This window comes from Colius striatus, unplaced genomic scaffold, assembly GCF_028858725.1.
Source record: "Colius striatus isolate bColStr4 unplaced genomic scaffold, bColStr4.1.hap1 scaffold_38, whole genome shotgun sequence".
In the NCBI taxonomy this organism is placed as follows: domain Eukaryota; kingdom Metazoa; phylum Chordata; class Aves; order Coliiformes; family Coliidae; genus Colius; species Colius striatus.
Genome location: NW_026908522.1, coordinates 2,295,174 through 2,365,660, shown reverse-complemented (window position 1 = coordinate 2,365,660; position 70,487 = coordinate 2,295,174). Strand labels below are relative to the sequence as shown.

General features: G+C 50.8%; 1 protein-coding gene and 1 pseudogene across 1 annotated transcript; one reads left to right on the top strand and one right to left on the bottom strand.

Moving 5' to 3' along the window:
• Nucleotides 1-14,773: 14,773 nt before the first annotated feature.
• LOC133629330 (izumo sperm-egg fusion protein 1-like) lies at nt 14,774-15,659 on the top strand. The gene is made up of 3 exons (XM_062019976.1): nt 14,774-14,919; nt 15,285-15,557; nt 15,613-15,659. Exons 1-3 carry the CDS (start codon nt 14,844-14,846, stop codon nt 15,657-15,659), a joined length of 396 nt encoding a protein of 131 aa, XP_061875960.1. The 5' UTR covers nt 14,774-14,843.
• Nucleotides 15,660-49,219: 33,560 nt separating this feature from the next.
• LOC133629329 (T cell receptor delta constant-like) lies at nt 49,220-60,910 on the bottom strand (annotated as a pseudogene).
• Nucleotides 60,911-70,487: the final 9,577 nt, after the last annotated feature.

Here is a 70,487-nt window from a genome sequence, read left to right as displayed (position 1 = left end):
CTCCTCCTCCTCCTCCTCTTCAGATGTTCCTGTTCCTGAGGAGCTGTTATGTCCCCTGTGTAAAGAGTTAATGATGGATGCAGCTGTTATTCCCTGCTGTCAAAACGATGACTGTGATGACTGTGTTACTGCCATGTTTGTTAACTCCAAACATCACATCTGATCTTGTGAAAGCTGAAATAGATGACACAGCGACTCTGTTACCTGTTCTACTGAAAACTGAAGTACCCTCAGAACAGCAAAGGGCTCTTCTCGTGCTAAAGACAGAAACAAAAGGCAGCCAGCTCTTTTTTCCCTTGGAACGTCTCTGCTTCAATGATCTCTACAGGCAGAAGGTGGAGTATGAGAAGAGAGCATAATGGTGCAGGTGAATTCCAGATTGGATATGGAAGGCATTTAGGCTGCCCACAGCCCTTTTGTCTCCCACAAAACTGTACAGCCAGCTCTGGTGACTTACTGGGGTCTGCCACAGACAGACAGGCAGGCATTTAAGCCACATGCTTTTGTAATTGATTGTCATTGACTTGAACCCTAAACGTTTCCTTAGTTTGGCTCAGAGCTATTCTGATGGTTCTAATTCATCACAGGTATTAGAACAGCACTGCTGGAACCTGAGGAACATCAGTGCCCAACGTGTCATCAGACAGACATTTCTCCTGACTCTTAGGAGGCCAACAAGTCCTGCGCAAGGTAGCCCCATGGCTTGGGTGGAGAGGGTTTGTGAGGAAAGTCTGCAACCAGTTGGAAGGGAAGGAAATGTTCACTGAGGTCTCCTTAGGCAAGGCTCAATGGGCTGAGGCCCAACTGGCTTCTCCAGGCCATGATCTGTTGTTAGAGAAGCTGACAGCTCGTTACAGACAATGTGGCCAGTTCAGGTCACGCTTGTTCCACACAGCTGCCTCCCTTTCCGATGGGCTGTTAACGCTCAAGTGCTTTGAATGCAGCTGCTCTGGGTGACCAGTCATTCTTACCAGCCTTTAGTGGGATGTGCTCATGTATCTGTCTCTGGGTTGATTTTAGGATTGACAGCCCTTACAGGGATAGCCATCATTTCCCTCTGTGGAGGCTTTTGTTCCCGACTCTCCTCAAGTTTCATGGTGCCTTTTTCTAACAGTGTTTCTGCCTCCAGATTGTGAACAACTTGAGGAATGACACTGGCTGCAGTCAGCAGATTCAGCAGCAGCCTCAGCAGCAGCTGCCGCCGCCTCCACCTCCAGCCACACTCCTCAGACAAGTGAGAACACACAACCTGCAGCCTCTTCTCCAGCCAACCATTTCCAGCCAGCAGGATCCACCCATCATCCCACCAGCTTCTCCAGCTTCTTGGCCTGCTGCTGCTTTGCCATTGTTGGGCCCTGGTGCAGCATCTGTGGCAGCCGGGCTGCCAGGGAACCTGTCGCCTGCTTTGGCAGGGATTTGGCAAAGGAACTGACAGAATACAGAAGGGCTGAAAAGAAGCTATCCAACTGCCTGACACGTCTGTGGTGGAGAAGCAGGTTGTGTGGGGAACTCGGGAGGAGTTCCACTCCACACCTGGATCATGAGGGATGATCCAAGGTGATTGGCAGTGATAGGGGAATCTTGTGTAGGTGAGTAGCTCCAGTGTGGCAGAGGTGACAGCTGGCTGACAGTTGTAATGGGGCAGCAGTTGCTTTCACCCAGACTGCAGACTGGTGGCTTTTGTGAGTATTGGTCAGTTTTTGTCTCAGGAATTATGAGATCACGGTCATTTTTAAGGAAATCTGAAACTGATGAAAGACCTTCAGAGGGGGAATGATGCTGAAGAACGTGTGTGGAATCATGTGAAAGTTATAACTTGGTGGGCACCTGGCACCCAGTCAGGGCTAAACCACCACCCTCAGGGAGTATGATGATCCCACCAAGCTGGGCAGGTGTGTAGATGTGCTTGAGGGCAGGAAGGCTCTTCAGGGGGCCCTGGCCAGGCTGGAGCCATGGGGCCAGGGCAATTGCGGTATGTCTGGTAATTCCCTGAGTGGAGATGCCCCTGGAGGTTACCCTCTGGAGCTGAGTGAAGGAGAACCACCTGCTGTCATTGACGTGGGTGAGTGACATCAGTCTCTATGAAATAAGTCGTCAGTGACCTGGGCAGACTGAGGCAGGACAATGGGGGAAACTCATGAAGAAGTGCAATGAACATGCAGATCTAGTCTGGGCACATGTAGAAAGTTTTGCTCTAAGCAGGGCACACACTTGGTGGAGCCATCCCCTGTGTGCCCAGCGCTGCCAAAAAGAATCCCTGCTTGAAAGTCACACTGGTTATTGAGTCCTGATTGGCACTTGGAACTCACAAGCTGTATGTTGTGTTGTCAGGAGAGTTCTGTAGTACCCTGCAGCTCCCTTCTTCTGCAAGAGCTGACAGGACCTGCCCACAGAGTCTCCGCTCTGTCCCGGCCTCCGTGCTGGTGTCCCAGGGAGCCACTGTGGAGCGGATTTCTTGCACCCCAGCTGCCTCCTCCCTGCAGCCCTGCTCAGTGTCAGACTTTTCCTGTCAGTGTGAACAATACTGTGCCTCTAGCAGTAGTTCTAAACTATGGCTAGTAGTGATTCCAGAGGCCATCCCAGGGGAGGGGGAGCGCTGTGGCCGTCACCAAGGGAGAGGGAGACCTTAGGGCGCTGCTGATGTCACACAGGGGCTGTTCCAGACCCCACCCGGCGTTGTGACCTCACCTGGCCAGGGGCTGTAGAGCCTCAGAGCGGGACAGCCAGAGCCAGTTGGGCTGAGCTGCCCTCGGGAGGACTCAGCTCCTTCTTTGGCTACTTGCCTTCCTGCTTGCTTCCAACCATCTCTCATTTGCTGCCCACTTCTCCAACCTCTTCCAAAGGTAAGGATGATCCAACTCTGTACCTCGTGATCCATCTCTAGGCTGAACTCTTGCACCTCTCTAGGCTGGCCAGGGCTATGAGTAGTGTTGCTCTGTGCTAGTTCTGATTGTGGCCCAAAAAGGAGGCACTGGGAGCTACAGAGGAGGGTTTGGGCCCAAACAGGAGCCTCAAGGCTTTTCTGAAACTTTTGCCTTCCTGTTTCTTTCCCTGTGTCTATTTGAACGTGCTGTCTGTGTCTCCTGCTAGATCCTGCTGAGGCTGTGTGCAATGTCTCTGCGCTTCAGCAGCGTGATCCCATACGCCGTGCCCGGAGCGCTGGCACTGCTGGGCTGCTGGTGGCTCTATTCCTCCCGAAAAGCGCAGGCCAGAGACCGTGAGGAACCGGCCACTGCTGCTGAGGAAGAGCTGGAGGAAGGAGGCCCAGAGAAGGAATCGTGGCCCCAGACGGAAGCCTGTGTCCCTCAGAGTCTGTGTTCCTCGTTGGAAGAGGAATGCCCAGAGGCTGACCTTCCAGAGGTGTCAGCGATGACATTTCAGCCCAGCCCCTTGGAGGATGACGCTGACAGACAAGAGACAACAGGATGTGCAGGGGAAAGCAGCGTCCCTGCTGCTGTTTCTGTCCCCGTGCAGAGCACAGAGTGTCCCGGCAGCGCTGCAGCCAGCCCCGCACAGGGCTCAGGCTCAGGCGCCGACGCAGAGCAGCGGCCGGCAGCAGCGCCGGCAGCGCCAGGAGCCGGGCAGGAGCCCAGCAGTGCCCAGAGCGCCGCTGCGCTGCCGCCATCCCCGCAGGCAGAGCCCCGGGCTGAGGCAGCGCTGCCGGGTGCCGCGCGGGATGTGCCCGCTGGGCTCTGCCTGGCTGCAGCCGCCCCAGCTGATGCCCCTCCGCAGGCGGCCGGCGCTGCTGCCCCTGAGCGGGGGCTGTTGGAGGCGGCGGCAGCGGCTGAGCACACGGCTGCCAGCAGGGATGCTGCGGGGCTGCTGGCGGCGGGCAGCCATGCGCGTGGCGCGGCAGGTAAGGGCTGTGCCGGGCTGCTGGGCATCTGGCTGGGCTGGGGCACTGACACAAACGGCTGCTGCTCCACTTGGGGCAGTTTTGGTCAGCACTTGGACAGGACTGTCTTGCCTCTGCCGCTGGGGAAAGGGTCACTGTGTTTGAGGGGCTGCTGCTGAACTTGGGCCTGCTCCTGTTGCATTCCCAGAGCTGGGCTGGTTTCTCCCCAGGCATGAAGGGTGTGTGATGGGACTTGACCCTTCGTGACATCCTGGGGAACCTGATGGAGGAGCATCCCCATGGAATGCGTAGCAAGTGCTCAGTGTCACCTCTCTAGGAAAGGATCTCATTGCCTGGCCTGCTGTGTGGCAGCTGCACTGTGTGGGCTGTCTGAATGCTGACCTGTGTGCCTGTCTTGCAGGTGTAAATGGGTCTGACGAGGACTCGGAGGACACAGACGGTCCCGAGTGGCAGACAGTGACCCGAAAGAAGCGCGGCCAAAGAGGAAAATCCAAAGTGGTTGTCTGGGCAATAGAGGTGCCAAAGGTAAGCAGCCACTGTCCTGCTCGTGCCTCCTGCCCTGCCCTGCGGAGACACTTTCAGCTGCCGTGGGGACCCAATAGGAAAGAGGTGCAGAGATGGAAAGAAGAGGCATGTTAGGGAGACACCCAGGGCTGGTGGTTGCTGGAGTCTTTCTCCAGCACCTTCCACGCTGATCTGTCAGGGTGACGCTCTGAAAGCCTTCAGAAGGCTTTGAGGGCTCACAGCTCCTAAGAGCAGGGGATGAATTGTGGTGCTTTCCCCTGTGCAGGAGGTCACGCTCCCGCTGCCTGTCCAAACCCAACCTCCAAATCAGCTGCAGGAACCAGGAAGATGGGCAAAAGAAGCCCCAGGGCACAGTGGTGTTTGATCTACATTTCTCTCCTTGACTCTTGCTTTCTTGTCTTTCATCAAGGTGATAGTTACACATCTGATTGGCAAGCAAGGACAATTTATTAACAGCTTGAGGAGAGAGTCTGGGGCCAAAATTTCTCTCTCAGCGCTCCCTGATGTCGATGACTACGAAGTCTGTCACATCAAAGGTAAGAGGAGCCTTTTTGTTCAGAGTCTAGAGCGTAGCTTGGGGGCTTTAATTAGACTAGAAATGGATTCAGTGGCTTGGCTAGGCCACGGCTTTTACCAAAATGTTCTGCTCAGGGCTGTTCCAGCAGAGGGATGTGGCAAGTGGCCTGGGCCTGGGCACGTGCAGCCTCTGTTGTAGGGCTGGGAATGCATTTGAGCAGCTTTGGCTGCTGGAGCTGAACCAGCCCCTTTTGCAGGATCCCTTTGGGCTTGAAGCAGCAGATAGGGGATGCTTCTCAGCATCTTGACTGGGAAGGATGTTGGATCAATTGGGGCTGAAAAGTGTCTGTGAGTGAGTTGGGTCAATGCAGCTCAGGAGGCTTCTGGCAGCTGGGCTGCTTCCCATGGCAGGGCTGGAGGTGTCCTCAGCCTACCTGTGCTGCTGACCTTGGGTGGGATTCTTGTCTTCCAGGCCTCTCCCATGAAGTTGAAGGAGCGCTGAGCCTGATTGGCAGGAGGTTCAAACACTTGTGTCTGGACAACATCTACCCTCTGCATCCCCCTGCACCGGTGACACGTCCTTCTGTCCCTAGGACTGCAAAGTCCCAGACGCCTCAAGCACTTGCAGCAGGGAAAAAGAAGAGGAAGTAGTAGGAAATGGTAGTAAATAGTAGTAATTGTAGAAAATACCTTACAAAATAAAGTCTAATATTGCCAAAGAAAAACACGGGAAACAAAGGAAACTTGACAGAAAGTGAAGTACAGAAACTTGAGGGAAAGCCAGAGCCCCAGGCAGTTGCTGCCACCTGGACACAGGCTCTGCTGCCCAGGGCGGCCCCTAGTGCAGGGCTGGGCAGATGGCCAGGGAGCGGCCGTAGCACGTGATGGTGAGAAGATAACGCTGTCCTGAAATGAAAAGGAGACTCCTCAATGTGTGGGCAGCACATCTCAACTAGGAGATGTCCCAATGGTCGCAGCAGGAGTTGGCCATGGTTTTGAGGACCGTGGTGGAGATGGAGCCCAGGTCCGAGAGGGAGAGGCTGAGGAGGAAGAAGTCCATGGGGGTGTGGAGGGGGTGGTCACAGGCTACGGCGCTGATGCCGAGGCCGTTGGCCAGGAGGGCAGCCAGGGAGATGCCCAGGCACAGCCCAAAGTGCAGCAGCTGCAGCTGCCCCCGTGTCTGCAAAGGGCAGGAGCAGGAACTGACTTCTGCAGCTGCTGTTGGGCATTTGCTGTTCCTTTGAAGGAGAGCCTTTTAAAAACAGCAAAGTGCAGAGAAAATAGAAGACAGACTCTGAGCAAAGCCACTCCATTCTTCAGGTAATTACCCTCCCAATGAAATGCATTTCTCTGCTGTGCTGTGTGTTGGCTGTGAGGGGCAGGAGCTCTGCTCCCGTGCTGCTGAGGAGTCAGCTTTTCTGTGTCAGGGGGTGCTCTTTTTTGGGATAGAACTCACTTTTATCACTGAAAACTGGAGGAATCTTGGCACACGACGTGGAAAGGGCTCCTCTCTCTGTGCTTTAGTGCAGTCAGAAGAGCTGCAGTGCCCATTAGTCTTTTTCCTCTCTGCCCTGTGTTTTCCCTTGTGCTGCCTTGAAGATGACTTCACACACAAGTAACTCCTCAAAAAGCATCTGGGCCGTAAGTCAAGCAGGACAGTCCTGTTGCAAAGGGCACTTCTGCAGACTCTGCTCTGTCCCACCCTGGAGATGGAGCTGTCCTGGACAAAGCAGGACACAACTCCTGCTCCAGAGAAGCAAAGGGAACAGGATCACAACAATCAGAATATCAGACCAATCCTAATGGGGCCTGACTCTGTCTGCAAGCCAAAGTGTGCTGAGTCCTGACACTCCCTGCTTTACCCTCCTCTAAGTGGTACAAATGAGGGATTTGTCTGCTGTTGAGGTGAGAGACGAATTTCTATGTCCCATTGCCCAGCCAGACACCCAGAGGTGAAGACTGTTAGAACAGGATCCTTCCCTTTCAGATAGCTCCTGCTTGAATATGTGCACTGGGAAATGTCCCAGGGCTGGTCTGGAGCTCTGAATAGCTTTCAGCACTTTCAGCACACAAAGACAGAATTGCCAGGTGTAGGAGGGGAATTGCTGTGTTTCCTGAGAAATCACTGAAAGGAGGAATGGAAAACAGTTCCAACAGGTCTGTGTGAAAGATTCACCGAGGAGGGCAAGGGGAGAGCTTCCCAGCATGGCCGTGGCAACTCAGGATGGCTGCTGCTGCCTCGCGGATCTTGCCATGGGATGTGTAGGAAAGGACCAAACCAAGGCAAAGGGTGAGATCAGGTGGTTTCTGGAGGAACAGAGGTGGGAAAACAGAGAGAAAAGGGGTTGAAAGGAGCAGGTGCCCCCATCCACCCCCACCCTCGTTAGGATGGCAGAGGCCCCAGCGAAATGGCAGTAAAAAGATCACCAAGGTTGTGGATGGAGACAAGGGCAGGGAGGGCTCGCTGCCAGTGACGGTCCTGAGCAAAACAGACTCCAGTGCTTGACCGAGAGAGGAGAGTAGGAAAGCTTATTCTACAAGAAATACGAAGGTGGGAGCTCTCCTCATTCGTGTGCAGTCAGTCTGCTCAGCCCAGACTCAAATAAAGGCTGCCCTGGGACCCCTCCACAGGAGTAGGATGGACACCTTGTGACTGGGTTTGTGATGCCAGCTTTGACGTGAACAAGCCATTCTTCAAAGCTGGCCATGGTCAGGGAATCACAGAATCACAGAATGGTGGGGTTGGAAGGGACCTTTAGAGATCATCCAGTCCAACCTCCCTGCAGAAACAGTTCCCACCTAGATCAGGTCACACAGGAACGTGTCCAGGTGGGTCTTGAAGAGCTCCAAGGAAGGAGCCTCCACACCCTCCCTGGGCAGCCTGGGCCAGGGCTCCCTCAGCTCACAGGGAAAAAGCTTTTCCTTATGTTTCAATGGCACTTTTGTTGCTCCAGCTTCTTTCCATGACCTCTTGTCCTGTCACCGCATACAACAGAAAAAAGGGAAACCCCAGCCTCCTGACACCCACCATGTAGACGTTTGTAACTGTCAATGAGATCCCCCCTCAGTCTTCTCCAGACTAAACAGCCCCAGATCAGAAGAAAGCCCCCAGCCACAGCTCTCCTACTCCTCTAGAGGGGAGCCTGTCAGCCAGCAAAGTGCTCCCTTCCTGGCCCCTTTGCTCTGGGAGCTCTCCTCAGTCACGTGCAGTGAGTCTGCTCAGCCCAGACTGCAAAAAGCCAGGGTGTAGCAGAGAGAGATTCAGCCAACGCTGGACACGGAGAAAAACAAGAAAGCCCACAGCCTCCGGTTTCCTGCCACTTGAGAGTGGGGCCCCATGGACCCTGCCAGCCAGCAAAGTTCTGCCATCCTCCATCTTTTGGTGTGGGAGTTCCTTGACATTTTTGCAGGCAGCCTTCCCAGCCAACAGGCTGCAGCCCCAAGAGATGCAGGGAACAGTGAGCACTGAGGGACAGAAGAAAGGCCCAGCTCCAAGTTTCCTACCCTTTAGAGAGGTCCCAGGGGAGCCTGTCAGCCAGCAAAGTTCTACCTTCCCAGCTCTTGTGATGTGGGAGCTATGACAGAATCACAGAGTGGTAGGGGTTGGAAGGGACCTCTAGAGATCATCTGGGCAACCCAAAGTAGTTGCCAAAGCACCCAAGTAGATCAGGTCACACAGGAACGTGTCCAGGCCGGGCCTGAAAACCTGCAGAGCAGGAGCCTCCACAGGCTCCTGGGGCAGCCTGTGCCAGGGCTCCCTCAGCCTTCCATTTGTTCTTTGCTATTTCCAATATTTAATAACGGGTCACATGTGAATGATGAAATGACCAGGAGTTCCTAAGCATTTCTTAATTATTGATTCCTTGTCTTGGGAATCTTTCTTGAGTTAGCAATTACAACAGATCTGATTAAGCATTGGAGTATGAATGAGAATTGATATGAGTTCAGAGGGTGATGAAGAGATCATTGATGAGGATCTCTCACACACTCCCCTGCCTGACAGCACCAGGAAACAAACTGCCAGGTGTCACCCAGCAGAAACCAGAGCAGGGCCGTCAGGTCTACCCAGTAGAAACAGTGAAGGGCACACTGGTCTCTCCCAGCTGAGACAGGGGCAGGGCAGACAGCTCACTCTTTGGACATGGCAGGGCTGACAGGTCTACACCAGCAAAAACGAGCAAGGCCGCCAGGTCTACCCACACCACAGTGATTCCAAACTAGAGGAGGAGCTACTGAGAGTTTCACGAGTAGAAATTGAAGCAAAAAATGCAACAGGAAGAATGGGAAATGGCAAAATAAAAACGGGGTTTGAGAGCCAGACCCCTCTGTCAGGTGATGAGGGGCCACTTGCTCCCAGCTGTGCCCCAATCGGTGGCCAAGTGCTTCTGGGAGGGGCTCAGGAGGCCCCAGCTCACCCAAAGGAATGTGCCTGGCAGCGCAGGAACGAGAGGGAAGCCGGGGGATGCGCCCGCAGCTGTGTCACGATCCCCTGTTGGGTTTAACTTGGCAGAATTAAACCCCAGTGCTTTAATACTGACCTCAGACAATTCTGGGTGGCTGGGGGCGGCTGGGCTTCACCCCTGAGGGATGTCCAATCAAACGGTGTCGCGGTCAGGTTTCATGTATTCTCGGGAACAGAACTAAGAGTCAAACGGGGTCAAGAGCTAAACTATTTTATTTTACCCACAACAATCCACAGTGAAAGGAGAAAGGGAAGAAGGAAAAAGAAAGGAGAGAGAGAAAGAGAGAGAGAAGGGCACAACAGTCCTCACGGCGAGTCCCTGTGGAGCCCCCAGCAGTCCCCTTGTCCGAGAGCTCTGTGGTTCTGCCCAGTCCAGTGCGGGGAAGATGAAGAAAGAGAGCGCGCCCCCCCTCGTCCCGTGCTTATAGACACTGCTCTTGCTGGCACATGCCCAGTACCGTCTCTGGAGCGTCCTGAAAAGCTCTTGAGGGTTCTGGAGGATCTTGGAAAGTCTCTAAAAGTCCGTGAGGGTAGCAGCCCCCTGACCCTGGGCTTGGGCCCATGCACAGAGGCACTGTGTCCTGAGACAGCGGGACATGCAGTGCAAGGCAACAGCGCCTTCAACAGGCCGAATCCTTGGTGGCTGCAGCAATGTGGTTTTGGTGTTTAACTGTGCTGCCAGCAATTGATGGTGGATGCAGAGATCAGGAGAGAGAAAGGATAGAAGGGAAAAGAGAGAAAAAGGACAGAAAAAAGTTCACTCCCACAAACATTCCAGTTTACAAAACTTTGTATAATTTAACATGAAAGCAGTAACAATTCAACTTTTAACTACAATATGTTTAAAGGAAGGATGGAATAGTCAACAAGGATAAGCAGTCCAAAGAGGAAAATGAAAAGGAAATGCCTTTTACCCTCTTACAGCTCCGGAGCCGTCGTTGCGTGGACTCCTGGTCGGCGTCAAGGTTGCCCTGGGCCGTTAACGGGAAAGCGGATTTCCAAGCTCCGGTTCCGAGAGCAGGCCTTCTTGAAGAGGAATCTGCCCGTCCCGTGAGGAAGACAGGGCCTGGCAGGAAGTCTCACCCAAGAAGAAAAGCCCAGCAGTCTGGGCTGGGAAGGGTGTTGGAGGAATTGTGGCTGAAAAGTGTCTGCCAGCGAGATGGGTTCACGCTGGAGGCCAAAGCTGTTGAAGCTGGGGCCTGGGGGTGTGAGCTGCTCACATTGGTTCCATATCGGCTTCTGTGGCCAGTCTGTTCCAAATGAACTTGTTGATGCAGCTCAGGAGGCTTCTGGCAGCTGGGTTGCTTCCCATGGCAGGGCTGGAGGTGTCCTCAGCCTCCCTGTGCTGCTGACTTTGAGTGTGGTTTTTGTCTTCCAGGCCTCCCACATCAAGTTGACAGAGCGCTGAGCCTGATTGGCAGGAGGCTCCAGCACCTGTGTCTGGACAACATCTACTGACCTGCTCTGGGCTGGGATGGGCTTCACTTCCAACAGAGTTCTAGAACTGTTTCTCCTTCACTTGTCTCTTGTTGTTGTTTATTCCCTTTGTATTTCCTCTCGTTTATGGTTATACCTGTTGTCATCTTCACTTCTTCTGTTCCATTAAACTGTTCTGATTGCAACCTCTGGGAGCTTTTGGGTGTTTGCCCTTGTGTCCGGTTCCAGCAGTGAGCCAGCACCCTCCTGGCTCTTTGTCCCTGGCTGAGCAAAACCAGGACATCTACTCTGTCCCTCCCCCTGCACCAGTGACACATCCTTCTGTCCTTCGGGCTGCAAAGTCCCAGCTGCCTCCATCACTCTCTGCAGAGAAAAGCAAGAGGTGAAAGTCTTGCCAAGCCCAACTGTAGTTTCTCTTGGCCGTATCCTACAACTCTGTCCATGTGCTGCAAACTAAAGCCCAACATTGGACAAGTCAAACTCTGGAAACAAGGGAAACTTTACAGAAGCTTTTGGCTCCCAATTGCAACTGCTTTGAGCACCTGCACTCGTCTTTCTTGAGTTTCCTTTCTTTTTGTTATATTTTGTTATATTCTTTTCCATTACAATATGAATTTAGTCTGGTTACAGATTAGTCTAGAAAAGAGGAGACTGAGGGCGATCTTATAAATATTTACAAATATCTCAAGGGTGGGTGTCAGGAGGCTGGGACATCCCTTTTTTCTATAGTAGCCAGCAGCAGGACAAGGGGTGATGGGATGAAGCTGGAACACAAAAAGTTCCAATTAAACATACAAAAAAGCTATTTCCCTGTTCAGGTGAGGGAGCCCTGGCACAGGCTGCCCAGAGGGGTTGTGGAGGCTCCTTCCTTGGAGGTCTTCAAGACCCTCCTGGACATGTTCCTGTGTGACCTGATCTAGGTGGATCTGCTTCTGCAGGGGGGTTGGACTGGATGATCTCTAAAGGTCCCTTCCAACCTCCATCATTCTACGATTCTACGAGTATGCTCTGCTGTACTGACTGGTGCGATGCACCTAGTGGTAATCATTGAAAAAAGCCAAAGATCACAATACAAGTTAACACAGTTTGAATATGGGCTCCATATTTTTACTCATAACTCATCAGCAGTCTCTCTCTCTAACTCTAAGCTGCTCTAAGTAAAACTTTAAACATGTGCCCACTTATTGATACCTGTAAGTAATTGGTTTTCTCCCAATGTCCCAACAGGCACGTTCCCATGTTTAATTCTTCTCCAGATATTGCCATCTTTTCCATCATAATAGTGTCGTAAGGAACTTGTAGTTAACTCCATGGAACACAACCAAGAGAGCAACCAAGTAAACAATGCAAGCCCTGATTACACAAGTTACAGCTGAAATACACACCACACAGAATAACTTCCTAGACTAAAGTATCAGAAGAAAACTGCTGGGGGGACACAGTTAGAAAAACTCTAAACAGAACCAAAAGCAGAGCAATCAGAAAAAAGCTGAGACATGCCATATAGAAAAGGAAGCTGCTAAGGAGAACTACTTAGGGAACGGGGGTGTTCAGCCTGGAGAAGAGGACACTGAAGGAAGACAGGAGCACTCTCTGCAGCTCCCTGACAGGGGCTTGTCGCTCTCTGCTCCCAAGACCCAGTGCCACTGGGTGCTCCTGAGGTGCTCAGAAGAGCCTGAGCACCTGCAGGACGAGACCCTGAAGGGTCTTGTCTCCAACGCCCTCAGTAGAGCACGATGCAACAAGCTTCCGAGTGAGAAGGAGGAGCTGGAGAGGGGCTTTGAGGAGAAGCTGAGCCAGCTTCAGAGGCAGAGGCAGAGGCAGGAGGAGCTGCGAGAGAAGCACAGCCTGCAGCTGGAGCAAATCCAGTTGCAGCATCAGGAGCAGCTCAGTGTCCTCCCGTTCCCTTTGCAGAGCAGACCTTGCCATCACTGAGTGAGTGCAGCTGTTCCCACAAGAAGTGGCTTTTTCCCCCTTTCACTCTGTCAGAGGACCAGTCTGCTCAGCACAAGATGTCAGCTCTAGCTGCAAGCCTGGGTCACCAGGCAAGAGCACTGACTGGCTTTCAAGAGAAGTGACCTGCCCGGGATGGTGGCAGTGAAAGGAGATCCCTCCACCTTTTGAAGGTGCTGGAGTTGAGCAGAAGCACTGCTCTTTACGGTCTGAGGTAAAACAATCTGGATTGCAAATTGCTCCTGGGACAATTCAACAACAAGCACCATGGGGCTGCCTTGGGTGGGTGATTCCTGGTGCTCAAATTCAGCCACACAAAATGCAGATGGAAGCAGATATCACACCACTGTGTATGGGCTTTGCATCACAGGGGCTGTCTCCATGGTGTCTCCAAGGCTTGGGGAGCTCCTGGGCTTGCCCTGAAGGCTTTGTGATGTCACCTGAGAGTCACAGTCAGCCCATGACATCACTTGAGCTGGGACACAGTGTCACATCCAGCCAGCAGCACAGCAGGACATTGTGAGCTGCCAGCAGCACGAGAGACATTGGGACGTGCCAGCAGCCAGCAGCACCCGAGCCACAGCGATGCGGCGTTTGCTACTCCTGCTGCTGCTGCTGGTGGCAGCCCAGGGGGCATCTGGGTGTCTGCGCTGCTCCCCAGGGGCAATGGAGACGCTGGAGATGCTGACAGGCCCCTTCCTGCAGCAGGGGATGTCACACAGTCCAGAGCTCAGGACCCGGCTGAGAGCCATCCTGCTGAGGACTGTGCAGACGCTGGGCCAGCTGCCACACAACCCAGAGACCTTCATGGGTGTCATAGGTAAGGGGTACCCAAAACCCAGACCCCCATCCCTCTCCAAAAGCCCCCATTCCCCTCCCCTCCAATAACCCCATCCTGAACTCCCCCTGCCCCTGCCAAACCCACTCTGGCTCTCGGGAATCCACCCCAACTGCCCTCCTGACCCTCCGATTCTGCCCCAAATTCCACCCAAACCCATCATCCACCTCCCTTCCTTTGTGCCCCCCACCCCACAAGGGTGCACTGAAGGGGAAGGTTCAGCTCCTCTCCCCCTACCCCCTTTGTGCCCACCCTCCCACCCCCTAGACGAGGCAACGCTGGAGGAGATCACCAGCTACTTTAGACGGACCATGTCTGGCGTGGTGGAGAAAAACCTCCAAGGTGAGCCTGAACCCCAACAGGGGGTGGGGATGTGGTGGGTTTAGCCTTTGCTGGCTGTCAGGTGTCCAGCAACTTCTTCTCTCGCTCCCTCTCCTAAACTGGACAGGGGAGAGAGAAATATAAGGAGAGGTTGATGAGTTGAGGGCAGGGGTCCTTCCCATAGGATGCCCCACGGGCTGCAGGTGGGTCTCTGATCCCTCTGATCCTCTCCCTCCCCTTCTCCCGTCCGTTAATCACAGAGTCGTTACCTCAGTCACTAATTGGCCAGGCCTGGCTCAGCTGTGTGTCCATCTTAGAACTGACTGGCATGAGCCCTGTCAGCTACAGGGGAAGCTTCTGGCAGCTCTTTCTTTAAAGAAGCCCCCCCTGGAGCCTCTCGTTACCAAAACCTGGCCCTGGCAAAGCCAGCACAGGGACACGCACACCTCCCTGCCTGGAGCTCCACACAACTCCTGTCAGACACTGCTCAGAGAGTGCTGTTAACTGTGGGGGTAACAGCATGTCACAGGGCTGTGGACTCTGGAACCTAAGAGTGGAGGCCCTGCAGAGTAGGGCTCTGGGGCATCTCCCTCCCCTCTGCTGACAGATTTCCCTTCCTCTCCCAGACAAGCAGCTCTTCAATGAGATGTTCCGGGCCATGCAGGATGTGACCAACCACTTCCAGCAGCTCATGAAGCAGTTCCAGAAGGAAGGTGGGACCCAGGACCCTGGGACATCTGCTGAGCTCCTCCCAGTCCCCACCCTGCCCTCAGACCTCACTCTAACTCCCTTTTCCCCTTCCTCTTGCAGTGTTTTGCCCCAATAGCTGTGGTGAGTAGAGGAGCTGGGGGGCTGGAGGTGGCAGTTGGAGGGGGTCCTGGACCCGTCCCTACGTTGTGACCCCACACACACACTCCTGTGGCCCCCCAGGAAAGATGGAGGTGATGTGGATCGAATGCAGCTCGTGCAACGTCACCCTTTACGTCTGCAGCCGGACGGTGCATTGCGGGGGTGAGTGGGGCTGTGGGGGTCAGTGGGGAGAGGGGGGCTGCCGGCTTTGGGGGGTAGGGATAGAGATGAAGGGTTCCTGGAGAGGACAGATGGAAGTCTAAGGGGTCTCAGGGGTATAAGTCAAGGAGAAAGGGGGGTCCTGGGGGGTGTAATTTGGGAAGAGGGGTCCTGGGAGGACAATCTGAGGGGCCCCAGGGCAATAACATGGGAATGAGGGGCCCAGGGGGGGCAACTGGAGGAAGGAGGATCCTGGGGTGGTGATTTGTGGAGCTCTCGGGGACAGGAAGGCAGTTTGGGGTCCCTGGGTGGGATCCACGTGTGTGAAATAGGGGGCTTCTCATCGCACTCCCCCCACCCCGCTGCAGAGCGGCGTCTGTGGGTGGAGGAGGGGAAGGAGCTGCGTCTGGACTGCGGCCTGGCCTGGCACGAGCTGGCCCACGGCACCAAGAGCTACTGGTTCTACCGGCTGCGGGGCCACACGGAGGGTCCCCCCCAGCCCGAGGAGCAGCTCCAGGCCGAGAGCTCCGAGCCGGTGCTGGTGCAGAAGGGGGTGACGGCAGCGGCGGGGGGACGGTACCGCTGCGAGATGCGGGACGCGCGGGGGGACGTCGCCTCCGAGCTCTTCTTTGACGTCGTGGGTGAGGGCACACGCGCACATCCCCCGCCCCAGTTCCCACGGGGGATCCCGCTGAGCCCTCACCCCGCTCTGTGTCCTTTCCCCCCGCTCCTGCCTGCAGTGACCCGCTCGTCCGCGCGCTCCCACCCGGCCCCGGCCCCGCCGGCCTCTGGCCCCGCTGCGGGGGGGGTCCCGGTGCCCACCATCATCATCGCCAGCTGCAGCAGCGTCGTCGTGGTGGCCATCGTGGTCATGGGCTTGTGGTGAGGCTGTGGGAGGGGGCTGCGTGATGCTGCGCCCACAGGGGGATGGAGCTTTAGTGCTAAGCTCTGCCCCCTGCCCTCCCCACAGCCTCTGCCGACGGATGCGCCGCAGCGCCCAGGGCCAGCAGAACCCTGAGCTCCCCTGAGACCCCCACAACCTCCCGGACCCACAGGACACCCAGGACCTCCAGGACTCCCAGGACCCCACAGGACCTCCAGGACTCCCAGGACCCCACACCCTCCCCCTGCTATTAAAGTAGACACAGACTCCGTTTCCCCACGCTCTGCCTCAGTTTCTCGCCCAATGTGGAAGGGCCCACGAGGGGCTGAGGGGGTGGGGGGAGTTAATTGACCTTCTGCCTGTGGTGGGACCTGAGGACGGCTGAGAGCTGGGGGTCAGAGACACCGGGGGGACACGGGCCAAGGGACAGCAGAGGGGCATGGGGGGAAGGGAGGGATGGAGGGAACACAGAGTGGGAAGGGGGGAGAAATGAGGATGGGGGAGGGGATGGGGGAACACGGGGGTGTTAGGGGACCAAGAGCCTGAGGCTGGGACATGGAGGGACACAGATCACCAGTGTGTCTGAAGTGCAGCACAGGCTGTCTCCTGTCACTGTTTGCCAACAGGCACGTTCCCATGTTTAATTCTTCTCCAGATATTGCCATCTTTTCCATCATGATAGTGTCGTAAGGAACTTGTAGTTAACTCCATGTAACACAACCACGAGAGCAATCTAATAAACAATCCAAGCCCTGATTACACAAGTTACAGCTGAAATACACACCACACAGAATAACTTCCTGGACCAAAATACCAGAAGAAAACTGCTGGGAGGACACAGTTAGAAAAACTCTAAACAAAACCAAAAGCAGAGCAATCAGAAAAAGGCTGAGACGTGCCATATAGAAAAGGAAGCTGCTAAAGAGAATTACTTCCAGTAATTCCCCGCTTCCACTTTATTTTTCATCTGAAATGGACTGAATGGTCAGATGGAAAACAGCATCACACATTCCAAAACACTAACTTACTGCACTCTTGGACAGGACCAAGCAGCCACAAGAGGCACGTCACGATCCTGAGATGGAGGGGTGGCCTTTCTGATGAACTTGTCCAGATAATTAAAACATAACCACCTCTTTAAGCAAAACTCACCTCTAAGTGAATCTCCTACCAACAAGGTTTTGGGAGAATAGGAGAATGCTGAGAGGAAACACTCACTGCATGGAGGGCTGTTACCTTCTAGTCAGTCTTACCCAGAAGAATATTTGCCAGTGCCTTTATTACAGGCCAGGGAACTGACAGAACAATACAAACATGGCACTGACTGTAATATTTTCATGTCAGGAAAACCTTAAGAGTTGACTCTGAGAAAACCAATAATTAAACCAATTTCATCCCATGCCTGAGATTATTGCCATGAGAAGTTATCTCAGTTTACCACAGAATGGCTGTGGCTGGAATGGCCCTCTGGAGATAATTTCATCCAAACTCCCTGCTCAAGCAGGGACACCTAGAATCATGTGCCCAGGACCACATGCTGGTTGCTTCTGCTTATTTCCAAGGACAGAGACTCTACAGTCTCTGAGAAACCTGTTCCAGGGGTCAGACGCCACCACAGTAAAAATCCAACAGTGTTACCTGAATACCATGTGGCATCAAACTGTACTTGGAACGGACAGAAGCAAAGAAAAGAACAGGTGCTCTTGGTAAAGGAGTTTAGATACAAATATTTTGTAATGCTGCAATTCTATACCTCCCATTGGGTCAATCCCAGTTGTGTTTCCCAAGGTCAGTACTACTTTCGCTTTGTGTAGTTCTCCTTTAACTGTTTGATGAATAGAATTAGTTACCTAAGGAAAAAGAAAGTCACTGCACTTGAGATGAATTCCAACTTAACTTTACAATAACTGTAATGAAACAAATCTTCCAAGCTTAAAAATGACACCAGCATTACACAAATAAAACCAGATTTTATTAGCCATGAAGGAAGGAGCTTCCTGAATGGGACAGTACTCAAACACAGTTCCATTTACAGAGGCTACCCTTCCCCCGTTGAATCCCCACAGATGCAAAAGCAGCAATAACGTTTTCTGGAAGAAGATACTGAATTCAGAAGAATTGAAGAAAAAAAATCGCATAAATCTCACTTGATTTTGCAGGAAAACAAACCAAGAAAGCTGACTTCTCAGAATCTGGCCAATAGTAGATATTTCTTGTCAATACTAATGAGGAGTTAAATTTGAAAACTAAGTTTGCAGTTCATTACTGCTTTCTTACAGAAAATAACACACAAAGAGAAATAAAAGAACATACCATTGAAAATCTGATAAATATTACCTTTGGGTTCCACTCCAGTTCATTACCAATGGGTGTCACTCTACAAACTACAAATTCCCCAGCCTGAGGTGGCAGACACTGAAACTTGGCAGGTGAGTGAAGCAGCTGGTAACTTTGGACTCAACATGTTCTGCCTTCCTCTATATAGTTAATTTTGACACTACAGAACATATTTTCCTTCTCTTTTGGGGAAATATCTAGCGCCTGAGCCCTTCAGAGTTGGAGAGGAAACAAAGAATTATTATAGTTGGGAAGTGTCTTCACCTACTTGTGTTTCTTCACCTACATGAATAATTTAAACCAAAACAAATCCACATTTTTACCTGTGAACAACTGTTTTCTGACATAAACCATGAAATGCCAGCTTCTCCACATTTTTAACAGCAATCTTATTACCAGGTTCCTTAAATACCCATTAATTCCTTCAGCAAGAATTGTGTATTGGTCCTTCTGTTGATCCACTCTTTGACCAAAGTAGTTTGTTGCATTTACAACGTGGAGAGGCAGAATCTGAAAGCATAAAATATGTTATAAAAAAGACAACTGATGGTTTCTTAAGCTAATGAGATGCTTTCATATTGAAGATGACCTACCTCTTTCCAGCCTAAAGAGATGACAAATACTGCTGTACACATGCATTTCAGAAGATGATGACCTCTTATTACTCCAAAGATTATGAATAATCCTGGATGAAAGAATCCTTATGAATAGTAACTGTCCATAGCCCAGTCCAGACTGGACAGAGGTTTATAGAGCAAGATCTATTAGGTCTTGGTGCTATTCCACTTAAATGAACACTAGTGAACTACAGTATTACCTGTCAAGCTACTAACCACTAAGGCATTTCACATCATCCAAGCTTAATTTTAAGTGGTCTCCAACCTTACGATGAGATTTAGAAGAACTGACTGGGGAAGCGTGACGCCTTCCCTCTTTTTGCACAGAAAATGCTTGACATAAGCTACCAAGAACACCAATTCACAAAATGCTGGGTGCATTTCATCCAAAGGCTCATGCTAGGCACAAGTACTGAGATACAGCTGAGTGTATGAGGCCAGACAGAAAAGAAGACCAGAAAGGTAATTTCCACTTACTAAAACCCTAAAACTCTCACAGTGCAACTAGAGATTCTTAAAGGAAAGCAACATGATACCGAGTTCTAAACAAAAGAGACAGTGAACACTTATCCAATTGACAACTCATTTGTAAGACATATATCCAGGCTCTGCAGTCAGCAGAAGCAGAACTAGATGAGGAAAGAGGCCACAACTGCCGTCTTGAGTGCACAAAAGGGAAGTACAAGTCTATAACAGGAGTATTATGAAATCTGTCCAGGTTTCAAGCACTCAAACTGGATATATGTGTGTGTATATCTATATCTATATCTATATATAGGTTATCAACGAGTTTGAACTACCAGCTGCCAACAAAAGCTTATTTATTAGGCAGAAATGGAGAGACACCAAGGAATCTGCCCAGTTTTTATTGTCTATTCTCACAACCTATGATTTTTGGGAATGGGGAACACCCATTGATTGCATGACTTGAGCGCACCTGGATTCTAGCTAAAGACAGGACAGGAAGAAAGTGTAAGCAGCTCATCCAAAAAGGAAAGCACCAGCAGTTCTCAGATCCAAGTACTAACCTTGAAACGAAGCACCAGTGTCTACACATCTGCCCTCAGCAATCATTATCCAAGGTGGAGACGAGACAGACTCTACAGTACTGCTGTACAGGAAGACTCTCTAGTAAAGTCGGGACTGAAAAGCCAAGTGAAGGGAGTTTTGACATACAAAATGTTACTGAGATGTGAAGAACCACTATAGCAAAGTCAAACCAGTAACCAGGAAGGTTTCATGACTATTTAACTACTACAAATGGCAGTCTGAATGTAACAGGATTCTATCAAAACTGTTTTCAAAACCACAATGACACCTTAGTAGGAAGCAACTGCTCCATCTAGAAGAGAGAATTTATATCCCATGTCTATGGACAGTGCAAATAGAGAAAATATTTGGTTCAATTGACAAGGCCAGAATATACTCATTTTTCAGGAAGTCTGCATCAACATGACAGAGAAGGAAAAATCCTCCCTTCAACTCTTGTTAAACAGGCATGATCTTCCACTGCAGCGTTTCTTCACTCCAGAGGATTGTGTTTGCTCTACTACAAAAATAATGACATTTACAGGACCTTTAATCTTTGCCTATTTTGGTTTATGTTCTAAATTGACAGAGGAAAGGAATAAACACAACAAATGCCCTCTTCCCATAGAACATGAGGCTCCAATGCAGGAGAAAATCTAAGGTAAACTCAAAACCACCTACAAAACAATTTTAGGTCAAGCTAAAGATTAAGGGAAAATCTGACACACACCTAAGCAACGGAGAAACTAAAAAAGCTAAAAATCTCCCAAATACCCAAGAGATGTGGGATATGTACTACATTAACATGAAGGTAATATGCTAAGGAGGTATTTAAGATGTGTTCCTGGTACACCAAACCAAGGGAAAAAGCAATAACTGTAACTTACCATCAGATATCCAGGTGTTTGTGTCACTGTATCTGGGATATGCTGGGGCACGTCTCTTTGTAAATTAACTTGATAATGATCCAGACACACTGTTCTGTTTCTACATATTTAAAAACTGGTTTTAGAACAAAGCCCTTTTACTTGTAAACTATTTTTGATGTGGCTTACAACATCTTTTCACACTAACATTTCATCAGCCCTCAGTATTCAATTTCTGTTTCAAGTAGCACCAATGACTGGAGATTAGACAGAAGTGGCCAAAAAGCTCTTGTTGGACAAGTTTATACAACAAAACCAAAAACCACCAGGAAACTAGTTTCAGAATAAAACAAAGACTAACACTGAATTTTGTGTTACTTGCAACAAGGGTCATCCACACTAGAAGGAATATATGAGGGCTTCATCCAAGGCCCTGATAGAATCCAGTTAGACACAGCTCAGAGAAGTCATCTACTTACCTAATCTGGAGGGACAGAAGACAACAGAGGAGAGAGCAAAGCATAAGCCTTGGGCAATTATGGGCTAGAATACTAATCAAAAAAGAGCCTGAAGTTCCCTCAAGAACACTTGGGCAGGAATGACAATGAATTATGACATCCTGTCAGGCTACATGAGATTGGTCTCCAGAAAATGTTGGTATTTTGATTTTCGTAGCAGTATCTAAGAAGAGTGAAACTGATGCAAAAGTAACCACAAGAAAAAGAGTCATGAGCAAAAAATGGTTTCATGAAAGTATCCAACAGGAAAATTGAGCAAGAAAACAGAAGCAGCATCATTGAGGCATATACCACCTTCCTACACCAGTATGGGTGGTAAGAAAGCTTGGCAATTCCTTACCTGCAAGCCCCAAATGTTTTAAGATGGGTACACAGTGGCCTTGACAATTTCTGGTATTCTTCATCTTTTAGCACCTTGGCAGTCAAACCAGGCAGTTCTGGGGAACTTCAGCTTCTGCCTGCTGCAAATAGCGGAGGATCCCAAGTGCATCACACTCGTTGTTTTCTGTTAACAGAATGACTGACTTTGCCTTTGTGATCTCTTGGTCTACAGAAGAATCCTAAAACAAATACACACGTATTTTTAACAGCTTCTGTGTATCCACTACTTTGTGATCAAATGCACTATTAACCTGGTAACGGTTTGTCAAGCCTTTATCGCATTATAGAAGTTGTCAGGCATGCTGTGTACACGATGAGCAAAGATTCTTGGAGAGGAAAACTGAAATGTGTCACACAAGTGGCATCTGTAGCTTCCAAAGACTGCATGCATTCATCTGTTAAAGCTAAGCACACGGTTTATACACACTTGTAAGTGTACTACTCGAAGCATGTGAAGTGTGACATCACTTTAACAGTGGCTGTTTCCATCTCTCCATCCACTGATTTAAGCATTAAGAAAAAAGGTCCTTCCCAAACCACTTTGTCATGGTTTGCCATGACAGCCTTTTCTGGTGACAGGGAACGGGCTGTAAAGATGGCTCCTGGAAGAAGCTGCTCGCAGCTCTCCCCAGCTCTGAGCCAGACCCACTGCTGGGGCTGAGCCAATGAGCCTCCATCATGACTTTTTAAGAGAAGCCTGAAGAGGAGGTTTCTTCCTCCATTCTTCTTTCTTCTGCCCTTTCTTCTTCTGGCTGGTGGCGGTGCAAGGAGTAGGAACAGTGAGAGAAACAACCATGCAGACTCCAAGGTCAGAGATGAAAGAGAGGAGGAGGTGTGCTGGAACAGAGACCTCCCTGCATTCTATGGAGAGAACTGGGGAAGCTGAGGTTTGTTTGCATTTCTTTAAAGACCCTGCAGTGGTAGAGGCTCATTTTGCTAAAGCTGGCCCCAGTCCAGGGGCAGCGATTCACTTCATTAATGGCCCCGAGCCAGGGGCAGTGATTTCCTTCTTTATCGCTATGGCCAGAGCAGGCCGTGTCCCGAAGGAGGGACCCAATATCCACAGCTGTAACTGTGGGGAGGAACCATATTGGGATTTATCAAAATGAGACAGAACATAGATAAAAATGTCATCATGAATGCATTCTGTGTCAGACATTCCTGTCAGCCTTTCTTCTAGCTGGCAGAAGGGCAGGGTTTGGGCTATTTTTAGCAGAAGTAGTTAAATTACAAATTCACAAACCTCCTTTATTCTTAGAAGTCAAGATATTTTAGTTTGTTATATCTTAATAATTAAAAGCCCCACTTACCTGTGTAAAATGATGCTCATCTGATGAACCATTTCTGCCTCATCTCCTGAATTAGTGAATGTCAGCACCTTCTGAAGATTACTGTGGGTAAAAGCCAGTATTTTGAGTAACACAGCGGTTCTTTCACTGTCCATACAAGGCTGTACAGCCTAAAGGTGGATACAAACCAGAGGGCTGGTAATTCATGGAATCTAGACATGCTTTACTGTGTATTTCTTCTTTTAAGAAGCACGAAGCATTGTTATATGCCAAAGAACATTGGTAAATCCTAAATCTTCTGTAAAACTTGTAATGTACAATATACAACTCTCACAAAGGGTGTGAATTTCTGACAGCTTCCAGAAGCAAAATTAAAACCCATCACAATCAAAATCTCACATCGGTATTTTCTTATACGTGTGATTTTTGATGATTTGTCAGTGTTGAAGTTTCTCACTGAAGTACCACTGAAGAAGTTTCACACTCCATAAGCACAGTGCACTACCTCAGATAGTCTTAAAAAAAGCCCCAAAACATGGACATTTGCAGTGCTGCCAAATCACTAGACTTTTCACAAAAAGTGATGTTTTTCCAGTTTCATGTCATGCTCAGAATGTCTGGTCTTAGAGACTTCCCAACATTTTCAATCCCCAAATGATTATGTTTTGAGTCACAGAAGAATTCAGATCATACTTGTAACATTTGATACAATTCTTCAGCTCTGTACCACACTGACTGGAAGTTCCATGAGAAGACACCTCAGGATATACAGTAGCTTTCTCAAAATATTAGGTCAAATTAATTTCTGCACTGTGTGGCACAGAGCAGTCAAACAAGCATTTTACTAGCTCTGTCTTTGGAAAACTCACTTGTAGTTCTGCCACTCAATCAACAACCACAAAAACATTCTGAACATTCTGGTCACAAACAATTAAGACAGCCTACATTGCATTCAAGTGGCATTAAGACGACAGAAGTATTCTTACTTCCTCAGATTTTCACACTTTTAGCTGCTTCTTTGTTCTGCCCAAGTATTAACAACATTGGATGAAGCTGTCTGGAGCATCTCTGGTATGTTTTCAGTAGCTCAAAAACAAGTTGTGCCTTCTTCCACCCAGGACACAAGATAAGTGCTAGTGGCTAGGTGTGTATGTACAAAAGAGTTACAGCAGAGCATGAGACAACTGTTTAGAATCTTAGTCATTGTACTATTTCAGAATTTAGGGCAAAACTAAAATCCGCAAAACAGGCCTTTCAATGCTTCAAACAGAAGCTTTTAACACATATCACCTCTTCAATGCAGATGGTACAGGCCCGAGGAACCGTGCACCAAGCTGGAGACAAATGGATGTGCAGCAACACACGGTGAAAGGTCCAAAAGTTTCATAGAAGCAGAAACATCTTGTCTTACTTGGAGCTGTGTGAGCCATTTTCAGTGGTCCCTTACAGCCTCAGTGAGTCTATGTTTCTGTGATCTAATGCATTAGAAAATGAATGACAATGTTTTAAAAATCAAACCAGACATTTCCATTTCACTATGTAACAGCCCCTTAAAAATCAAGCGTCATCGAGTATCAAAGTGATATGACATTAACCACTTGTTAGATATTACTTGATAAATAAACTACAGACTCCCACACTCATGCAGTCCATCTCTGTCAATGTCTAAGCAGATGGCCTAAATAACCTGGGAAGCATCATGAAGATACTCTAAGACTACATCAGATGCACCCATTCTCAACATGCACTACCTTTTGGATCATTCATTGACATTTGCACCTTAGAACACAAAACCTGCAGTACTCTAATATATACATCCTCCACTCCTGTTTCTCAAGGTTTGTAGCAACTGCTCGACTGCAAAAGTGTAAGAACTGGTGGAATATACAAGAAAGGATTATTTCCTTGACATGAGATGGCAACTACATCACATCCTTGAGCTATTGGTGGCCAACAGTAAGATTCAGTGGAGTTGGGGCCTAAAACTTTTTTCCAAGTAAGTTCCTACAGAAAGAGAAATAAAGAGTTCTACCTGAAAATCGTGTGCTTGAAACACCAACAAGGCAACACAAAGCACTGAGCAATTTAAAAGCCTTTGACCCACTGCATAATACATTTCCTTAACACACAATATGATAAGAGTTCTTCTGGGATGAGGAGTTAAATTCTTACATCTAATTCAAATGCCATCATTTGTAGCAGTGGTTGATAGATCAGATGAAACTGTACAATTCTACAGTCTCTCTGAAGCATAATTTACTCAACCGTATGAACAACCTCCTACACATTCCTCAATCAAAATTAGCTACTATAGTATTTAGTATCTGAAAGTTAAGGTATGATACTAGTCTTAAAAATACTAAATGTAATGTATTACGTTAGCATTACCCTTTCCAGATCTTCAAGAAGTGGTGCTGTTTCCAGAATTGATGGTGGCTTCATTTTCTTGCCAAGAAAGACAAAGTTTCTTTCTTCAAGATTTTGAAAACTCTGAAACCATATGAAATAGATGACAAAGGCAATACTTAGTAGATGGGTTTGAGCTTACATCCAACTTAAAAACTGTTTTTTTTGAGAAGAATTAGCCAAAGAAATGTAAACACAAATGAAGTACAACTCACACACACGTCACACAGAACAGTGCTGAGACTCCTACTGTCCCCTGACTTGGCCATTGCCTCTGTTTCTTGCTTTTTTTCTTTTTGTCTCTTCCCCTGCATTTTTTTTTGCCCTTCATATTTTCACAGAGGCACCACCAACTTTGCTGGCTTGCTGACCTTTGGTCTGGTCTTGTTGCTGATGTGGCTGGATTCAGTCCCTGATGTCCCTCCACAGAGTCCCTCCACAAAGACCACTCTTGTAGCCTCAACACTACCCACACCTCCACATATATGACACACGTTTGCAGAGGTTAAATGGAAGTTATATCCTGGAATTACCTGTTGCTCATTTTCAGTTCTATGTGTGTTCAAAGGATCAGAATTTAAGCACTGCTGAAGCCTGAGAAATATACAAATATTAAATTCAATGTAAATGCAAAAGGAAAGTGTAATCGATAAATATCACCAATATTTCTAAATGGCACGAAACAGTTCACCTACAAAATATCTCTGATGTATTACCTGTGCCAACAAAAAACCTTCAAATATGGAAGAAGAAATCAAAAAGGACCATTTTGGATGTAAAATTTACTATTAGGTTTTAGGTATCTGAAAATAACCCAAAGGTTTTTTTAACCAAGACAATTGGTGGGTTCCTCAACTTCAGAAGAAAATCAGATGGGACTGCAGGAAAAAGGTGTCTTAAAGTTGCAAAACCATGAAACAATGTATCTTTGCAACAGTTAAAACTTGAATTAAAAACACCCCTCAGGTTGTTTACATATGCAGCAAGTGATTTGCAGCATAATAAAAGCCTTGCACAAGTCAACTCAGTCAGATTTCATTCAGCTTGAAAACTTTATCAATCACACTAAGAATAACAGAAGGCAACTGAATATGCTGAGTGTGCAGAAACGTACTGCCTCATCACAGCCTTGTTTTCAAGCTACTGTTTAGAAAGAATTGCTATTTTTACTGTGGTCTGGATAAGTATCAGCAGCTTCTAATGGCCTCCTTCCCCAATACCATGTGCACACATCTGGTCTTACCCTCTGCCCTTTTAGCTGTCTAAGAAGAGTAACTGGAAACATACTACAGCTCCTAATTATCTGGCTACACAATTGTTTCAAATATGTAACATACTGTACCATACCTGTCTGTGTGAACTGCTGGATTTTCCTTGAAAGGCAATCCTGGGATTGTTTTGACAATCTATCAAGAAAAGACAAACCCTTTTCTGGCAGTAAAATACTGTTTAAGAGCAACATTTTAGAAAAAAAAGATTACTGAGCTCAAGGTGGTTTTCTTACCTAACCGAATTTTCTTCATTAAGAATCAAGCATGCAACGAGAACATCAACCACACAGGAGAATCAGTTCATGTTCACAGCTCAAGCTATAGCTTCTGGCAGCTCTTTCTTTGAAGAATCCGCCCCTGTATTCCCCCAACAACTACCAAAAGCTGGCCACACAAAACCACTACACATCTTCACAGCACTAGAGCAAGTGAGTACAAAAGGAGACACAACCTGTTCAAAGTCCATCGTTGCAATCTAAAAAACCAAAACCACCAGAACCACAAACTTGAAGGACAACGTTCTCTTTTAACTAGATCAAGAGTTAGTCCCAGATTTGTTACATGAAAGGACGTGATAGCTGACTACAGTATTCCTAATCTGCCTTACAGATGCTTCACTTAATTCATTCTGACATTTGAATAGAAAATCTAACACTTACAGATGTGGTAGTTTCACTGTCATCTGTGTTGGAGCTTTGTCGTGTCTTTTCAAGAACAGAACCAGATACAGCAAGATCTAGAAAGACAATTTTAAAAGATGCAGAAACACGTTTGTGATTATCTGAATCTATGAAAGGCCAGTGTTTTTACAGTTGGTTGCAACTGACTTCTTTCTCTGCTTGTCTCATTTTCTAATGACAAAAAGAACAATCAAAAGACAGTTGTATTTACATAAAGATATGCAAATGAACCGAGTGAACAAGGACAGAGGATATTTATAGTGATTCAAGTCTGTTTTAAACACGACAACTCACAGAAAACATTCAAGTTACCTCTGTGTAGAGAAATCCCTCTAAACTCAAATCAAACAGTAAGGTATCACTGATCAATGCTACAAGTTATTTCAACAGTATCTAATGCTTTTCAGCATATCAACAAATGACCCTGCAACTCACCCTTTGTCTTATCAAGTACAAAATGCTTTAGAATATTCCTGCATCTGCTGATTTGATTGCTCTTTGTAAACTCTGATACATAGGCAGTGTTTGTTAGGATACTTTTTGTTCCACTTGTTGGATTCCAACTGATACAGTAGGTCAATATATCCAGGTAAAGACAAATGATGCACTGCATGAATGATTGCTGCCAACACACACGGTTCCCACTTGTTTCAGGATCTGTTGATACCTTCTGCTGGAGCAGCACTGTCCTCAAATCAAGTGCAGGATTAACAACTTTCATTGGAAGAGAGTCAAGATTTAATGATGTTTGGGTCTCCTGATAATCTGCTGAACTCACTGCATTCTCTTCAGCTTGCTCAAAATGAGCAAAGCTGCTTAAGACGAGATCATCATTAATGCATACCTAAAAAACCCAAGTATTTGACTGACCAGAATCAACAAGCAAGTCACCATCACATACTGCTTTAGAATTTACTTGAAGCTGGAGACAACAGGAAGACATATGCAGTATGTACAAATGCTTTCTGAAGAGTACTCATTCCAGGGCAGGAAAGTTGGTCATATCTTCCTCTATGTTCTCCAAACAGGTGTTACTTACCAGTTTCATGCTTTTGCCTAAAATTCTGTGCTCAGTTTTCTATCAGCTTTAAACATTTTTAGAAAAACTATCTTAGTTTTATGTCCCTTTGATTCAGAGTGCATCCAAACCTGGCAGGAAAAAACAATATTCAACTTCAAAGTTCTCACTGGCTCAGAGAGAAGTGACACTTGCCAACTGTGATTCTGAACAGAGAAGGTATTCAAATTAAGATGTAATCCAAGTTATTGTCTACAGTGAAGACCACAGCTCTAATGTTAAAAGTCTTGGTAAAATACTCCAAATGGCAGCAGTTTTCAAACACATTTATTTTTGTCTACTAGGCAGCTGCTTAAGTCTGACAGTAGCTGCAGCAGAGATTTAGCAGGAGTTACGCACTTTGGTAAGTGCAACGAGCTTTCTTCCTTTCTCCCAACTGTTTGGGAATTCAGCCTTATGCACATATGAACTTGTATTTATTTTCATAACACCATGCAACTGCCTTCTTGAAATATCTTTAAGTGTATCACAAAGAAGGACAAGAGTACAGTAAATTCACATAGTTGTTCATCTGAAGTACTTGGGGGACTTCATTTGCTTGTCAATACCTTCCAAAGCGGTTCACAAGTTTCCACCTCACAGAATTCATTCCAAAGTTCACAAACAACTGATTTAGAAAATAAATCTTCTAATAAGTTAATGATTGCACTTCTACTGTATATGGCAAATTACAAAATTCACTTGCAAATAACACTTTTCGGTCTTAAATTTGTCACAAAGTTATAACTTCTACAGCACAGTGCACAAAGAGGTTTGTAGAGAGAAAAATATCTTACCTTTTCACCTTTTATTGTCACATAAAGGAAAACATCAGATGTGGTATCTTCTACAGCACATACTTTGGCTGTCGTCTGGGTAGTAGCAAAACTGAGTGATGGTGTTTCAATGACGCAGCTGCCTGTTCTTTCCTGCTCTTCTCCAGCCCAGTGTTTCCTCACTAACCCAGCATCTGGAAGAGCAAACAATGGGTGTTTTAAAAGTCTCCCTCTCACTGCAGTGGTGACAAGTTTCTGTTGATCTCCTGGGGACTTTACTTTGGGTTTGGTTTGACATTTGGACCACCTGGACTTGAGAATTCTCCCTCCCTTTTCCACCCCCCTTTTCACATTTGTTGCCTGGGATTCTCCCTTTACAGTTCTTGCTGGACATTTATCCAGACTCTGTGCTCTGCACTTGAAACAACCAGCAGATGATTTCTGATGGAACCTGAGGCTCTCTGCACTGGCCTGATGCAAAGGCAATTTGCATCAAAACTCCTCCAAAATCCTTGTTTTTCTCTCACAATTGCACTAAAACCTCATTTTATCCCTCACAACTCCCCCAAACCCCACTTTTTCCCCTCAAAACGCATCCAAAACTCCACTTTTTCCCTCAAGATGGCACTTTTTTACCCAGCAGTTCCCAAAAATCCCACTTTTACCCTCAGAATAGCACCCAAAACTCACTTTTCCTCTGAAAATACCTCCAAAACCTCACTTTTTCATTCAGAACTCCACCAAAACACCACTTTTTCCCCTCAAAACACTTGAGTTTGCCCAACAGTTCCCTGCTGAACCATGTGGGTCTCCTGGCTCCCTTCCTGGACTTCCTACCCGCTGCATGCTCTGATCCTCAGCCTGGAAAAAGGGATCTTTGAATACAGATCAACTCTCTTGGGCCTCTTTGTCCTCTAATACCCTGTCCCACAAGATGTCCCCTAGCAATTGCTTGAAAAGCCCAAAGTTGGCCCTGCTAAAGCCCAGGGCTGTGGTCCTGCTTGGTATTCTGTTCCTACCACACCAGATCCTGAACTCCACCATCTCGTGGCTGCTGCAGCCAAGGCTGCTCTCGACCTTCACCACTTCCACCAGACCCTGCTTGCTCATGAGCACAAGATCCACTAGTGCTCCTCTCCTAGTTGGCACATCCACCACCTGCATCAAGAAGTGATCATCCATGCACTGAAGGCATCTCCTAGACTGGAGTGGCAGCCATGTAGGTCTGCCAGCAGGTGTCTGGGTAGTAGGATGTGCTGCACCAGCCCTGGTACCCACCCGCCCTCTCCTGGCCAATAGCCACAGCCTACTGCTGCCTGGGGAGGAGCTCAGTCTCTGCCTTGAGCTTTGGTCAAAAACCCTGAGGGGCTTTGGCCAGAATAAGTCTTGAGAGGGAGAAAGCTCTCGAGCCCCTGAAGCACCTGGCTAGGGCACTGCAGTGCTCAGCAGAGAGCAGGGCAGCAGCCTCAGAGGGGCACAAAAGCAAGCGAGTCCCTGCCACGTCCCCCCAGGGCCAGATGCAGCCAGAAGCACCCAGCACACACTTACAGAGACAGCCACGTCTCTGGGAGCACTGCTGACAGCCACGGACAAGGAGCCTTCCTCAGGGACGTGCTGCAGAGCCACGGCACTCAGCTGGACTCGTGCTGGCAGCCTCATGACAACCTGGCCAGAATGCCCTGGGAAACACCAGCGCCTGCCCCGGGAGACATCCGTCTGCAAAGCAGCACAGGACAGCACTGAGACAGAAGCGAGTGCTGGGGCCAGCGCCGCTGCTCCTCTGGCCTGGAGCACAGGCGCCGTGTGCCTGGGGCTCTGCTCCAGCTGCAGGAGGAGGCACTGCCATGGCCTTGGGTGGAGCTGCTTTTTGCTTGGCAACAGGGGAAGGGAACTGCAGCGCTGTCCCTGTAAGCAGCTCTCAGAACATGCCCTGGATCTGAGCTGGATCCACCTCCAGCCTGGCCAGGCCAAGCTGGTGCCTCTGCCATCACTACTGAAGAAGCGAAATCTAAGCCAGAAGAGGAGGTGGTACAAAATGGAGCAGAGCATGGGGATCCCAGTCAGAGAAGGAGGAAGGAAAGAGCAACACTGGACCAGAGACCCCCCTGTAGCCCGTGGTGAGAGAGCAGCTGTGTCCCTGCAACCCCTGGAGAGCAATGGCAGGGCTGAGAGGCACCAGCAGCTCTGGGTCAGTGCACTGGTAGGGAAGAGGGTGGCAGCGGGGTCACAGCAGGGCCCCTCAATCCTGCTCCGCTCCCTTCCTGAGGGAAACCGCTGGTTTCTAGCAAGCCCTGCCCTGTCTTGGAGCTCTGGTTTCAGGAACCTGACCAACGCTGTGGGCTTCCACAGGAGCAGTGGCAGGCAGGTAGGCAAGCAGCACTGATGGTTTCTGCTACAGTACCTGCAGGATGGTATCAGGCCCATCCTCAGGGTACCTTCTGCTCAGAACAATGTTGAAGATGCAATTCCAGCTGCACCTGTAGGTCTTGGAAGTTCTTGTCAGGTCAATGGTGGCACCTGTGAGGAAGGGAGAGCAGATGACTGCAAGAGCCACAGATCAGGAGGCCTCGGTGCCCCAAGATCAACTGAGCAGCTCCAGGCCTGTCACTCCTGTCCCTGTGGCAGGACAAGGGCTGAGGGTGCTGGGAGACAGCAGGCGCCCATGTGGGTGTCAGCAGAGCAAGGCTGAGGGCCTGCTGCACCAGCAGCAAAGATGACCCAGCCAGTCCCCTTCCAACTGCCATGGAGAGGAGCAGAGTCCCTCCATCAGCACAGGAACGTGTGTGGGGGCAGCAGCAGGGGCACACACGGGCTGAGGGCAGGAGTGGGAGGCTCTCTGAGAGCCACGCTGCCACAGCCTTCCTCTTGGGCTGCAGCGAGCGTGGCAGCTCCCCCACTTTGGAGAGCAGTGCCTGGAGCACAGTCTCCTTGGGCCTTGCTGCACACAGGCACGGGGCAAGGAGATGGGGCTGCCTGTGTCCTTACCCAAGCTTTTCAGGGCCCAGTTAGACTTGATCTTTCATACTAGAAAATGCTGTGGGACCTGGGGCTGTTTAGTCTGGAGCAGAGGAGACTGAGGGAAGATCTTGTTAATATATACAAATATCTAAAGGGTGGGTGTCAGGAGGTTGGGGCAGCACTTTTTTCGATGGTATCTAGCCACAGGACAAGGGGTGATGGGATGAAGCTGAAACACAAAAAAGTTCCACTTAACCATAAGAAAAATGTCTTTCAGTGTGAGGTGAGGGAGCCCTGGCCCAGGCTGCCCCGGGATGGTGTCGAGGCTCCTTCCCTGGAGCTCTTCAAGACACATGTGGGACACGTTCCTGTGTGACCTGATCTAGGTGGGACCTGCTTCTGCACGGGGGTTGGACTGGATAATCTCTAAAGGTCCCTTCCCAACCCCCACCATTCTGTGATTCTGTGATTCTATGTGCAGAGCACTGGGCAATGGGGCATGGGAACAGTGGGATAAAGATGTAGCAGAAGCCACTTGGGTGGTTAACAGCAGAGGTTCAACGGACCGTCCTGGTCCTGCCCAAACAAAACCCCTGCACACTGTGGGAGGAGAAGAGGTCCCTGGAGTGCACCCAGGGCAGTGGCTGGGGAAGGCAGGATGGGCTGCACCTTGTAGGAAGGGCTCCTGGAGCCTTGCTTCAGGATGGGTTTCCCACGCACTCACAGCCTCCTTCAGGCATCCACCCGCTCCAGTGTGGGCTCCTCCACGGGCTGGGAGTGGCTCTCTGCTCCACCAGGCACCTCTCTGGACTGCAGGGACACAGATGCCTGAGGTGAAGCACAGAGAGATGCAAAGTACTGACAAGAAACACCAAGCATGAAAGCTCCTTTGTTTTTTCACGCATGCCAAAGAGATTTGCATTCTCATGTAGGCACTTGGAGTGGAAGCAGGTGCACAGATGAGCTGCAAAGCTGTGCACAAGCAGAAAAAGGGCTGCAGGCAGCTGGCTGCTGATGGGAGCTGGAGACAGAGTCCTCCTTGGGAAGAAGCAAGAACTCAACTCTGGTTGAGTCAGAGAGACAGTCTTTGACTTGTGTGAGCTGCTGCTGCCGCCAGCTGCCGGAGGCAGCACGGCCACGTTCTCCCCAGGCCCCCGGAGCACAGTCTGTGCTGCAGTTTGTTGCGGGAGGGGTGTCCCATCCCTGCTTGTGCCTCCCTCCCCTGCTGGCCCCCTGCGTGGTGCCCCAGGCAGAATGGCCCCCGCCCCAGCGCCCGCAGGCAGCGGCTCTGTGACATCAGCCCCGGGGCCGAGGTGCCGCGGGCAGCGCCAGCACTGCGGGCATTGCATGGGCCGCAGCGCTGCTGGGCACGAGCCCTCCCTCGGCTCTGGCAGCTGCCGCGTGTTGCCGCAGCAATGAAGCTCGTGCTGGTCTTTGTGCTGCTGGCCCTGTGCTGCTGGCCTGCGAGCGTGGCAGGGGACAGCTGTTGGTAAGTGGCTGTGTGAGGGAGCTGGGGCAGCCCTTCCCTGCAGGGTGCGCCGGTGCCACGAGCTGGGAGCCAAGGGTTCCCCAGCGGCCCCGCTGCCCGTGCGGTGCCCGCTGGGGAGGGCAGACGGCTGCCCTGCAGCCCCAGCAGCAGCCAGCCCTGGAGCAGGACACTCCTGACTTGCTCTTTGCAGGGGGAGCTGCGGCACCCGGCCCCTGGCTGAGCAGCCGTGGCGCGTGGTGGGTGGCGTGAATGCCCCCGTGGGGGCCTGGCCCTGGACCGTCAGCATCCAGAATCCCTGGGGAGCGGGCACCGGGCATTTCTGTGGAGGGAGCCTCATCCATTCCCAGTGGGTCCTCACCGCAGGACACTGCATCGACTTCTACCGGTGAGTAGGAGCAGGGCAGGGCCGTCCCCTCGGCACTGGCAGGGGCCCTGTCTGCGGCCCGGCCTGCCGCTGGCGTGCCAGGGATGGCGTGTGCCGGGCACGGGCCGGGCTGGTGCCGCCGCTTCCCGGCAGCCTGGGGCCGGCGCTGCCTGGAGCCCAGGGCACGCCGGGGCAGCCGTGCCCTCCGCAGCGCGGCTCGCCTCTCTCCCTCGGCCAGCAGCAGGCAGGGCACTGCTGGGCTGGGCCGGGCTGCAGCGCACGGCTCCGCTCCCTCTGAGCCCTCTGCTCCCCATCTGCCTTCCAGGAGACTGCCGTGGTTTCGGGTGGTGGTCGGGGCCAACCAGCTGACTCTGACGGGCCCCGAGGTGCAGGTGCGATACACCACGCGGGCGCTGCTCCACCAGAGCTACTTCAACGTCACCGACTACGACATTGCCCTGCTGGAGCTGGACCGGCCCGTGGAGTGCAACCAGTACGTGCAGGTGGCCTGTGTGCCTCACCCCGCCGACGTGGTGGTGTCCCAGCTGAGAGACTGCTACATCGCTGGCTGGGGCCACACCACCGCACGAAGTGAGTTCCCCTGGGGAAAGCGCTGCTGTGCCCAGGGCAAGCCTGGCACGCTGGGGAGACGGCTCGGGCTGGCGCGGAGCCCAGGCGGGAGCCAGAGTCAGGCTGCGGGGACGGGCGGCTGCAGACGGGCCTGAGCTCCCTCAGGCTGCCACGGTGCTCAGGGCTCTGGGACACCTTTCTCGTGAGGAGAGCACCTGGAGCTCTCTGACCTTTGAGAGGAAACCTTCTCCATGCTGAGAGATAGCTCAAGGGCTGGGGTTTAGAGGCTGGGGCCAGGTTGTTTTGGCTGGGGGCCAGTGACAGGACGAGGGGTAAGGGGCACACGCTGGAAGACGGGAAGTTCCCCTGGAAGAGGCAGAAAAATGTCTCTGCAGTGAGGATGCTGGAGGCCTGCACAGGCTGCCCAGGGAGGCTGTGGAGGCTCCTTCCCTGCTGGTTTCCAAACCCACCTGGACACGTTCCCCTGCCTCCTGCTTGAGGAGAACCAGCTTGAGCAGGGGCTTGGGCTGGATGAGCTCTCGAGGGCCCTTCCCACCCCCAGCCTTCTGGGACGCTGTGATTCTTTGCCACGGCCCCAAGGCAGCCCCACGGGAAAGATGTGTCCGATGTCTCTTTGGCAAGGTGCAAAGCCAAGGCCCAGGGAAGGGCTCTGGCAGCCAGGGGAGGGGAAGTGTCCCGCAGCTGCTGGGGGCTAATTCCTTGCTGTGCTCGCAGCCCACGGATCCGACGTGCTGCAGGAGGCCAAGGTGCGCCTCATCGATGCCAGGCTGTGTAACAGCAGCCAGTATAACAATGGGTCCATCCACAGCTACAACCTGTGTGCCGGCTACGCGCAGGGCGGCATCGACGCCTGCCAGGTAGGAGCAGCCGCGAGTCAGCCGCGGCAGCAGCCGCAGCCCTGTCCCACCTGGGGCTGCTGGGGCTCCCCAACACCCCCCTGAGCCTCTGTCCTGTGCTGCAGGGTGACAGCGGGGGCCCGCTGGTCTGCAGAGCTGCGGGCGCCAACTTCTTCTGGCTCGTGGGCGTGACCAGCTGGGGGAAAGGCTGTGGCAGAGCGCACAGGCCCGGGGTCTACACCTCCACCCAGCACTTCTACTACTGGATACTGGAACAGATGCGCTCAGCAGGAAGGGCTGCTGCTCTCACCCGGGCGTGGAGACGTCTTCCCAGCGCCTCATGGCCCTTTCACCGGCCAACACAGGCACCGACCGCGGCACCAAACCCGGCGTGGAACTGGAATCCAACCAGCTCAGGACCCTTTACCTGGGCAACATTTGCCCCAACTGCAGCACCAACACAGGCACCAAACCCATCGTGGAACTGGAATCCAACCAGCTCAGGACCCTTTACATGGGAAACATTTGCCCCAACTGCAGCACCGACACAGGCACCGGCCCCGACACAAACCGCAGCACCAGCAGCAGCGGGTCAGGTTGGGTCCTGCCCATTTCCCCTCCAGAAGCTCAGGGATTTCTTTAGGCGGGTCCAGGAGCTCCTGCAGGCCATGAAGGGACAAGCGGCTTGAGCAGCAGGACGCCGCTGGAGGTGCAGGCCTGGGCTCTGCCCCTCTGCTGCAGGTCTTTAGCAGTAGCCATTAGGTTGGAGGAAGTAGAAGCTGTAGTTGCAGTGTGTCTGGTATCTTGCCCTGGGTTCAGCCAGGATCGAGTTCAGTCTCCCTTTGTGGTGTTCTATTAAACTGTCCTTGTCTCAACCCGTGTTCTCCTTTTGCTGCCACCACCACACGCTGCTCAGCTCTCACAACGCCGCCAGACCAGGACCAGCAAGAGGAGGTCACACAGGAACTCCTCCAGGTGGGTTTGAATGTCTCCACAGTCCATCTGGGCAGCCCCTTCCAGGGCTCCCTCACCTCAACAGGGAAGAAGTTTCCTTTGGAAACCTCTTCCTTTGGAACCTCTTCTGTTCCAGCTTGTACCCGTTGCCCCTTGTCCTGTCATTGGCCATCCCTGAGCACAGCCTGGCTCCAGCCTCCTGACACCCACTCTTGATGGATTTGTAAACATGAAGTCACTCCTCAATCTCCTCCAAGCCCCAGCTCCCTCAGCCTTTCATCACAAGGGAGATGCTCCACTCCATCATCTGTCTGGCCCTACACTGAGCTCTCTCCAGCAGCTCCCTGTCCTCCTGCAACTGAAGAGCCCAGAACTGGACACAGTATTCCAGATGTGGTCTCACGAGGGCAGAGGAGAGGGGGAGGAGAACCTCTCTCCACCTACTGCCCACAGCCCTTCTAATCCACGCCAGGATGCCTTTGGGCTTCTTGGCCACCATGGCCCACTGCTGGCTCATGCTCACCCTGCTGCCCAACAGCATCCCCACATCCCTTTCCCCTACACTTCTCTCTGAGTTCGTTCCCCAGCCTGCTGTCTGGGTAGTAGGATGTGCTGCACCAGCCCTGGTACCCACCCGCCTTCTCCTGGCCAATAGCCACAGCCTACTGCTGCCTGGGGAGGAGCTCAGTCTCTGCCTTGAGCTTTGGTCAAGAACCCTGAGGGGCTTTGGCCAGAATAAGTCTTGAGAGGGAGAAAGCTCTCAAGCCCCTGAAGCACCTGGCTAGGGCACTGCAGTGCTCAGCAGAGAGCAGGGCAGCAGCCTCAGAGGGGCACAAAAGCAAGTGAGTCCCTGCCACGTCCCCCCAGGGCCAGATGCAGCCAGAAGCACCCAGCACACACTTACAGAGACAGCCACGTCTCTGGGAGCACTGCTGACAGCCACGGACAAGGAGCCTTCCTCAGGGACGTGCTGCAGAGCCACGGCACTCAGCTGGACTCGTGCTGGCAGCCTGATGACAACCTGGCCAGAATGCCCTGGGAAACACCAGCGCCTGCCCCGGGAGACATCCGTCTGCAAAGCAGCACAGGACAGCACTGAGACAGAAGCGAGTGCTGGGGCCAGCGCCGCTGCTCCTCTGGCCTGGAGCACAGGCGCCGTGTGCCTGGGGCTCTGCTCCAGCTGCAGGAGGAGGCACTGCCATGGCCTTGTGTGGAGCTGCTTTTTGCTTGGCAACAGGGGCAGGGAACTGCAGCGCTGTCCTTGTAAGCAGAGCAGCCCCACACGAGAGGCAGAGAGGAGCTGCAGCATTTGGAGCAAACGAGTGTCAGAGCAGCCAGTGCAGGGCTGCCCTGTGTGTGAGGGACCCCAGGGGCTTGCAGGGAGGACGGGTGCAGAGCCCACCTGCCCTGAGGAGGGACAAAGGGCAGAAGCTATGGTGAACAGACTGACTGAAACCCCCACTCACTGGCCCCCAACCCCCCCAAGCCATTCGGGGTGTGGAGGGGGTAAAGACACTGGGATCAGGGCTCTGAACCAGGGAGGAGGGGAGGTGTGGCAAGAAGGTGTTCTTAAAAGGGCTGGTTGGACTCTTCATTGTTGTATTCATCTGAGTTGTTTTATTTTGGCTATGTTTTGGGTTTTGAGGTTATGTTTCAGTTGATGTGGCATTCAATTATTTTCTGTTTCCTTCCCCAAGCCCAGTAGCCTGCTCTGTTTTGTCCTGAACCTTAAGTTGCAATTAAGCTCTCCCTGCCCTTTGGCAGTTCTCAGCCTCTTCAGTACTTGAGGCTAATGGTGGCCTTTTGTTCCCTGATGGGCCTAAACCAGGACAGTGACCCACAGTGCTCCCCCTCCCCTGGGATGGCCTCTGCAGTCATTCCTGGCAATCATTTAGAACTTCAGCTTCTACTAAAGGCACAGCACTGTTCACACTGTCAGCAAAAGTCTAACACTGAGCAGGGCTGCAGGGAGGAGGCAGCTGGGGTGCAAGAAACCCACTCCACAGTGGCTCCCTGGGACAGCAGCACGGAGGCTGGGACAGAGTGGAGACTGCGTGGGCAGCCCTGTGAGCTCTTGCAGAAGAAGGGAGCTGCAGGGTACTGTGGAACTCACAAGCTGCATGTTTGTGATGCCAGGAAAGTGCCAATCAGGACTCAGTAGCCAATGTGACTATCAAGCAGCCCTTTCTGGCAGCGCTGGGCACACAGGGGATGGCTCCACCAAGTGTGTGCCCTGCTTAGAGCAAAACTTTCCACACGTCCCAGACTAGATCTGCATGTTCATTGCACTTTTTCATGAGTTCCCCCCATGGCCCTGCCTCAGCCCGCCCAGGTCACAGCTCCCTCACGCCTCCTTCGCTGAGCCACAGGGGCCTCTGAGGATGAAGATCTGAGTCTTCCTCACAGTGTATTTCTCACCTTTGGCTTCCTGGTGTTTGTCTAAACCACAGAACAGGCTTGAGCGGGTGCTGATTCATTTGTTTCACTCTGATGGGTCCAAGATAAGTTCTGCTCTTGCCAGATCACAACAGGAGTGAGATGTGCTGCAGTGACAGCTTCTTGTGACTCTAAGAGATCAGCCATGTCCTGAAGCTGGTACTGCCACAAGGGTAACAAGTTCCTAAATGGCAATATTTCAAACGGTTACAGATGGGTGCTTGCAGTTTTCTGGCCAAATGCTGCTTCTGTAACATCTGCAATTCATTGGACACCCTGAGCCAAGAGTCTGTCACTTTTCTAGCAAGTGCTGGGCTTTGGGTGCACCTTGCTCATCAGACTCTCATTATCATGGGGCTGTTTAGTCTGCAAAAGAGGAGACTGAGGGGGGATCTGATGAATAGTGACAAATATCTCAATGCTGGGTGTCAGGAGGCTGGGGCAACACTTTGTTGTGTCTAGCAACAGGACAAGGGGTGATGGGATGAAGCTGGAACACAACAAGTTCCACTTAAATAGAAGCAAAGACTCTTTCAGTGTGAGGGGAGGGAGCCCTGGCCCAGGCTGCCCAGGGAGGCTGTGGAGGCTCCTTCCTTGCAGGTCAAGACCCGCCTGGGCATGTTCCTGTGTGACCTGCCCTAGCTTGACCTGCTCTGGAAGGGGCCTTGCACTGGATGATCTCTAAAGGTCCCTTCCAACCCCCACCATTCTGTGATTCTATGATTCTAAGACCCAAACACAGCTCCATCCCAAAGCCCACCCAGCTCCAAGCTGCCACCAGCCCTCACTGAGCGTGTGCTCTGCATTCTCCTTACCCCACACCTTTAAAAGCAAAGCCAGAGCATTTCCCAGCAATCCCGATGAAGGTCTGTGTGCCCAGAGTCACTCCAGCCCCACCTCAAAGGGAAGAAAAGACTATAAAATGGCTTAAGAAAGGGGCTGTTGGGGAAGGCACCATCGTGAATCAGTCAGGGAAGGTTCCATCTCAGGCTGCCTCTGACTCCTGGGAGCAGCCAACGGCTGCAGCTCCCTCCCCCCACAGGGACGCCTCTGGCTCAGAGCTGGTTGTGCCGAGGGCTGGCTGGGGAAGCTCAGAAATCCCTCTGCACAGTCGCTTCTCTCATCTCCTGCTGCACCATTCGCAGTCTCAGCTTCTGCCTGTGCTTTGGCACACGCTGTGTCCATCCCCAGCAGCCCACCAGCACCTGGGGAACCTGTTGCTGCCAGCAACTGCACCGTGGCTTCAGCTGGGTGTCAGAGTCTCAACGCAGCTGGGGAAGGGTCACGAGAACCGGTGTGATGAGGAGAGGCTCAGGGAGCTGGGGATGCTGAGCCTAGAGGAGAGGAGGCTGAGAGGACACAGGATCACTCTCTACAGCTGCCTGAAGGGGGTTGTAGTGACCTGGGGGTCGAGTTCTTCTCATTTTTAGCTTGCAAAGTGGTACCTTTTGGAAGAAAGCCTCATTTTCACCATCCAAAGTGAGAGTTTTCTCTTCCAAACCCTCATTTGGGGGCCCATACCCTCCTTTTTAGCTTCCATTGCCTTCTTTGGAGGCCTAAGCCTCCATCTTAAGCTTTCAAACCTCACTTGGTGACCCAAACCCTACTTTTTGCTCCCAAAGCCCGATTTTCAGCTTCCAGACCTTGGGTTTAGATTTCAAATCGTCCTTTTCTACATCCAAACCATCATCTTTACTTTCCAAAGTCTCATTTTTGTGTTCAAACCCCCATTTTATGCTTCCTAACCCTCATGTCTTAGCTTCCAAACACTCAATTTTAGCTTCCAAATGCTCGTTTTGTGGCCCAGATGCTCATTTTTAGCTTCCAAAGCCTCTTTTTTGCCTTTTTCAACCTTATTGCTTGGATCCCAGCCCTCAAGGTTTTGATTCCAAAGTCTCACTTTGTGGCCCAAGTTCTTATTTTGGGTTTAAACTGTTCCTTTTCAGCTTTCAATCCCCCATTCTCGGGTCTCAATCTCAGTTTTTAGCATCCAAGGCCTCGTTTTTAGCTTTCCAAAGCATCCTATTGGGTAGATTTAGACCCAAACCCAGGTGTTATACACCTAAAAGAAGGATTTAGACCCTAAAAACTAGGCTTTAGGCCCAAAAAGTCAGGATTAAGACCCTTAAACCGGGAGCTTAGACCCAAAAAAGATGATTTAGATCCTAAAAGCTTGGGGTTAGACCCAAAATGGGTCTACAACTGCGGGTTTAGATCCCCAAAACGAGGCTTTAGACCCTAAAAGCTAGACTTTAGATCAAAAAAATGAGGGTTTAGACCCCAAAACTAGGGTTTTAGCAATAAAAAAGAGGGTCTAGACCCTAAAACTAGGAGTTTAGACACCAAAAATGCATATTTAGATCCTGAAACCAGGGATTTAGTCCTAAAAATAAGGATACAGACCCTAAAACTGGGAGTTTAGACCCGGAAAACAAGGATTTACACCCTAACAACAGGGTTTAGTCCTAAAACCAAGGATCTAGACCCTAAATCTGGGACTTTACACACCAAAAAAAGGGATTTAGACGCTAAAACTGTGGGTTTAGACTAAAAAATGGGGATTGAGACCCTAAAAGAGGGGGTTTAGGCGGAAAACAAGGATTTAGACCTTAAAAACAAGACTTTAGGCCCAAAAAATGAGGATTTAGACCCTAAAACTGTGGGTTTAGACCCAAAAAATGAGGATTTAGATCCTAAATGTTTGGGGTTAGACCCAAAAATAAGTATACAACTGGGTGGTTTTTAGGTTCAAAAAGACCTGCTCCTTTTTAGCTTCCAAACCCTCATGCTAGGGCCCAGGTTTCTTTTTTTGTCTTCCAAAGCCTTGTATCTAGCTCCAAACTTCTGTTTTTAGCATTGAAGGCCTCGTTTTTAGCTTTCCAAAGCATCCCATTGGGTCAAACCCCCTCCTTTTGAGCTGCCAAGGCCTCCCCTTGGAGGGCACAAGCAGGAGCTGGGCAGATGCTGCGCTTGTGTGTCTCTGTGCCCATGCGGCCGCTGCGTGCCGCGTCCCCTCACACCCCAGGCTGCGCATGGGCAGTGCCTGGGGGTACCCAGGGAGGGCCTTGGGTGGCCGCCCCTGTGTCAGCGTGTGCCCGGCACCCCGTGTCCCGTCCCTGCCCACCACACAGCACACACCGGCCCCAGCCTCTCGCCCCCCGCCCTGCAGGGAGCCCTCAGCGCTGAGAAGGGCCCCTGAGCTCAGCCTTCTCCTCTGCAGGGCCGCAGCAGCTCTGGCTGGGATCTCTGTGCTGTGTCAGTGCCCCACAGAGAGCACAGACACACTGAGGCACAGACAGTGCTGCTGGGCGGGGAAACGAGCCCTCAGTGCCCTTGGCTGGCCGTGGGGGGCTGAGAGCTTGAGCAAGGGCGAGACACGGAATGGTGTGAGGGGGATCCCTCTGCTCTCAGCAGGGGCTGGGGCTGTGCAGGCTCACAGGGGACGGGCACAAAGGGGCAGCAACAGGGCGCTGGGCACCAGGCAGGGGCACAGCCCGGCTGCCCTGGCTCTGCTCTCACCCACAGCCCGTCCTCTGGCCTCGCAGCCCTCGCTCAGTTCTCCCTGAGGGCAGCAGAAACGCTGAGGGCTCCTGTGCAAATCCATCCCTGCACAGACACTGCTCTCTCCTGCTACACTCAGTGCAACTGAACCCCCCTCAACGTCCCGTTTCTGCTCTGTCGCCGGTTCCTCTCAGAGATGCAGCGAGAGAACAAAGCAGGGCAGGAGCAACTCCTCAGCTGTTTGGTCTCTGCTGCACAAGTACCACAAAGACAAAGCCTGGACTACACTCCTTCCTTGAACCATCAGCCATCAGCAGAGGAAGACAGCTTCAGCCAGTCGGTGCACCCCTGCTATTACATCTGGGCACCAGAGACAGGACTCCAGTTTGGCAGCAAGAAACAGCTGCATTAGCTTATGGCAAGATCCTCCCCAGAAATGTGACACAGAGAGGCCAGGGCACACGGCAGGCTACAGGAATGGCAGCCTTGGTGGTGACCTGCTGATCTGTGCTGATCCACCTGCTCATACACAGAGAGAAAGGGAACTGTCCTCAAGAAATAAAACGCCATCTGCCTGAGATCAATGCTGTAACCATGGCTCACAGAAATGCCACCATGAAGTACTCGGGTCACTGGGCCAGTTCAAGGAACGCAGCATTTGCTCTGGCACACCACGCTGGGGAGGGGGCTCAGGATGAGGAGGGAACCCCAAAACACCCCAAAAGTCTTCGACACCCCCCAAGACTCTTCAAGGATTCAAAACAACCCAAAAGGCCTAAAAATGCCCCAACTCCCCTCTCCAAAGGCTCCCACATCCTCCCAGTTTATCCCTCAGTAGCCTCCTCTCAGTAGCTCCCAGAAGTCCCAAATCCCTCCCCAGGAGCCCCCAGTTCACCCCTAGCGGTCCCCAGTAGCTCCCAGTGACTCCCAGTTCTCCTCACTGCAGCCCCTTGTGCCTCAATGAGCCGCCCAGTAATACCCCGTAGCTCCCAGTTCACACCCAGTAACTCCCAGTACTCCCCAGTGCCTCCCAGTAGCCACACAGTTCACCCCTCAGAAGTACCAAACAGTCCCTCACCAACTGCTCCAGCGTGGCTCCTTCCCACGGGCTGCAGCTCCTCACCGACTGCTCCAGCCTGGGGCCTGCCATGGGGGCAGCTCCTCACACCCTGCCCCAGCGGGGGTCACCCACCGCCACAACAGTCCCACGGGGACACACTGCTCCAGCCCGGGGCCCTCCCAGGCTCACAAGCGCTGACACAAACCTGCTCTGCACGGCCACCTCCCCACAGGCTCCCAGCTGCTGCCAGGAGCTCGCTCCACGATGAGCTTCCAGCACAGCCACAGCCTCCTGCAGCCCACGCCAGCGGGGCACGAGCAAGGGCTCCGCGCGGGGCACGCTGGGAACCCGAGGCCCCCCCCCCCCTCCGCCGCACGCCGCCTCCTGCCGTGCGCCGCCGCACAACTACAGCTCCCGGCACGCACCGCGGCTCCCGCCCGCGGCTTTGGGCGGCAGCGACGCGCTGGGGGTGATGGGAAATGGAGGCTGCGGGGCGCCAACGAGCCTCCCCACCTCCCGCTTTTAGGGTCTTTATCCCAGTTTTGCAGATTAAACTCCTGGTTTTAGGGTCTAAATCCTTGTATTTGGGGTCTAAACACCCAGTGTTAGAGTCTAAGTCCTAGTTTTCGGTCTGAACTCCCTGTTTTAGGATCTAAATCTCCTTTTTTGGGTCTAAACCCACAGTTTTAGGGTCTAAATCCAGATTTTTGCGGCGTAAAGTCTAGTTTTTAGGGTCTGAATCCTTGTTTTGAGGTCTATACCACCTGGTTTTGGGTCTAAATCCTCGTATTTGCTGTCTAAACGCCCAGTTTTAGGATCTGGATCCTCTTTTTTATGGCTAAAACCCTAGTTTTAGGGTCTAAATCCTCATTTTTGGGGTCTAAACCCTCGGTTTTAGCACCTAAATCCCCTTATTTTGGTGTCTTAACTCCCAGTTTTAGGGTCTGGATCCTCGTTTTTAGGACTAACACCCTGGTTTTAGGGTATAAATCCTTGTATTTGGGGTCTAAAGACCCAGCGTTAGGGTCTAAGTCCTGGTTTTCAGTCTAAACTCCCTGTTTTAGGGTCTAAATCTCCTTTTTTTGGTCTAAACCCACAGTTTTAGGGTCTAAATCCTCATTTTTTGGGCCTAAAGTCTTGTTTTTAGGGTCTGAATCCTTTTTTTGAGGTCTATACCACCTGGTTTTGGGTCTAAATCCTCATTTTTGCTGTCTAAACTCCTGGTTTTAGGGTCTGGATCCTCGTTTTTACAACTATACCCCTGGTTTTAGGGTCTAAATCCTTATTTTGGGCATCTAAACAACCAGTTTTTTTTTTTTCAGTATAAATCCTACTGTTTAAGGGTCTAAAGCCTTATTTTAATGCCAAAACTCCTAGTTTTAGGGACTAAATTCTCTGTTTTGGTCAAACCCCCCTGTTTTAAGGTCTATCTATACCACCTAAATCCCTAGTTTCAGGGTCTAAATCCTTGTATTTGGGGGTCTAAACCCACTGTTTTAGGGTCTAAACCCTCATTTTTGGGGTCTAAAGTCTAGATTTTAGGGTCTAAAGCCTTGTTTTGGGATCTAAACCACCAGTTGTATACCCATTTTTGGATCTAACCCCAAACTTTTAGGATCTAAAGCCTCGTTTTTTGGGTCTAAACCCACAGTTTTAGGGTCTAAATCCTCATTTTTGGGGCCTAAAGTCTTGTTTCTAAGGGGTAAATCCTTGTTTTCGGTCTAGTCCCCCTCTTTTATGCTCTCAATCTCCATTTTTTAGTCTAAACTGACACTTTTAGGGTCTAAATCCTCTTTTTTGGTGCCCGTGCAGAGCAGGTTTGTGTCAGCGCTTGTGAGCCTGGGAGGGCCCCGGGCTGGAGCAGTGTGTCCCCGTGGGACTGTTGTGGCGGTGGGTGACCCCCGCTGGGGCAGGGTGTGAGGAGCTGCCCCCATGGCAGGCCCCAGGCTGGAGCAGTCGGTGAGGAGCTGCAGCCCGTGGGAAGGAGCCACGCTGCAGCAGTTGGGGAGGGACTGTCTCCCGTGGGAGGGACCCCACAGTGCAGCAGTGGGAAGCGTGAGGAGGCCTCTCCCTGAGCAGCAGCAGCGGCAAAGTCCATCTGTGATGAACTGACCACAAGCCCCATGGTCTGCGCTGCTGGGGGGAAGGAAGGGGAGTCCTGGCCAGAGGAGGGGTGGGGGGAGGGGTTTATTTCTCATCTCCCTGCTCTTCTTCTGTAATAATCAAACCTTTTCTCCCCAAGTTGAGTCTGTTTTGCCCGTGACGCTGATTGCTGAGTGACCTCTCTGTCCTTAACTCACAAGTGCTTTGTTATATTTCCCTCTCTCTCCAGTTTAGGAGGGGGAGTGATTTAATGACTGGGTGGACATCAGGCTAAACCACCACAAGTAGAAGCACAATTAAAAATGTCCTGATGTTGGTAAAATTTAACAGCACTTGAAATGCTATTGAGAGTGGAATGTAAACCAGCTCATCTTATCTAAAACATGATGTTGTCTTTATGCAGTGTCCAGAAGAAGAGATTTTTCAGGAGTTAGCAAAGTAGTTCAGATTTTAACTTGAAATCTAGATGTCATCATCATTATAATGGACTATTACACAGGAAAGCAAAGTCACTTTCTGAGCAGCTTGGCTATAGAAGTTACTCTACAGTTAAACTAAATCTAGCAGAGAAATAACCATGATGATATTTAGACAAAAATGAAAGTCTTTCAGACATAATAAAAAGTAAAACCCAAGTCTATACAACTAGTCGAAGCCTGCAACAAAATGACTTGAACTTGCAGAAAGCTGTCATGTCAGAATTTGATTAAGGATTGTAAATATTGCCATTTTGTGTCAATAAAGATGCTGATTGTGAAATTGGTTCCTTAAGCTCTCTCTTCAAAATGCTGTTGTATTGCAGTAGATGTACTAAGACACAGAAATACTCAGGAAAACTAAAGCAATAAAGCAAATAACTGTATTCTCCTCCACATACTTAGTGGGGAAAGGTGTATTATGTGCTCTCCCCACCTTGAACAACCTGACTGACACTGGAATGCTTTTAAGAGGTGAATTAGTCTACATGTTGGGCCAAGGAATCTCAAAAGCTTTTGCACTGGTTCTGATCCTGAACACCCTAAGGATGCCAGGATCTTGAACTTAGAAGCTGCCAAGAGCTTTATCTGCCACATTACAACAGACTTCTGGATAGTTTGTCTCTCCTTTTCATGTCTTCCAAGATGCCAAACAAGATTTAGAGCCTACATGTCTTCTTTATCATTTGACATCCATGGCAGTCCTGCAACAGCAGCTGCAATGCTAAAAGCCCACGGTCCCCCAGAGATGCTGTGACTCACCTGCTGTATCATCTCTTTGCATCTCATTTGGACTCCTGAGAACTATCCAGGAAAATGTCATTCCATGGTTTTCATGGAGACACAGAAATGGTACTCCCAATCTGAGTCTTGCCTGAGAGATTGCAAAGTGTGGAGTGCAAGAGAAAAAGGTTCAGGGTGACGCCACAAAATCATGATCAAAACAATCTGCTAGTGAATGGCTTCCCCTGATACACAGTATGGTTGTAGGATGAACTAAAGTATTATGCTGGTTTTGAGTTTGTCATGCACATTTCACTTCTCTTCATACAGTGAGGGTCATCTAGGTGTGTGTAGGGACTGACTAACCTGGAAAAGCTTAATTAAACTGACCTTGCTATGCACTCTGTAGAAGCTGTCTTAAAGCCATCAGTAGAACAGTCAATATATGAAAAACCTTATTTCCCCTTCAGGATGTGGTTAACTTGTTTTTCAAACAAAGGGGGATTTAGTCTTGCCTGGTGTAACTTAGTCATAAGGTTGACCACAGCATCCTGTCTGTTGCTAGCGAGAGAAAATGAGTCGGGGGATGTGTATGTTGGGGTCTTTTGAATAATAACCAAGTTGCTATGGAAACTGTTTTTCCATCACACCACCTTACATTAATTCCTCTTGGCCTGTTCCTAGTCTCAATGAGTGGAAAAAAACAGGATGCTTTTTTTTCTGAAATGTGCATTTTCCTTCCTCATACTCATATCAAACTGTCTTTTAACTGATTGCTCCTTAGACATGTGCCTTTCTGTTACCATGCAAAAGAAAGATGCATCAGAAAGGCCAGACCTCATTTGAATTTCTATTCTGACTGATCATTAGGTCAGTTGTGTTTCAGCAATCTCCATCTCAAAGTCATAAGAAAAAGCACAGAACAAACCACAGCATTTAGGCTTAGTAAAGCTTTCTTTTGGTCACCACTTCTGTAGCCTAAACTGCTGTGTGCCACACATTTTGCAGAAGAAATGCAGGTTTAATAAAGAAACACTTCCTTGGCTGAACATTATCTGGTTGAATTGAATCACTTCACATCCAACACAGGTCTCATCTACACTATAAAACTGCTGATGCTAAAGCTATCTAAAAATCATTAAAGCTATAAATAGCATCTCCTCTGCCTGAATTCTCTCAGCAGTAATACATCAATAATGCAACATGCCTGTAAATGCTGTTTTTAAAGGGTCATATATCTATGAGGACTGGATTTTTCAAAGCTATTGAAGCGATGTAGAGCTTTATACTAACATGTACTAATAAACCTTATACTAACTTATCGCAATAGTATCAAGCTTATTTTTTCAGACAAAATAAATTCACACAGGAGCTGTAAAAAGGTCGTGGTTATCTCCTCACACAACCTCCCGGGTGCTCCAACTTCCTTGAGGGCAGAAACCGGTTCTGCAAGGGGCCAAGTGATATCTCAAGTTGCCCAAAGATCAGGGGTGAGAAAGCCTCAGGACTTATCAGCCTTCATCTCCCGAGGCCCCAAAGACCATCACCGGGAGACACCACGCAAAGGAAAGGAAGAAAAGACCTAATTTACATGCCAAATCGGGGACAGGTTGTGTCTTTGTCTAGGTGGATAATGTCATCATACGATTTTGTGACTTTGTAACAAATATAAGTCAAGCAAGTTGCCCAGTCGGGTGGGCAAGTTTATACACCCCCTGCCCCCACCGTGCCGAATAAACATCCTTCCTTATCACTCTTGGAGCGACAGAGTCTGTTTCCGCGAGTCAGAAGCAGGTTGGATGCTGCTGTCTAGACGTGAGAACAGTGGCGTGATCAACTTCTACTTAGCAGGGGGTTAAGAAAAAATACAGTCTCCTCAGTTCACAGAGAAAAAGAAACAGCAAAAGCAGCTACAAGTCTTGAAATGAAATCCACTGGCCAGGCAGGACTCGGCAGTACGGAAGGTCTGAAGGGGAGGGTGCTCTGCTGTCTTCTGCGTGGTTGTTGTCAGTAGATTTGACGTTGGCCGTTTGACCCGTTGTGCTGCTGGGACAAGCTCTCCAGCTGCTCTTCACAGTGCTGCTGCCTTGTTTCCACATCGGCCCTTTAATGCAACCGGGGCTACATGCCATTGTCTGACAGCTGTGAGATCAAGACAGGCAGACACTCACAAAGCTTAACCTGGACTATCTTTTGTGCCTCTTTGTATACCTTAATTTAAAAAGCCTCCCCTCTCCTCTCTCTCCTCCCACTACTTCACATGTCAGTGTTTTCAGAGCCTTGCTTTTAACCCCTTATTTGTGTTCATTTTTCTCCAGGCTTTGTGCTCTACCACTTGAAACAGTCAGTGAGATCTCTCTCAGGCACTTCTGGTAATACCTGAGTTGTTCTGGCAAAGAAAGTTTGCTGCAAAGAAAATTTGGGTACCAGACAGCAAGAACTGAGCTTTGGATATGAAAGGGGCTGTTTTCTTGGTGGTTTGGGAGTGACAATGGGACGATTTTCAGGTGGATTTTTTTGGTTGTTGTTGGGGATGAGGTTTAGATAAGCATTGTGCTTTTTCCCAGAAACCTACAAGAGTTATTTAAAGGGAGCAGGAGCAGGTGAACAGGTGTAATGACAGAGAACTACAAAAAGACAAGGGGTCATTCCTGGCATGAGCTTCCAGTTTTTCTATAGATCAAGCTATGTGCTTCCTTACCTCAGAAAAGAAACAGCTTGATGCTCATGAGTGCATTGAAGGCAATACTTTTTGCCAGCAGGACTCTCAAGCCCAACACAGTCACAGAGAGCATGTTTGTTTTCTCCCCTTCAGCATCTGTTCAGTGATAGAGAAAAGATGAGAGAGATCATGGTCTAGATTTGGATATCGTGACACTGTCAGAAAGTGGGAAAAAAACCAAACCCAAAGGTTATCGATTCAGGGGAAGATGACAGAGATACATGACAACAACATGGGAGGAGGATATCTGTCTACACTGGGTTTTGCTTTATGATGCTTGTCTGCTGCTAAAGCAGCTGCCTTTTAAAGCAGCTGTATTTTGATTCCCCTACCCCTGAGAAAATAGATTTGCATGCATTTACCACCAACATTGTCATGTATCTTCACAATCTATTAGGTAACTAACCTTGCATAGAGATGTCTGTGGTGTTGCAAATGTTCCCTGTTACTGATTCTTCAGCCTCCTTTTCTGTAGCATGATAATAAAAAAACGTTACAAATGATAGTCACATTTTTAAAAGGATTAAACAAAATGTTCACATGACCCTTCCCATAGGAACACTGGGCAGTACAGCCTGAGGCTCCACTGCCCACTCACTAATTCTAAGATTAATGAAGAGGAGGAGATTTCTCCATGCATTTGCAGAAAACAGAAGAATTATTGAATTGCTTTGGGTTTAGTGTTTGAATGAGTAAAAAAATCAATCCCCTTTTTCAAGAAAAAGAAACAAAATCCCACCACTGTAACTTTTTGCTGTGTTTACAAAGGCTATTTCAGGCTGTGCCAAGATGTTTGCTTCCAGGGGGAAACTATTTAGTCATAACTAAATGTGCATTTTTAAAAAAGACTGTGCCTTACTTTTCTCCCAAAAAAAGTAACTCCAAGTTGTTAAACAGTTCAGATTGTTTATGCTTTTAAACATCTGTCATCTCCACTTGCTCATGTACCAGATGTCTTCCCCATTTCTGCTGGTTACCCAGCACAGCACTCACTAGCAGGAGAAACAGCAAGCATCAGAAGATGCTGCCTCCAGAAATAAGCTGCAGCTGTACCACAAAACTGTACCTAGCAATGCTTCTTTGCCATCGTGTTTGGCTGTGCAAGCCACCTCTGTGCCTTTTGTTGCACTGACCACCTTAATGGTATCGTACAACCCTTCTGATGTCAAAACGGGGGTATTTTGCTCATATATGGCTTCATTAGAGGACACCTCCAAGATGACATTCTTTGTATAGAACTTCCTTGCCAAACAAGCTACTTTCTCGGTGTTGCCATCTTCTTCCAGTTTCTCGACTTCACCACAATGACTTGTGGGTCAGAACTCCTTATGTTGTCTGTAAAAAAAATAAAGCATTGTTTGGGCATGGTTTGGTTTGATTGCCAACTTGTCTGAGGTGCTGTCACTTAAAGTTCATATATACTCCAGCTGTGACTAATTCCTGGCTTTATCAATGACTAACTGCCTTTTCTTCCTCATTATTTCTTACTGCTGCTTCTAAAAGATCAGATAAAGGCAGAGAGTAGGGGTTTTTATGGGAGCTTTCAGTTCACAGGATTCTAAGCCTCCTTTTTTCCAAAGCTCATTCTTTATTTATAAGTAAAGGACCTGCAAACCAGAAGAGAACATTTATTTATTCCCTTCCAAGAGTCAAATTACACCGCTTTCTCAACAATTTAATTCCTAAAAATAACACTTTGATCAAGGACTGTCTTGCATATTCCAGAGACATAGGAGAATAACTGGTTTTCCTTAACTCTCCCTCCCCTCCCCCAAATCTTCTCCTGATGTGGCTAAAAGGTTTAACCACAGCAAGAGTAACAGGACAAAGAGATGTCAGTTTGTTGCTTCACTATTGTGCAAAGTTACCCCAATGAATGACGTTGCAGAAATGAAGTGCTGCTGCTGGACTGGGGGACAAGGTTGATCTTTTCTAGAACAAATGCTCAGATGCAAGAACGACTTTTGTCTCTAAGATGGGGAAGTAGGAGAGAAGCAATCAGAAGTCTGTGAATTGTGGATCTCCACTTCTCCAGGAGTTCCTGACAAGGTCAAGAACTTTCAGCTGTGGGGAAAGTTTTCCTCACTAGACATTGCACGTGCTGTGAGCTATTCCGACACATCAGGAGACAATGAAAAAGAGTAATACTGGTACTTGGTTCAACAAAAATTCTTTTGCTTGTTCTGAAAAGTGTGACCTTTCTCATCCATCTGCTGTGACATATTGTTTGTTCCACAGCTCCAGGGGCAGTTAGAAGTATAATGCAGAATTGGTATAATAAACTGATTTGAAGGGAAGAACAACCCGAGGCCAATGAACTTCTGATGTCCATGGACAAATCTTCTTACAAGCTTCCTTAAATTAGTGCAATAACCTTCAGAGGTAATGTTTTAGTGTTAAGAAACCAACAAACTTCAAGGCATGACAAATGTGCCCGAGCATTGGAGCTTTGAAAGAGCTTAAAAGATGCTGATAAGCTTTCAGAGGATTTGAAATCCCTGCTCTCTCATCTTTCCAAAGAGTTACTCTGAAACTTTTATATACTTTTCTTTTTCAGTTTCGAAGGCATTTTAGAGTTCAGTTCCCAATTCCAAGCAACACACATGAATGATAAAGGTTTCACAACTGCAGAAGCCTTAATTTCAACTACACAGCAGCAGCCTTCTCAAGGAATTTCTTATGACATACAAGTAATGAAACATGATTGCTTAAACTTGAAAGAGATGTCTTTTCAGGAAACAGTGGTCTCAAAATGATTCAGTAGCCAATAAATCATTGTGATTTCTTGAAAAATAAAATATCTTTGCCCTCAGATCATAGATGGAGAAACCAGGCTGGTTCCACATACAAATGTCAGGACAAGATTAGCAACATGAATTTTGATAAAATCAAGAAACTGCAGGGAATCATCCAGCGTGCTTCCTTGCCAGACAGAGCTCAGCTTATGAAGGCTGGTTAGACAGACAAGAAAAGATTTACATGTCCAGCTTGTCAGGAGCATGCTGATGGATCTCTCTGCTAAAAAGAGGTGCATTAGGCTTTGAATTTTGCATGGCATCTGCCTTGCAGGGTGGTCAAAAGATCTTTCAGGTGTAACATTTTTCTCAACACAGGACACTTTTTTAAGGTTTGATCAAGGGGCTCTGATTTTACTCTCTTTGCCACCGGTACCCCAATACTGAACAACTGAGGTGAAAGCCAAGTAGTACTCTGACATAGCTTCACCTACAGCAAACAGATACCAAACAGGAATCAAACATTCACTGAATTCAGTTGACCTATTCAGTTTAACCCCAACTCTGAATAATTTAGTGTCAGGAGGTTGGGACGTCCCTTTTTTCTATAGTAAGTAGCAACAGGACAAGGGGTGATGGGATGAAGCTGGAACACAAAAACTTCCACTTGAGTACAAGAAAAATCTATTTTCCTGTGAGGGGAGGGAGCCCTGGCCCAGGCTGCCCAGGGAGGGTGTGGAGGCTCCTTCCTTAGAGCTCTTCAAGACCCACCTGGACATGTTCCTGTGTGACCTGATCTAGGTGAACCTGCTTCAACAGGAGGGTTGGACTGGATGATCTCTAAAGGTCCCTTCTAACCCCCACCTTCTGTGATTCTGTGATTAAACTAGTACAGAAATGTTCATAAGGCTCCATTCAATGCTTTTGTATATCATCCTTCTCTCGTCTCAGTGCTGTGTTTCTGATTCTGACATAATAGAAATTCTTAAGGACTTAAATGTCAGCCTGCACAGAAACTTTATTTCCCTTTAAACTGTCAAAGCATGACTTTAATACTTAAATCATCTAACTGCATATGAGAATGTAATAGATAGAAAGCCTACAGTCTAAGTAGCTACTTTAAGGCATTAGGGAGTCTGAGTTACAACTCAGACAAGGTTAGTACATAAAGGACATCTACTTGGCTCCACAGTCAGTTGAGTGCTGTTCCCAAAAACAAGCGCAGCTCTAACAGTTTAAACATGTCAATCAAAAAAGGCTCATTTTGCTATTCCTCCCACATGCATTTCCTTTCCAGGTGCTGTAACATGGTTCTGCCAGAGTCTGCCAGTCCTGTGGTTTCTTTGTTATCTGAGAAGAGGCTTTTCATTTTTTCTCATCTCCAGCATTTTTAAACAGTCAATGTACTAGCAAGCTGCTTCTCTGGCATGATGCACTGGGTAAGACTTTCAGCAGGAGCAAATGTACACAGTGGAATTGTGGTTGATAAAGAGAATTATTTCCAAAAGCATCAACTGAGCCCCATTATTTTGCATTATCTGAAAACACATACACAAATCCCTACAACTGCTTGCTTTTGGGAGGGATTTATGTACATACAGGACTCTTGATGTGAGAAACAAGAGCATCATACCAGCATTTCTGTGAATGTCTGAAATGGCAACACCACTGCTCAGTCTTCCCTCTCCCTGTCTTTTGTTTCCTTCTTGCCACATTCTACTATTCTCTGTGGCATATTTTGCTTCTTTCAACAAACAAACAAGCAAATATCATCTTCCAATCAACGTAGAGTGATGTTAAAATAATGGAATCTGGCAGTTTTGTCTGGCCCTACACTTGCAACTGAGGATTTGCTGGTTGGGAGGAACAAATCTTTCTCCAGAATGATAACTTTGTATTCCTTTAGCCCTTTGGAATTTGAAATGGACTTAAATTGTTCCAAAGCAGACATTTATTCCCATGCAAGACACCCAACAGACCTGGACAGATATTAGGCAGCACCTAAGGGAGTCCCATGACTTTCTGGAAGGAGAGCAGGATGTTTTAGATACGTAACATTACATGGGACATTTTTGCAGCACTTTAAGGACATGCAGACCTCTAAAAGCATCGTAACAAGTCTTAAGGTATGCACCTGGACGTTCAGGATAACGAAGATCTACTTAACAAATTCATCTCCTGTCCCATTATTCATACTTCCACAAAAAACCTTGGGGTGACATCCACCTATTCTTTACATCATAAAATTCCAAATAGAGCTGGGAAGAACTAAGGCTTGTTATAATCCCTGCTCATCACATTTGCATTTTCAGAGCCTAGGCAACTTCACAGCCAATTTTCTTTCATTCTAAGCAGTCTTAGACATGAGGCAGCTGTGAAAATTTAAGCCCAAGGATATTGAAGCTCCTTTCTCCTCTGTTTCCATGCCAGTGGAATTATTTACCTGGTGAAACTATGAATGTGGTGTTAGTGTCACTTATGTTAAAGCTAAACATGAAGAGAAATAACAAAATAACTGCCATGCTCCATTCATCTCCTCTTCAGAGGAGCCTGAGGGGTGACCTCATTAATCTTTACAAATCCATAAAGGCTGGGTGTCAGGAAGATGGAGTCAGGCTCTTCTCAGTAATGTCCAATGACAGGACAAGGGGCAATGGGTATAAGCCTGAACATAAGAGGTTCCAAAGAAACAGAAGGAATAATTTCTTCACTGTGAGGGTGAGGGAGCACTGGAACAGGCTGCCTAGGTGGGTTGTAGAGTCTGGGAACATTCAAAACCCACCTGGATGAGTTCCTGTGTGTCTACTCTAGGTGGTCCTGCTCTGGCAGGGGAGTTGGACTGGATGATCTATCGAGGTCCTTTCCAACCCTTAAGAATCTGTAGTGTCAAAAACTAACTTCTTATACCAGAGAGCTAAAGATCCATCTGAAAACATCTCTCCACTGTCAACTCATGACTAAGTTGTTCATTCCTGCTCAAAATGATTCAGTGAAAATCCACTGGAGGGTAAGACACTTCACAGGAAATTTGGGCCAAATTGCTATCCAGTTAACACGTTAAGTAATGTGAGCCAGCAATGTGCCCTCGTGGCCAAGAAGGCCAATGGCACCTTGGGATGCATCAAGAAGAGTGTGGGCAGCAGGTCAAGGGAGGTTCTTCTCCCTGTCTACTCTGCCCTGGTGAGGCCTCATCTGGAGTCCTGTGTCCAGCTCTGGGCTCCTCAGTTCAAGAGGGACAGGGAAGTGCTGGAGAGAGGCCAGTGCAGGGCCACCAAGATGATCAGGGGACTGGAGCATCTTTCATATGAGAAAAGGCTGCGGGACCTGGGGCTGTTTAGTCTGGAGCAGAGGAGACTGAGGGTGGATCTCAATAGTTACAAACATCTCAATGGTGGGTATCAGGAGGTTAGGACATCCCTTTTTTCTATAGTAAGTAGCAACAGGACAAGGGGTGATGGGATGAAGCTGAAACACAAACAGTTCCACTTAAATATAAGAAAAATCTCTTTTCCTGTGAGGTGAGGGAGCCCTGGCCCAGGCTGCCCAGGGAGGGTGTGGAGGATCCTTCCTTGGAGACTGGACATGTTCCTGTGTGACCTGATCTAGGTGGTTCCTGCTTCTGCAGGGGTTTTGGACTGGATGATCTCTAAAGGTCCCTTCCAACCCCACCATTCTGTGATTCTATGAAGTAATGCACACCCAGTGCTTGGGGATGATGGAGCAATAGCAATATATAGAGGCAGCCTTCCTTAGCAGGCTCAAGCTGAGGATTCACCTGGAAACCCTGGACAGAGTGATTATTGCAGCAGAAAGTTCTTACAATGAACCCAAACTGTTAGATTCCTTCATCCTCCTCCACATTAACAACATTTTACAAATAACATAATGACACTTACTTGGCTCAACTGTGAGAGTCGTCCCTCTTCCAAAAATAAGCTTATCTGTCCTCACACTGCTGATACTTACTGCAATCAATCACTCTTTCCTTGTGGTATTCAAAAATGTTGTAAGAACAGGGGTTGAAAAGCCAGATATTTGTCCTAATCATCCACATGTGCAATCCCATGAGGATTTCCAGATCCACATTTTCTTCCAAAACTGGAAAGGGAAAAACAATAATGATTTCAAAGTGAGGACAGAATTTCCAGCTTCTACCTTTCGTCCACCTTTTAGAGACCCTTTGAGCTCTATTCCCAGGATAAACAGAAATATTAAAAGAATGTTGCATTTGCCTCCTTAATCATTTCAGTCACTCAGCTGCTTTTTTCCCCAAAATATGTTGCCTTTTTTCCTCCTCTAGGTTTTTGTACAGGACCCTATGCTGTTTATATCATTGTGGTGACCCAGCCACCACAGTGATAGATTTCATTGCAAAAAACTGTCACTTCCCGCTTCTTTACTACTCAGAATTTGGATTCTAGTCATGTGACTTCTTGAGTGGTTTCTGATGCAATACACCACATAAAGAAATGTGATATCAGTAAACAGTAAAGAAACATGAAAATCCAGCACTTTTAGTGCTATCTCAAAGCATTTATGACAATCTGCTTCACCTTGAACCTGGTTTCAGTTCTCAGGAGTTTATCTGAGCTCTTATCTGGGCTCTAAAAGTTGGTGTCTGAGGGTCATTTAGTGCCTTAGAAAGTCTTTATGCTGGTTTGAGACAAGGAAGCAGGCAAAATGATTGTTCATAAACACAGACTTATTGTGCACTGTTTGAGCTCAGGATCCAGAGAGGAGAAGACAATGCAGAAAAGCAGGACTGGAGCCCTGGACTTCAGGAGAGCAGAATCTGGGCTCTCCTGCTTAGAAAAATCCCATAGGTTATGGCCTGGGAAAGAAGAGGGCCCTGGAGCTGCTTGATTTTCAGAGATTAACTCCTCCAAGTTCAAGAATGTTTCATCTTGACGATGCAGCAAATGAAGAAACTTTCAAGAACATCTGTGGACCAGTTGCCCCAATCTTACCAATTTCTAACTACTTTCATTCTAAATTTCCTAACTCTTTCTGGACTCTCCAGTATTTATGGTCTCAAAACCTGTTTTCATGGGAAATGACAAACATCACATTTATGAATTGTTAAAACATTCCTTTGGATTAGCTGACAGTGGTTTGATGGAATCTGCCTTGATGTGCTAAAGCTGCTTATGCACTCAGGTATCTGATTTTTACTATCTCTTGAGTTATTTTTATAAGGGTTTTGGAAGGATTTTCCCAATTACTCCTGCACCTTTTTTTGTTTCTCAGTTTCTTTGCTCTTGTGAGCTAGATTATTTGACCACAGTGTTGGCTATTCTGTGGGCTATTATTTATTTACCTAAGCCCTTGGCTGAGCTTGAAGGGGGAAATATCTAGTTATGACTGACCAAAGCTGGCTTTTTAATTGGATCATGGAGCAGTCTCTGCATCTTCACACCCAGTTCTAAGACACAAAACGAAACAGCATTACTTCATCCTATTCACAAATCAGTGACTCCCCACTGATACAGTGGTTCCCCACTGGATTACTCCGTGTTTATTTGCATTACTGTTGTCATTACTCTTTATTGTGTTTAAGTGTTTTCTCCTCCTTATTCCCTCATTCCTCCCAGGAAAATGTTGAGATGTCTGATGTGATACTTTCAGTCTCTTGAAATGTTGGCAGAAGAAAGAGAACAAGCTCTAAATGCCTCCTGTAACAGACCTGGGTACATCCAGGTGCCTCTCTCACAGCCTTTGCCTGCTGCCAAGTCTTCCCAGAGCAGTGAGAACACACCCAGTTTGTCACTGGGCTCTCAGATGCAACTGAACAGCCTTTTCCCTTTGGGTGGCCACAGAAACACACTTGCCATCACAGCCTCCCACAAGTTGTTGCAGTACCTCTATGCCCCTTGCCAGGAAAGTCAGCTCAGAGAGGTGTAGCAAGTGCCTTGCCTTGAGGCCAGCAACAACCATCCATGATGGATTTAACCCCCCTCTTTCCAGGTCTGCTCTGGCCCTGCCTGTGTTGCAAGCACTCTGCCCTTTTCAGCCCTCTGCTGCTGCAGAAACAGGGTAGTGAAGTGACACTCTGTTTCCATGGGGCACCAGAAACCATGGTGTCTCTTTCCCCAAGATGCTGTTTGCTGATGACTCCATCAGCCTCCCACACAATCACTTCCTTCATCTTGCTCAGAGGCCACCTGGCCAGTGTCTGTCTGCTTCAGTGAGGAGCAATAAACTGTGATCACTCCAAGGAGCAAAGACTGGAGTGATGCTGGTGTAGCATCAGACACTGGACTGGTAGGAGAACTAAATGGTTCTCTGTGAACTCAGCAGAAAAAGTTTAGCAGAGAAATAGAGCTGGCACCAGGAAGGAGGCAACACCTTCCCCTCTTCTGTGTCAGACAGGAGCTTTTTCTGATTTTCCCATTCAAAACAGTAAGTGCATCTGAAGGACAAAGCCCTTTCTTTCCCAAGCTGGGATGGTGAGGAATCCACTCTCCTGCCCCTGGAATGGCTCTGAATGAGCACAGCAGGGACAAGGACCTCTCACAGGCAAGTAGGGAACAACTACACTGCCCTCCTGAAACCTGTTTTTTTTAAGATGGGCTGCAGTGCCCCATGAGCAGTTTCCAGCCCCAGTTACACCACCAGCCCACAAGATGAGTGAGCAGCAGGTTGGTGCATCCCCATCCCACCTCTGCAGAGGCTGGTCAGATGTCCAACACTGCTGTGCCCTGCAGGGATGGCAGGAAGGGAGCCAGGGGCAGGTCAGGCTGCAGCAGCCAGCACAGCTCCACAGAGCCCTGCAGAGTACAGGGGCAAGCTCAGTTCCCAGGAAACATCAACCCTTTCACTTACCTGTGATGGGGAACATCAGCACACACACGGCAGCACACGTGGCCAGAGCCGCTCGCTCTTGCCTCTCTGCCCGCAGATCAGCTCTGCCCACATCTTCCCTGCCTCAGCTTTGGTCACTGTACTCACCCCAGGCAGTGCTACAGGCTGGGACAGAGAGGCTGGAAAGCTGCTCAGAGGGAAAAGACAGGAGTGTTAATTGGCAGCAGCTGAACATGAGCCAGCGGTGTGCCCAGGTGCCCAAAAACGCCAATAGATTCCAGGCTTGGGTCAGAAATAGTGTGGCCAGCAGAACCAGTGATGGAGGTAACGCCTCTGTGAAGAACAGATTTGAGAAGGGAGGTTGTTGGTCAGTTGCAAAACTGCAGCAGCCACAGGGAGGGAGAATGTGAAAACATCTGGGCAGACCCCAAGGTCAGTGGAGAAGGAGGGGGAGGAGGGTGCTTGGGCACTGGAAGAAAGACTCCTCTGTGATATGTGGTGAGGACCATGGTGAGGCAGCTGTGCCCCTGCAGTCCATGAGGTCCTCAGGGAGCAGAGACCCACTGGCAGCCCGTGGAGGAGCCCAGGCCGCAGCGGGTGGATGCCTGCAGGAGGCTGTGACTGTGCTGGAAGCTCATCCTGGAGCGAGCTCCTGGCAGCAGCTGGGAGCCTGTGGGGAGGTGCCCGTGCAGAGCAGGTTTGTGTCAGCGCTTGTGAGCCTGGGAGGGCCCCGGGCTGGAGCAGTGTGTCCCCGTGGGACTGTTGTGGCGGTGGGTGACCCCCGCTGGGGCAGGGTGTGAGGAGCTGCCCCCATGGCAGGCCCCAGGCTGGAGCAGTCGGTGAGGAGCTGCAGCCCGTGGGAAGGAGCCACGCTGCAGCAGTTGGTGAGGGACTGTCTCCCGTGGGAGGGAGCCCACAGTGCAGCAGTGGGAAGCGTGAGGAGGCCTCTCCCTGAGCAGCAGCAGCGGCAAAGTCCATCTGTGATGAACTGACCACAAGCCCCATGGTCTGCGCTGCTGGGGGGAAGGAAGGGGAGTCCTGGCCAGAGGAGGGGTGGGGGAAGGTGTTTTTCAGACGGTTTTATTTCTCATCTCCTTGCTCCTCTTTTGTAATAATCAAACCTTTTTCTCCCCAAGTTGAGTCTGTTTTGCCCGTGACGCTCACTGCTGAGTGACCTCTCTGTCCTTAACTCACAAGTGGTTTGTTCTATTTCTCTCTCTTTCCTGTCCCATTTAGGAGGGGGAGTGATTTAATGACTTGGTGGACACTGGTCTAAACTACCACAACTCACCTGGCAGCAAAACCTCTCTGGGCAAAAAGAGATGTGCTGTAGGGCCACCCCAAGTTTTCTCTGGAGCAGCACTGCACGCCGTTGCTGCTGGGATTCTGAAGATGGCCCCACAGCTCTCAAGCTGTCCCTTGCTCCTGTTACAGTCTCAGATCTGGGAAAAAAAAAGCACAAATTCCCTATTCTGCTCCAAAGCTTCAAAATGACACTGTATTTCCCTCATTTTCTCTACCCAGTCCTCAGGCAGCTAAGTTGTGGGCTACACTGAGTGAGCCTGAGCCATGCCCAAAACCACAGCAAGGCTATTTACAGACCCCACCAGCTGGGCCATGGCTGGGTGGGAACCAAAGCTAACAGCAAAAACTGTTTACAAAGGCCAAAAGGTTATGGAGTGTGACAGGGGTAAGGATCAGCCTGAGACATGGGGAGATGGCAATCAGAAGGGTCAGGACAGAAAGGGACAAAACCAACTGAAATGACCCTTTCAGAATCAACACTGGAAAACTGATGCTGTAACTACACAACTCTCCGGGGAGCAGCACTGAAAAAGTGTGGGAATAGTCCCCAGTTTTGAGGCCCAGAGTTGGGGCAGTGCCAGGAGGTTTCTGATGAAACTCATTTACATTTCCCGTCCCTGTGTGTGCGAACAGCACAGAAGTAGCGGGCAGAGTCCTGTGGGCTCGGGGCACTTAGAGACAGAGCTGTCCTAAACCGGGAATTGTCCCGGGACACAGAGGCTCGACCATTCACTGCCGGTGCACGTTGAATCAGTGATGAACTAGGGGAGATAAAGGACACCCACTCCAGCCTGCCTCCGGGTGCCGGACGGTACCATCTCATTGCGCATGTCCCGAAGTCGAAGCCGTGTCCGCGGCAGAAGAGGAGCACGGAGTCCCCGGGCGCTCGCTGCCCTCCGCCGGCCTCCACCAGCCTCAGCTGCGCCCACACGCCTGCGGACGGACGGACGGACGGAGAGCGCGGGCACCGGGCACGGCGCGCCCACGGCCCGAGGACGGGCACCCGCCGCCCCAGCGCCCCCCGCCCGGCCCGGACACAGCCGCAACAGCGGGGCAAGCCCCGCACCCGAACCCTCCCTCACCCTGCTCTTCCCTCTCTCCTTCTCACTTTCCCTCGCCCTCTCCCGGCTTCTCCTTCTCTCTCCACCCGTCCCTCTCCCTGTTCTCCCCCTCCCTGTCCCCCTCCCTCCCGCTGCCGCTGCCCCCGCCCCGGGCTCGCCGCCCTCCCCGCCCGCCGCCTCTCACCTGCCGGCCCCAAGGCCAAGCCCGAGCCCAGCAGCCACGGCCCCGGCCCGGCCGCCATCGGCGGAACAAGGGCCCGGCGGGGCCGCACACGAGCCGAGCGGAGCCGAGCTCGGGCCCGCCGCTACCCGCCCCGTCGCCTCGGCCCCTCGCCGCCACAGCGCCCGCGCCTCTGCCCGAAGCCCGCACGGCCGCCCCGGCCCGGCCCCCCGGCGACAGGGCCCCTCCGCGCAGGAGAAGGGGCGGCGCCACAGCACCGGCGCGGGCTGGCCCCCTGCTCGGCCCCAGCGCTCCTGCGCACACGCTCAGCCCCTGCCGAACGGTGCTGGCGAGCTTCAGAGCTGCAGGAAACGAGGGGACGGTGCCGCAGATGACCCGACGGCATCAAAAGGCTGCTCCGTTCCATCGGCGCTAAGAGCCGCGGCAGAGATGTGGCGGGGGGAGACGTGCGGGAACGGACAGCATTTGCCTTCAGCACATGTGCGGCTGACAGCGCTCTGCAACGAGCGGCTGATCCAGCGCAGGGTTGTGCTGCTGATAGCCTGAGGCACCTCAGCCGGCTGCAGCAGTGGGCTGCCAGCAGCCTCACAGAGCTCAACAAGCACTTAGGACACATTGCTGCACCGGGAGCAGAACAGCCCTAAGCACCAGGACAGTCCATGCTCACCCAGCTGGAAACAGCTCTGCAGAGAAACACCTCGGGGTTGTGGTGGACACCAAAGTTTCCGTGAGCCAGCAACGTGCCCTGGCGGCAAGGGCAGCCAGCGGCATCATGGGCTTCTCCTCTCTCTACTCCTCCCTCTCCTCCCCGCCTGCGCGCCACCAACAGCCCTGCGCAAGGGACGGGCTGTCAGCCGGCAGCGGCAACTCGCGGGTGTCTCCCCGTGCCCCGCACCCCCAGCCCGCTCTCTTTGACAACTTCCATCTCTTCTATCAGTTTCTAACCATCCTTTGACCAATTCTGTCTGTCTCTTTAGGATCACCCCAATTCAAGCTAACTTGAGGCCAGGCTGATTTGTTCAGGCTATAGGGTTTATGGCACATTCCTGCCAAATCTCTTCTCTCTGGACTGAACAACTCTCAATGGCATGTCACCATCAACTCAAGCTTTGACCTTGAACAAATATTGGAGAATGTTGACACACATTACCCACATTTTTCCTGACCCTGAACACTGATTTCCTCACACACATCACACCAGAGGGGCTTCAAACACCCTGGACACTGATTCCCTCACACACATCACACCAGAGGGGCTTCAAACCTTTTATGTTCACACACTGGGCACAAATCATTTCCCACAGACACACACTGGCTGTTACAGAACAGTGGGGAGAGCAGCGGGGAGGGTGCTGCAGAGGCCGGCTCTGCAGGACGCCTCAGTCTGATCCCTCACCAGTGACCTCTCCTCCTTCCTCTCCTTCCTTCCCCTGTTGCCATGTTGGGCTCCCTGGCCTCACCTTCCCTCTGTGCCCTGAGGCGAGCCCGCCTCTGATTGGCTGCGGGGCTGTCACTGCCCTGGCTGGGCCCGCCCTCCCTGAGGCAGCGTTTTCTCTGATTGGCTGAGGAGCTGTCACTCTCTCCTGGGCTGGGCCCGCCCTCCCTGAGGCGATGGTGTCTCTGATTGGCTGCGGGGCTGCCACAGCTGTGGCTGGGCCCGCCCTCCCTGAGGCACCGCCGCCTCCGATTGGCCGCGGCGCACACGTCAATCACGGCTGTGCCCGCGTCCTGGGCTGCCATTGGCTGTGCGGGGCTCTGGCTCCCCTGTGGGCAGCCGCTGCCAGGACAGCAGCTCTGCCTCTGGGCTCGGCGCTGCCCGAGCCAGGCTGTAACAAAGACGCGATGGACACGGAGGGACAGGAGAAAGCCCCCAGCCCTTCAGGAAGGTCTCAGAGCAGCCTGTCAGGCAGCAAGGGCTGGGAGGGTGGAACTTGGCTGGCTGACATGGATCCTAGGACCTCTCTACAAGGGTAGGACACCCGGGGCTGAGGGCTTCCTTCTGTCCCTCAGCGTCCTGGCGTTTGCAGGGTGGGCTGAGCAGACTCGCTGTGCACCATGAGGGACACCTCACACCGCAAAAGAGGGAAGTGGGGCAGAGCTTGGCTGGCTGAAAGGGTCCCCTGGCATCTCTCTGGAGGGGAAGGAAAGCTGCGACTGCCGGCGTTCCTCTGCCGCTCAGGCTCTGCCGCTGATTTCTTGTCTCCGAGCCCCTCCTTCTGGCAGAGCAGCCGTCCTGCATGCGACTGACACCCCTCCCGCAGCCAAAGGGACGAGCAAAGTCCCTCACAGCCAGCCAGACTCCACATCTTGTCCCACAACACTCCAGCAAAAGACACCTTTCCCCTCAAAAACCCACCTGAACCCCACTTTTCCCCTCAAAACCTCACCCAAACGCCACTTTTCCCCTCAGAATCAGGAATTGTTTGGTGGTTAAAGCCCCTGAAGCTGCTGCAGTCCCAGCGCTCCCCACACCCTGCCCAGCCCAGCACTGACCCACGGCCTCAGCACCTCAGCCCCACGGCTTTGGGGTCCCTCCAGGGCTGGGCACTACCCCAGCTCCCTGGGCAGCCTGGCACAGGGGCTCACACCCCTCTCAGGGAAATGGTTCTGCCTCAGCTCCAGCCTCAACTCCCATCCAAACTGCACTTATTCCCCTCAAAACTCCACCAATAACTCCACTTTGCCCTCAAATCTCTACTAAACTCCCACTTTCTCCCTCAAAACTCCACCAAAAACCCACTTTTTCCCCTCAATTCTCCACTAAACTCCCACTTTCTCCTCAAAACTCCACCAAAACCCCCTTTTCCCCTCAATTCTCCACTAAACTCCCACTTTCTCCTCAAAACTCCTTGAAAACCCCACTTTTCCCCTCAAATCTCCACTAAACTCCCACTTTCTCCTCAAAACTTCTTAAAAACCCCGCTTTTTCCCCACAAAACCCCCAAAGCCCCACTTTTCCCCTCAAAACTCTAACAAACACTTTTTCCTCTAAATTCCAAGAAATCCTTTTTTTTCCCCACAATACTCCACCAAAATCCTACTTTTTCCCTCAAAACTCCTTCAAGATATGACTTTTTCCCTCCAAAACACCACAAAAACCCCACTTTTTCCTCAAAACTCCACTGAAACCCCTTTTTTCCTCAAAACTCCATCAAAATCCCACTTTTTTACTCTGAAAGCCCCCCAAACCCCCAGTTTTTCCCTCCAAACTCTGACAGAATCTCAATTTGCCTTCAAAATTGCACCACAACTCCATCAAAAACCCCCTTTTCCCCTCAAATCTCTACTACCACTTTTTCCCTCAAAACCCCTTCAAAACCCAACTTTTTCCCACTAAAACACACCTTTTCTCCTCAAAGGTCCACTGAACTCCACCTTCTCCCCTCAAAACCCCCCTTTTATCCCTTAAGACCCCAAAACCTCCCCTCTTTCCCCTCAAAACCTCCGTTTTTCCCCTCAACCCCCCCTTTTCCCCTCAAAAACCCCTCTTTTAACCCTTAAGACCCCAAAACCTCCCATTTTCCCCTCAAAACCGCAATTTTTCCCATCAAACCCCCATTTTCCCCTCAAAACCCCTCTTTTATCCCTTAAGACCACAAAAACTCCCCATTTTCTCCTCAAAACCCCCTTTTTGCCCTCGAAGGACCCCTTTCATCCCTTAAGATCCCCAAATCTCTCCTTTTTCTCCTCAAAACCTCCCTTTTTCCTCCTAAAACCCCCTTTTTCCTCTCAAAAACTCCTCTTTTAACCCTTAAGACCCCAAAACTTCCCCCTTTTCCCCTCTAAACCCCCCTTTTATTCCTTAAGACCCCCAAACCCCCCTTTATCCTCTCAAAATCTCCGTTTTTCCCCTAAATGCCCCCTTTTTCCCTTCAAAACCTCTCTTTTATCCCTTAAGATCCCCAAACCTCCCTTTTTTCACCTCAAAACCACTTTTTATCCCTTAAGATCCTAAAACTCCCCCTGTTTTGCCCTCAAATCTTGCCTTTTATCCCCTAAGACCGCAAACCTTCCTTTTTCCCCTCAAAACCACCTTTTATCCCTTAAGATCCCCAATCTCCCCCCCTTTCCCCTCAAAACCCCCCTTTTATCCTTTAAGACTCCACAACTCTCCCTTTTTCCCCCAAAAGTCTCCTTTTATCCCTTAAGACCACAAAATCTCCCCTTTTTCCCCTCAAAACCCTTTTTCCCCTCAAATCCTTCGTTTTTCCCCTCACCCCAGCCCTTTTTCCCTCAAACTCAACTTTTTCTCTCAAAACTCCACCAAAACTCCCCTTTTCCCCTCAAAACTCCTCTAAACTCCCACTTTTGCCTCAAAACTTCACCAAACCTCACGTTTTGGCTCAAAACTCCCCCCAAACCCCCCTTTTTCCCCTCAATACCCCACTTTTGCCCCTCAAGACCCTCAAACACCCCATTTATCTCCTCAAAACTCCCCCAAAACCTCCCTTTTCCCCCCTCAAAACCTCTCTTATCCCTTAAGACCCCAAAACCTCCCCATTTTCTCCTCAAAACCCCCTTTATCCCCTCAAAACCCCCCTTTTCGACTCAACCCCCCCTTTTATCCCTTAAGACCCCAAAACCCCCCTTTTTCCCCTCAAAACCCCTCTTTTATCCCTTTAGACCCCAAAACCTCCCATTTTCCCCTCAAAGCCTCCATTTTTCCCCTCAAACCCCCCCTTTTCCTCTCAAAACCCCTCTTTTATCGCTTAAGACCCCAAAACCCCTTTTTCCCCTCAAAACCCCCTTTTTCCCGCCTTTAGACCCAAAGCCGCCCCTTTTCCCCTCAGCGCCAGGCCCCGCCCCTCCCCTCGGCCCGTCCATTTCTCACGGGGGGGGTGCGAAACAAACCCCCCTCATTTTATACAAAACCTTTATTCTGTAACAGTGTGTGTTGGGGTGGGGGGTCCCCCAAACCTCCCCCCGCGACCCCCCAACACTGAGAGGGGGGAGCACAGCGGGTGCCAAGGGGGGGGACACACATAGGTGTGTGTCCCCCCCCCGCCATCATCCCGAGGGCCACAATGCCGCCCCCCCCCGCCTTAAATCTCTTGATCTACACAATGAATACGGCGAGGGGCGGCTCAGGCGCGGGGGAGGCAGCGGCGGGGCCAGGCCGGGGGGGCACAGGCAGCGGAACGAGCCCGCGGTGTTGAGGCAGCGGCCGGGCTGGCAGCGGGGGGGGCCCGAACACTCGTCCACGTCTGGGGAGGGCGGCGGCACAGAAGGGGTTAATGGGGTATTGGGGGGGGATGGGATGGGGGATGGGGAGGGCTCAGGGTGCTGGGGAGGGGGTTTGGGTGCTGAGGAAGGAGTTTTGGAGGGGGGCTGGGTGCTGGGGTGGGCTGGGTGCTGGGGAGGGGGTTTAGGTGCTGGGGAAGGAGTTTGGGTGCTGGGGAAGGAGTTTTGGAGGGGGTTTGGGTGCTGAGGGAGGGGGTTTGGGTGCTGAGGAGGGCCCTGGGAGCTAGGGAGGGGATTTGGGTGCTGGGGAGGGGATTTGGGTGCTCGGGAGGGGATTTGGGTGCTGGGGAGGGGGATAGGGAGGGGGTTTGGGTGCTGAGGGAGGGGGTTTGGGAGGGGGCCTGGGTGCTGAGGGAGGGGGTTTGAGTGCTGGGGAGGACTCTGGGTGCTGGGGAAGGGGACCCGAGTGCTGGGGAGGGGATCAGGGTGCTGGGGAGGGGGTTTGGGTGCTGAATGAGGGGGTTTGGGTGCTGGGTTGGGCTCAGGGTGCTGGGGAGGGGGATAGGGAGGGGCTTTGTGTGCTGGGGAAGGAGTTCGGGAGGGGGTTTGGGTGCTGGGGAGGGGTTTTGGGTACTGGGGGAAGGGCTCAGGGTGCTGGGGAGGGGGTTTGGGTGCTGGGGAAGGAGTTTTGGAGAGGGGCTGGGTGCTGGGGAGGGCTCTGGGTGCTGAGGGAGGGGGTTTGGGTGCTTGGGGAAGGGATTTGGGTGCTGGGGGAGGGCTCAGGGTGCTGGGGAGGGGGATAGGGAATTTGGGTGCGGAGGAGGAAATTTGGGAGGGGGTTGGGTGCTGGGGCGGGCTCAGTCTTGAAAGGGGGCTCCTGGTGTTGGGGGGTGGTCAGGGTGCTGGGGGAGGGGTCAGTCTGGTTGGGGGGGGTCAGACTGAAAGGGGGCTCAGGCTGATCTGAGGGAGTCAGGCTGGTTTGGGGGCTCAGGCTGGTGTGGAGGTGTCTGTTTTGGGGGGCTCAATCTGGTGTGGGGGTGTCTGTGTTTTGGGGGGCTCAGGCTGGTTTGGGGGGTTCAGGCTGGTTTGGGGGTGTCTGTGTTTTGGAGGGCTCAGGCTAGTTTTGGGGGGCTCAGGCTGGTGTGGGGGTGTCTATGTTTTGGGGGCTCAATCTGGTGTGGGGGTGTCTGTGTTTTGGGGGGCTCAGGCTGGTTTGAGGGCTCAGTGTGTTTTGAGGGGCTCAGTCTGGTTTGAGGGCTCAGTGTGTTTTGGGGGGCTCAGGCTAGTTTGGAGACTCAGGCTGGTTTGAGGGCTCAGTCTGATTTGGGGGTGTCAGTCTGGTTTGGGGGGCTCAGTCTGGTTTGGGGGCTCAGGTTGGTTTTGGGGGGCTCAGTCTGGTCTGGGGGGCTCAGTGTGTTTTGGGGGACTCAGGCTGGTGTGGGGGTGTTTGTGGTTTGGGGGGGCTCAGGCTGGTTTGGGGGGCTCAGACTGGTTTTGGGGGCCTCAGGCTGGTGTGGGGGTATCTTTGTTTTGGGGGGCTCAGGCTTGTTTGGGGGGCTCAGGCTGGTGTGGGGGTGTCTGTGTTTTGGGGGGCTCAGGCTGGTTTTGGGGGACAGTGTGTTTTGAGGGGCTCAGGCTGTGTGGGGGTGTCTGTGTTTTGGGGGACTCAGACTGGTTTTGGGGGATAGTGTGTTTTGGGGGGGCTCAGGCTGGTGTGGCAGTGTCTGTGTTTTGGAGGGCTCAGGCTTGTTTGGGGGTCTCAGGCTGGTTTGGGGGTGTCTGTGTTTTGGAGGGCTCAGGCTGGTTTTGGGGGGCTCAGGCTGGTTTGGGGGACAGTGTGTTTTGGGGGGCTCAGAGTGGTGTGGGAGTGTCTGTGTTTTGGGAGGCTCAGGCTGGTGTGGGGGTGTCTGTGTTTTGGGGGGCTCAGGCTGGTTTTGGGGGACAGTGTGTTTTGGGGGGCTCAGGCTGGTGTGAGGGTGTCTGTGTTTTGGGGGGCTCAGGCTGGTGTGGGGGTGTCTGTGTTTTGGGGCGCTCAGGCTGGTGTGGGGGTGTCTCACCGACACAGTCGAGCTGCGCCGGGTCCAGCCGGTAGCCGGGGTCGCAGCTGCAGGTGAAGCCGTCGGGGAGCCGGACGCAGCGCCCGTGGTGGCACCCAGTGAGCACCCCACACTCCTCCCCTGGGCCTGGGGGGGTCAGGCTGGGGGTCAGCACCCCAAAATCCACCTCCCCTCCACCTCACCCACTCCCCAAACTCACCCTCCTCCTCTTCCTTCTCCTCTTCCTCCTCCACCAAGGCTCCGTGGGCTTGGTAGGACCAGGCGTGGGGGTCGGGGTGGGGTCAGGGTGGGGGTCGGGGGGTTCATAACGGAGTCCCCGAGGTCGGTGAGGGATGAAAGGTAAAGGGGGGGCCTCAAAATCATCCCCCTCGTACCGAGGGATGTAAAGAGGATCGTGAGCGCCGATGCCGCCAAGCCCCGCCCCGAAGGAGTAAGGGTCGTATTCGGAACGGGGGGGCAGAGTGGAGGGGGCGAGGTGGGACCCCCCCGAAATAGTCGGGACTGTAAGGTGGGGGTGGGGGGGGCATAAGGGGGGGGGGTGCTCGAAGGGGGGCGCGGCGTAGCCCGAGGGGCGCAGAACTTTGCACAGGAACTCGAAGTCGTCTGGGGAAGGGGGAGGAGAGAGAGAGGAGAGAGGGGAGTTATGGGGGACCCCCACACACAGTAAACGGGAATGGGAGGGGGTTGGGGGGCTGGGGAGGGGGTTGGGGTGGGGGTTTGGATGCTGAGGAGGGAGTTTGGGTGCTGGAGGTGGGCTCAGGGTGCTGGGGAGGGGATTGGGGAGGGAGTTTGGGTGCTGGGGAGTGGGTTTAGGTGTTGGAGGTGGGCTCAGGGTGCTGGGGAGGGGGTTGGGAGAGATCAGGGTGCTGGGGAGGGGGTTGGGAGGGCTTGGGATGCCGGGGAAGAGGGTTATGTGTTGGGGGTTTGGGTGCTGGGGGTGGGCTCAGGGGGTCTGGGTGCTGGGAGGGGGTTGGGGGGGACAGGGTGCTGGGGAGGGGGTTTGGGTGCTGGGGGTGGGCTCTGGGTGCTGGCCCAGCACGTCCGTGTCACTGGCGTGAGATCATGGGCGCCCTGTCTCTGCACCCACATCTCTAGTTCCCCCTGCTCACTCCCCAGGCTGTGTGCGTTGGTGTACAGGCAACACAGGGGCTCCCTCCAGCAGATGGGTTTCCCTGGCCCCTGGCAGGCCACACCTTTCCCCACTCCTTGTCCCATCTACGGACGGGTGTCTCGATGCCTCTTCACAGTGAGTCACCCCCAAGGAGCAGCCCTTGGTTTTTACAGGGCCTGTTGCCAGGGGCACAGTTGGTGGTGTATTGGTTGTTGAGATTTCCCCACCCAGACCGTGTTCATTCATGACCACATTTATTAGAGCTACAAAGGTATAATTTATTGGAACACGGGAGGGAGGGTCACGAAGGGGAGAGGGTCGTGTACCAGAGAGTGGCAAAGCGGAGAGGGGAGAGGGTCGCGATGCGGAGAGAGTCTTGAAGTGGAGAGGGACGTGGAGAGTGTCATGAACATAGAGAGCCTTGTGAAGCTGGAGTCCTGAAGCTGGAGTCTTGAAGCGGGGAGTCCTGAAGCGGGGAGTCCTGAAGCTGGAGTCCTGAAGCTGGAGTCCTGAAGCGGGGAGTCCTGAAGCGGGGAGTCTTGAAGCTGGAGTCTTGAAGCTGGAGTCTTGAAGCTGGAGTCCTGAAGCGGGGAGTCCTGAATCTGGAGTCCTGAAGCTGGAGTCCTGAAGCGGGGAGTCCTGAAGCTGGAGTCCTGAAATAGGGAGTCCTGAAGCTGGAGTCCTGAAGCGGTGAGTCCTGAAGCTGGAGTCCTGAAGCGGGGAGTCCTGAAGCGGGGAGTCTTGAAGCTGGAGTCTTGAAGCTGGAGTCCTGAAGCGGTGAGTCCTGAAGCTGGAGTCCTGAAATAGGGAGTCCTG

Bases quoted from the DNA above. Each gene is read 5' to 3' on its own strand.
- LOC133629330 (XM_062019976.1), top strand. From the start codon at position 14,844: ATGGAGGTGATGTGGATCGAATGCAGCTCGTGCAACGTCACCCTTTAC. The intron at 14,920-15,284 runs GTGAGTGGGGCT...ACCCCGCTGCAG, and splicing joins CCGGACGGTGCATTGCGGGG to AGCGGCGTCTGTGGGTGGAG. The intron at 15,558-15,612 runs GTGAGGGCACAC...GATCCCGCTGAG, and splicing joins GCTCTTCTTTGACGTCGTGG to CCCTCACCCCGCTCTGTGTC.